We start from the raw sequence: 72,089 nt of genomic DNA on the forward strand, positions 1-72,089 counted from the left end.
TAGTCCCCAATTTTTTATTTTCACAAGGGTAACTGAAGAAATTGGACCACAAAAGTTGTAGTCCAATTTGTCCTGAGTACGACAATACCCCATATGTGGGGGGGATCCACTGTTTGGGCGCATGGCAGGGCTCAGAAGGGAAGGAGCGCCATAAGACTTTTTCAAGCTAAAATTAGCTGGAATTGAGATCGGACGCCATGTCGTGTTTGGTGAGCCCCTGATGTGCCTAAACAGTGGAAACCCCCCACAAGTGACCCCATTTTGGAAACTAAACCCCCTAAGGAACTTATCTAGATGTGTGGTGAGCACTTTTATCCCCCAAGTGCTTCACAGAAGTTTATACCGCCCATGCGTGAAAATAAAAAAACGTATTTTTTCCACAAACATGATTGTTTAGTCCCCAATTTTTTATTTTCACAAGGGTAACTGAAGAAATTGGACCACAAAAGTTGTAGTCTAATTTGTCCTGAGTACGCCAATACCCCAAATGTGGGGCGGAACCACTGTTTGGGCACATGGCAGGGCTCAGAAAGGAAGGAGCGCCATAAGACTTTTTCAAGCTAAAATTAGCTGGAATTGAGATCGGACGCCATGTCGTGTTTGGTGAGCCCCTGATGTGCCTAAACAGTGGAAACCCCCCACAAGTGACCCCATTTTGGAAACTAGACCCCCTAAGGAACTTATCTAGATGTGTGGTGAGCACTTTTATCCCCCAAGTGCTTCACAGAAGTTTATAACGCCTGTACGTGAAAATAAAAAAACATATTTTTTCCACAAACATGATCGTTTAGTCCCCAATTTTTTATTTTCACAGGGGTAACTGAAGAAATTGGACCACAAAAGTTGTAGTCCAATTTGTCCTGAGTACGCCAATACCCCATATGTGGGGCGGAACCACTGTTTGGGCGCATGGCAGGGCTCAGAAGGGAAGGAGTGCCATAAGACTTTTTCAAGCTAAAATTAGCTGGAATTGAGATTGGACGCCATGTCGCGTTTGGTGAGCCCCTGATGTGCCTAAACAGTGGAAACCCCCCACAAGTGACCCCAATTTGGAAACTAGACCCCCTAAGGAACTTGTCTAGATGTGTGGTGAGAACTTTGAACCCCCAAGTGTTTCACTAAAGTTTATAACGCCCTGGCGTGAAAATAAAAAATCTTTTTTTTTGCCCACAAAAATGATCTTTTAGTCCCCAATTTTTTAATTTCCCAAGGGTAACAGGAGAAATTGGACCACAAAAGTTGTTGTGCAATTTGTCCTGAGTAGGCTGGTACTCCATATGTGGGAGAAAACTACTGTTTGGGCACACGTCAGGGCTCGGAAGGGAAGTAGTGACGTTTTGGAATGCAGGCTTTGATGGAATCGTCTGCTGCCGTCACGTTCCGTTTGACGAGCCCCTGATGTGCTTAAACAGTGGAAACCCCCCAAGTGACCCCAATTTGGAAACTAGACCCCTAAGGAACTTGTCTAGATTTGTGGTGAGAACTTTGAACCCCCAAGTGTTTCACTAAAGTTTATAACGCCCGGGCGTGAAAATAAAAAATCCTATTTTTTGCCCACAAAAATGATCTTTTAGCCCCCAATTTTTTAATTTCCCAAGGGTAACAGGAGAAATTGGACCACAAAAGTTGTTGTCCAAATTGCCCTGAGTACGCTGGTACCCCACATGTGGGAAAAAACTGTTTGGGCACACGTTGGGGCTGGAAAGGGAAGTACTGACGTTTTTGAATGCAGACTTTGATGGAATCGTCTGCGGGCGTCATGTTCCGTTTGCAGAGCCCCTGATGTGCCTAAAGAGGAAAAAAACCCACAAGTGACAACATTTTGGAAAGTAGACCCCCAGAGAACTTACGTAGATGTTCCAACTTTGGAATTATTCTATTTCCTGTAAAATAAATTAGTAGTGCATGGAGGTGTGGTACAATTTAAAGCAATCCTTCATACACAGGCCAGGTTTGTCGGGGCAGGTGTCGCATTGATAGATGGTGTCCCTTCTAATTCCTCTTTTGTAGCACACTCGGCACCTTTTTTGCGGTTTACCTTTTTTTCAGTTGGCGGGACCACCCCCAGGAAAATGCTGGCCTGGTACGATATGTGCACCTTCAGTTCCAGAAGAACTGGGGCCCGCTCCTTCCCTCGTGCCAAACATCAGGGCCTTAACCACTACCTCCTGGAAATGAAGGTACGACGTATCGGTGTTGCGTGCACATCGTGACAGCAGGAAAGCGTTGAGCATTGCCATTTGTACGATGTGCACGGACAGCTTTTTGTACCACACCCTGGCCTTTCTCAAAGCACTGTACGGTTGGAGGAGTTGATCGGAGAGATCAACGACCCCCATGTTTTTGTTGTAGCCAAGTACACAGTCCGGTTTGAAGACCTGTGTAGAGGTACCTCGTACAGTGCTGAGGGCGCTGCCATCACCGTGTATGGTGGTCAACAGAAGGACATCCCTTTTGCCCTTGTACTTGACAACCAGCAGGTGGTTGCTACATTGGGCTTTGCTCTCGCCTTTTCTGAGAATCTGCCCAAGTAGCGTCTTCGGGAGGCCTCTCTGATTTTTGTGGACAGTACCGCAGGCTGCGGTACCTCGCGCAAAGAGAGATTTGTAGAGCGGGATGCTGGAATAAAAGTTATCGGTATAGAGGTGATAACTTTTATCCAGCAGTGGGTGCACCAAATCCCACACAATTTTCCCACTCACTCCCAGGATAGAAGGACACTCAGGCGGTTCAATCCTGCTGTCCTTCCCTTTGTAGACTCTAAAGCTGTGGGTGTACCCTGAGGTACTCTCACACAGCTTGTAGAGTTTGATTCCGTACCTGGCCCTCTTGCTGGGCAGGTATTGACGGAATCTAAGCCGCCCCTTAAAATGAATTAAGGACTCATCCACGCAGATGTCCCTTTGAGGCACGTACACTTCTGCAAACTTTTTGTTGAAGTGTTCGATGACCGGCCGAACTTTGAACAGACGGTCAAAGTTGGGGTCATCTCGTGCGGGACACCGTGCATTATCGTTGTAATGCATGAACTTATGGATGGCCTCAAAACGCGTCCGGGTCATGACCATTCTGAATACTGGAGTGTTATATAAAATATCCACACTCCAATATTGCCGAAGTTCAGGCTTCTTCAGGATCCCCATGTGGAGGACCAGGCCCCAAAACTGCATCATTTCAACTGCGTCTACAGGAGACCAGTTAGAATATGATGAACCCGAGTTTTGGTCCAAAAATTGCCGAGCATACAGATTAGTTTGCTCCACCATGAGGTTGACGAAAGCCTCAGAGAAAAAGACTTTGAAAAAGTCTAGTTCTGTGAGGCCGGTGGTGTCAAACTTGATTCCTGATTCTGCCACAAAATCAGGAATCAGTGGCTCGTAATTTTCGGGTGGCGAGGTCCATATGGGGTCCGCAGTAGGGTGGGCTGGTTCGTCTTCAGCAATGGTGGGCGCTTCATCTTCATCAACGATGGGCCTAGCCTCATCTTCTGTCCTGCGGCGTCTGCGTGGCGGTCCCGCAGGGCCGGAGGAGGAAGATGAGGAGTGGGAAGAGGATGAGGAAGAATCAGAAAAATAAAGAAAAGTGGGATCCTCTCCCTCGCTATCAGTGTCGGAGGCAAGGAAAGAATATGCCTCCTCCGCTGAATAGCGCTGTTGGGACGAACGGGACATTTTTTTTGTAAGCGTGGTGCTTGGGTGTACTTTACTGGTAACTATGTGTAAGTGTGGGGGGATAGTGCTTGGTGAAAACTACTCTGAAAAGAAAAAGCTAAAGGAAAAAAAAAATACCTGTGAAAGAAAAGTTTAAAACAGCAGGCCCTAGCTCTGATAAGTGAACCGCGTCACTTATCAAAGTTTGGCGGCTGCTGGGTGTGTGAACGGGGATGTGAAAAAAAAAAAAACGCAGGCACGAGAGCTCTGATAAATGAACCGCGTCACTTATCAAAGTTCAGCGGCTGCTGGGTGCGTGCACAGGGATGTGAGGAAAAAAAAAGAAGGAAAGCACTGGTTAGACGCGGCGGGGTGAGCGCACGGAGATGTGGGGAAAAAAAGAAAGAAAAGGAAAGCACGGGTTAGACGCGGCGGGGTGAGCACACGGAGATGTGGGGGAGAAAAAAAGAAAAGGAAAGCACGGTTAGACGCGGCGGGATGAGCGCACGGAGATGTGGGGAAGAAAAAAAAAAAAGGAAAGCACGGGTTAGAAGCGGCGGGGTGAGCGCACGGAGATGTGGGGAAAAAAAGAAAAAGAAAAGGAAAGCACGGGTTAGACGCGGCGGGGTGAGCGCACGGAGATGTGGGGGAAAAAAAAGAAAGAAAACGGCAGGCACGAGAGCTTTGATAAGTGAACCGCGTCACTTATCAAAGTTCGGCGGCTACTGGGTGTGCGCACAGGTGTGGTGAAAAAAAAAGGAAAATGGCAGGCACAAGCTCTGATAAGTGAACTGCGTCACTTATCAAAGTTTGGCGGCTGCGGGATGGGTGTACGGAATTGGGCAAAGGGGGCTGCTGAAAAGAAAGCGAGCACGAGTGTTGATCGGTGAACTGCGTCATCAACGGAGGGGGTAAAAAAGAGGGGGGAGGGGGGAAGGGGGGGGATGGGTGGATGGGGGGGGGGGGGTGAAGTGAGACCGGGTAGGGGCTGTTAGCACTTACCTTTTGTAGTCTCTCTTCTTTCTTTGGTTTTCTTTCTTCTTTCTTTCGCTTTTTTTGTATCGCAGGGGATTGTGGTGTTACAGGCTTCTGTAGCACCACAAGGCCCAGCAAGACAGGATCTGGCTGTGTGAGCGCTCAGCAGGAGTCCCTCAGCTAGAGTGAGGACCCCTGCAGAGCGGTCACACAGGTCACCTGCAGGTGACAGACATGTCACAGAGCGGTCACACCGCTGCTGTGAGCTGTCATTGGTGGGATCGAATGATAACATCGATCCCACCAATCCCTGCAGGGCTTGGTGACCATGGCAACTGCCTAGGATCCCTCTGATCCTAGGCAGGTCACTGCCAGGTCACCAGCAGGGCACACAGCGGTCACGTGACCGCTGCTGTGCCCTGTGATTGGCGCGATCATCGATCGCGCCAATCAGCTCCTGCTGGGCCTGCACTAGTCACTGACCTGTGATCGGTGCCATTGCAGCACCGATCCAGGCCGCTACAGCAGGGGACAGCAGGGAGCAGGGCGTACGGAACAGCCGGGCACAGCGCGGTAATACCGCCGCTGTGCCGTGATTGGCGCGATCGTCGATCGCATCGATCGCGCCAATCAGCTCCTGCAGGCCCTGCACTAGGCTCTGGCTTACGATCGGTGCTATTGCAGCACCGATCCAGGCCAGTACAGCAGGGCACAGCGGCGGTAATACCGCCGCAGTGCCCTGCGATTGGCGCGATCGATACGATCGGCGATCGCACCAATCCGGGGGGGTTTTGCCGGTGCCTGGCCCTAGGATCGAGTACATCGGTACTCGATCCTAGCCTGCGACCTCATTGATTGGCTGAAACAATGAGGAACGCTGTGATTGGCTGTTCAGAATTGAACAGCCAATCACAGCGATCCAGAGGCCTGGGGGGTGGAGCCAGGCCCGGGGATGTCGGCGCCATCTTCCTCCAGGTAAGGTGGCGCCGGAAATTTAATGCGATCACCGCGACTAAGTCGTGATGTCGCATTAAACAGTATGACGTACTATCCCGTCGGTGGGAATTAAGGCCCACCCCACCTCGACGGGATAGTACGTCATATGGGATTAAGGGGTTAAATCAGGAAGCTTAGACATGCTAATTAGCTTAAAAAGCAAGACACACATCCCGGAAGAACAGAACGCCGCACGCCTCCACGGAGTCTCCTGCAGCAAGGCTTCCCTAATTAATGTGGAAATGCTGCTGGTCCTGGTGCAAGAAAGGCCAGAAATCTCAGGTCAGAGAGATGCCCACTATTCTAACCAGAGGCCCATTCAGACAGGTAAGCATCTCTGCCTGTTTTTGGTGTATTTTCTTGAATTTTTCCTTTTTTGGTGTTTTTCATGTTAGAGTAGGACTGGCAAAACGTAAGGACCCTTGACGTGGGTTGCCAGCTTACATATTATGGCCAGAATATCAACTAATACCTTACATATATTTATATGTTTTGTTTTGCACTTATTTTTTTTGCAGGGTGCAGTTGGGCCCAAATGGTTCTGTACACTGTGGCCTCTGTTCGTACAGGATGCATTTTAGCACTGGGCAGCCCGCCATAGGGCGTCATTAATAGGCTGGAGCCAGATGCTTTGCATTCCTTGTGTGAACACGCCACATACACAGTATATATCTCAGTGCATTGGTGTACCACACGGCCAAACCCTGATTGAAGGCTGGCTGTTTCATTAGGTATTGCACCTGTGCATTTGCTATTTTGTTTGGGTCCGCTGCACCCTGCTTGTGCATTTGTATTGAGGCCTATTTAGACAGGTAAACATCTCTGCCTGTTTTTGGTGTATTTTCCACTATTCTAACCAGGCCAGAAAAGAGGCGGCATGGAGGAGCATATGTGGCCTCCTTTTTCAGGATTTTGGACAGCGGCCATGTGAGGGCCAGCTGCAACTAAGTAAGTTCACTCATGTTTCTCAAATAATATACTAAACTGCAGTAACTAACAGGTTTTCACACTATCCTCTTAAATCCTATTGTGATGTTTGTAATCAAATTATCAGTAATGAAGATAATTTTTCAAAAATCCATCTTACTAGGCCACGTAACTATGTAAAATCTCTAAACTTGTTGTACCACTGTGCACAATGGCCTTATACATTATTTTCTTCTCTGTCATTGCAGTAGAAGATGTTATGAGACGATGGTGCAGCATAAGGGACCAGTGCAGGAGGGAAAGACAGCAGCGGGCCAGGAGTGGTGCTTCCGCACCTACAAAGCAGAAATACAGTACATCTATTACGACCGGCTGTCATTTCTTGATCCCAGTATGACCGTAAGTTCAAACATCACACCACATTACACATATGTATTTTATACTCATATATTAAATTAAATTTTATTATGGTCATACTTTCATAACAGAACTCAGTCCAACCTCACTGAGAGGGAGACAGGGTCCGACACAGAGGCCGTCATTGATCCAGTCGGGGAAGGTGAAGAGGTGGCTGGTCCATCTTCTGATCCTTCCAGCTGCATCCCTCCAGGTCCATCTTCTGCAGCAGCAGAAGCTCCGCCAACAACAGGCCCAGATGCTGCACCAGCACCCACAGCTGCACCAGCTCCAGTCAGCCAGGAAGATCCTGGGAACAGCAGCAGCCCTACTGTCCCGCTGGAGGCCTCCCCCCAGCCGGCTGTTATATCTTGCCGTGGCCGCAGAAGAAGAGAGCTACAGGAAACAAGGACCAGGGCTGCCCAGAATGAGGGTGAGGAGGTATATTCCCACAGCCTGGCCCGGTATCTCAGTTCCCTACCCCATGAGGTGAGGCTACGTGTGAGAGGGTGCTTTCAGATCCTTCATGACATGCCTTGTTAACTGGAAAGCCTCCTCTGGCACAAGGATATACGGCACCGCTTCTACATTGGAGCCTGGAAGCTGACGTGGTGGATCCAACTGGTTATAGTGGAAAACAACACCCCAAACTGACAAAATTCACTGACAGAAGTGATCTGGGTCTGTTAGGGCCCAGTAGCTCTGATACTTCTGGCAGACACCCATTAATCATGAGGTCGTCAGGTCCTATAGAAGCATCAGCAATGTCAATGCCTGTTCATTGCATACTGTTCACTGAGAGCAATGTAGTCAGCTAAGGAGAAGATAGAGGCAGTAATAAAGTGTTTCTGCCTTTTCCCCAGGGTCCCCGACAGTGTTTGATACTCGGTGGCCAATCCTGCAAGATCTCAGGAGCTTTAACCATAAACTGTAATTTACAATGGTGGAGGGTCAAATTTACAGTAGTTGGCCGTTATTGGGTTAATACTGAAATCGTTCTTTAAGCATATCATTCAGACAATTTTGTGTTTATAGACCCATACTTAACTGGGTGACTTTATTGAAACAAGTTTTCAAAAGTGGTAGAAATCAAAGTAAAAAATTAACAACAGGGGATGAAGATTTATACACTTGATGCTGGAATGGACTCTAAATCATGGATCCCATCCTTATCAATGACCCGCACAGTGAAAGAAGGCAGGCTCAGGATAAACCGCTTCTTGAGCTGGAAGACAAAAATAATCATAAAAATAAGGTGTGTGTAAGCAAGCAACTCCTTCTACAAGGTGCTAAGAAATATTAATGTGAAAGAATCAGAAACAGGGTTGAATGGCTAAATTTAGCAGAATGTTTCCATTGAATTCTGCTAGGAAAGCAAATATTAGGACTAGGCTTGAACGCTGAACTCGTCAGATGGCAGTCAGCAAATAATAATAATAATAATAATCTTTATTTATATAGCGCCAACATATTCCGCAGCGCTTTACAGCAAAGAAGGTGTTGTAAAGCCGATCTCTTTGTATTTACCGGTCACAACAGACTGATGAGAACAGAGTCCTTGTACACTGTAAATGTTGGGCGCATGTGGGTCTTTCATAAAAAGATAGTTCAGAGCGAAAATGACAAATTACATTACACAAAGGAGAGGATTTATCATGCTACCAGAGTCAGAATTGTGGCCTAATTTGAGCAATAACATTTTTAATGTTTAGACATTTCTATGGCATGGTGAGGGACCTACCGGACCACTGGACATGGGCTAAAATATGATCCCATGAGGCATAACTTTCACCACAATTCGTCATAACTTAACAGATCAATATAAGCCAACTAATAAAAGGTGTAAACAGACTAGACATTCTGAAGATATGCCAAATTGATGAGATGTCACAAGTCACTGTGATGAGTTGGATGACTTTTAAGACTGTCTTGTCTAGGTTTGCAATGTCTAAAAGATAGACAGCTTTCGAAAAGCAGTATGTAGTAACAGGTTGTATTTGAGAAACCTGTGGGTTGCCATATAAAAAGGGCAACCACACATCTTATTTTTGTATGGCATACAAGCGTTTTTACATCTGTTATGCTGCTTGTGTGCTTGTCCTTTACCACTTAACCATCATCGATCAGGTCTATGGCAAGCTCTTATGTTAAATAACGTCATTAGCCCCGACTCTTATTTCAGCATGACTTTTTCTATAGTGAACTAAGAACCATTCGTATCAACGACAAGAAACAACATTTGGTGACAGATTCTAAGCAGTTTTCTTACCTCTGCAATACATTTCTTTAGAAGCTCAACAGCCTCTTCCCGTGTGAGATCTACAATGAAACCAGAATGTAAATATAAAAAGGATTGATGTACGTCATGTATATAATGCTCAATAAAGTGAACCTATGGACAAAATGCTGGTAACACAAACAAACATTATTCAGAAGACATGTGTAATGGATAACTGCCCAAGCTGCCTATTCTGCCAAGTCACATTCATGTGGAAGCCTCATAGATGTTGAAGATGGGAATAACTATTTAAAAATATATAAACAAAAAAAAAAAAAAAGGAAGAAGTGTTTATATTGGTTCCTCTACCAACTAATATCACAATATCGCAATGCATCTGGTTCGTGTCACCCTAAAAAAGGTTGTTCTTTTTGCAGGATCGCACTGCTCCCAGTCCATGGCTTCCAACTTTGCAGGAGGTAGTGTGCTCCTAAAGATGGTCAGGCTAGGCGGCAGCATGGAGCTGGTAGAAGCAGCTTTCCCCCTGCAGCTTGGGAAAAGTGCAAAGGGAACAATGCTGGTCTGATCAAGCCAGCAACAAAGCGGCAAGAGTAGGATCTAAAGTGTAGAGCCTGAAAGGTGAAGATTCTTAACAAGGAAATTGTTCGCTCGGAGACTGCAGGGTGGCCTGTAACCTAGGCAGCCATCAGTAAACTGCAGAATGGAAAACCCTCTATTCTTGAGGGCAGATTATTTTTAATAAGAGGTAAATTACAAAGTTGCTTGTTTTCATAAGCATTATGAAACTTTAACCAATTAAGAATTTGAGAACTTCCCTTTAACAATGACACCTTGAAATACTGCACGTCACATTAGTACCTGCAAACATTACTGTAATCCCCAACGTGGGCTAAGACTGTTAGTCCTGTAGGAACAAGAACGAGATGGTCTACAGGTACAGGGATGGGATCTTTGGAAAAGCATTCTTCTCCAAGGAGCAGGAAAGGACGGCAGTTACAGCTAGCAAGCTTTCATAGGAAACCGCAAGCTTGTGCCCATAATTATGTGTACACTTTTGCAATGAAAGCAATATAACTTTCATGGGAAAGAAACATGTTCCATATGAGACAAATCCTCCCAATAATCAATTAGTCATGTTGGTGAAGGAGGCATGACGGAATTCCAGTCCTCGGAGTCTGGGAGGAAAGCACCACCTTCTGAAAACTACTCCGCAATCTCCGTACAACACCCCAGGCTATTGTGAGGAGCTTTAAGGCGGGTCAATCAACTGTACTATCAGCCTCATGCTGGGTAGCATTGGTTTAAGATGCTTTGTTTTTGGACAAGCTACTAATAAAGTAGGATGACTAACTTGTACTTTTCATGCTAGCATAGCAAAGCTCACAGTATCAGCAGAAACTTCTTGAAATCCCTTGATGAAGCACTATGACTGAGTAGGGAAACTTTGCTTTGTTGTTTGGATCCAGGCACATTACTTAATGTTGCAGTTAAAGGAATTGTCTGGGTCTGAGACTATACAACCCCCACCTGTTATTTTCTGACATTTAAAGGGAATACTGTCACTCTTTTGAGCTATTAATATATATAGTCATGCCTGTATGCCTCCTGGATGTTAAAAAAAAAAAAATAAATCATCTTTTATAGCTTCAATCTTACAGGCTATGGGGCGTAGGGCACCCAGAAGATAAGACTGCCTCCAGATTACACCAGATTTCTCCTCCCTTTCTCTTCAGTTTCCTTGGATGTCATGTGTGCGGCCAGAAAACCCGCGCATACTGCCTACCGTCACTCCTCTGCACTGTGGGGATTTCACCTTTACTGTGCGCGCCAGAGATCACTGGGATGGGAAGTGAGTGACTCTCCGGCGACTGCGCACATCAAAATTAAAGACCGCGCCCACAGAAGGGCAGAACGGTGCCAATGGGATACTGCAGGCAGAATGCACAGGTGCGGGACGGGACCTCTGGCCGCGCACATGAACTCAGAGGGAAACTGAAGAGAAATCTTGTATAATGAAGGATGGAAGCAGTCATCTTCCAGGCAGCCTACGTCCCTTAGCCTGGAAGATTGAAGCTATAAAGATGATTTCTACTGAACAAGGCCATAAAGGGGCATACAGGTATGGCTAATTGCAGGTGTATACAACCTGTATGCCCACAGTAATAACTCAAAATGGTGACAGATTCCCTTTAAACCCTAAAAGTTAACTTAAACTTCAGCTTGACCGAACGGTCGTTTCATGATAATCTTTCAGTGTAAGCTGGCTTGGTTTTGCTTGTTTGTCGGTGAAATGATCATTTGTGCCGAACAAAAGATTATTGTTCTCGGCAGCACACAGTCTGGTGTAAACAGCATTCGCGCTGCAGAGAACTACGAACGAGCACGCGCACTGAACGATCCTCTATAGACTCTGCTCAGTGCGCATCGCAGAGCGTGGTCTGCCTGTGTAAACAGGCTATTAACCCCTTAGTGACGGAGCCAAATTATTGAAATCTGACCATTGTCACTTTTTGTGGTAACTCTGGAATGCTTCAACACATCCCAGTGATTTTGAGACTGTTTTTTCGTGACACATTATACTTTATGATAATGGTAAATTTAGGTCAATATGTTGTGTTAATTTATATAAAAAAAAAAATCTGAAATTTGACAAAAAACTGCAAAAGAATAGCAATTTTCAAGTTTGAATGATTACACTGGTCAACAGCATTTTTGGTGCCAAAGATATTTCATCGAATTTAGGGTATTTTTGGGGTGCTGATTCTGAATATGTCATCAGTTTTGCCAGATTGGCTCAAGTTTTTGAGATTTTTGGTATCTTATTTATAGCACTTGTTGGTAAATGCGACGCATCATCTCATTAATTTCTTTGGATTAGTACTTGAACTGAGCAGTTCTCAATATAGTTTTGTTAATTAGTGTTCTAAAAGTTTGTTCATAGCTTGATTTTTGCACTAACTTTATGTTGTTGTCTGTTTTCCAGTGAAAAGCATGAACTCATCAAGAAGAAGTTGTCTTAACGATCCAGACTCATTCTGTTACATTTGTGGTGAATACACACTGCCAAAACATAGAAGAAACATAACAGACTTCGTAAAAAAAAGTGTATTTTGCCTATTTTGGGGTTATGCTTGGGGACCAAGACAAGTTTTGGGCACCACACATAGTGTGCAAAGCATGTATCGAATTATTACGAAAATGGAGCAAAGGACAAAGAAAAAGCTTCAAATTTGGTGTTCCAATGGTGTGGAGAGAGCCAAAAAATCATCATGATGACTGTTATTTCTGTGCAGTGCAAGTGCAAGGATTCAATAAGCATAAGAAACGAAAATGGGAGTAACATGGAATCTGCAAGAAGGCCTGTCCCTCATTGTGAAGATGTGCCTGTACCTGTGTTTACCATAAATAACAGTCATCATGATGATTTTTTGGCTCTCTCCACACCATTGGAACACCAAATTTGAAGCTTTTTCTTTGTCCTTTGCTCCATTTTCGTAATAATTCGATACATGCTTTGCACACTATGTGTGGTGCCCAAAACTTGTCTTGGTCCCCAAGCATAACCCCAAAATAGGCAAAATACACTTTTTTTTACGAAGTCTGTTATGTTTCTTCTATGTTTTGGCAGTGTGTATTCACCACAAATGTAACAGAATGAGTCTGGATCGTTAAGACAACTTCTTCTTGATGAGTTCATGCTTTTCACTGGAAAACAGACAACAACATAAAGTTAGTGCAAAAATCAAGCTATGAACAAACTTTTAGAACACTAATTAACACTATTAAATTAAATTAAAACTATATTGAGAACTGCTCAGTTCAAGTACTAATCCAAAGAAATTAATGAGATGATGCGTCGCATTTACCAACAAGTGCTATAAATAAGATACCAAAAATCTCAAAAACTTGAGCCAATCTGGCAAAACTGATAGCATATTCAGAATCAGCACCCCAAAAATACCCCAAATTCATTAAAATATTTTGGACACCAGAAAATTTTTTTTTTTTTGTTGACCTGTGTAATCCCTTTAATCCAAATAGTCACACCACAGAAAAACATTAATAAATAACATTTCCCTCATGTCAGCTTTACATCAGCACCATTTGGAAAATGTAATGTAGCAGCAATTTTTCATTTTTACAAGGAAATTTACAAAAAATTTTTTAGGGACCTATCCAGGTTTGAAGTGACTTTGGGGGTCCTATATATTGGTAAACTCCTCAAAAGTGATACCATTTTGAAAACAGCACCCCTTGACATATTGAAAACTGCAGTCAGGTAGTTTATTAACCCTTCAGGTGATTTTCAGGAATTAATGCAAAGTGACATAACAGGAATGAAAAAGTGCATTTTTACCACCTGAATGTCGCTTAAGTCTGAACAGGTTAGTATAGCCGGCAGACTGAAGCCGCTATTTGGTCATGAACTGCCATAACCACCACGACCACACAATCATGATCTCAGGGTGCTTATGAGGATAAATAGAAAGCCCCCGCACTGTTAACCATTTCTATGATCTATTTACAGCAGCATCTAAGGGGTTAAACAGATATGGACGGTGCCAACACTGATCGCGGCTGATGCAGCAAGTTGTCAGCTATAGTGGACAGCCGACAGCTGCAGGATTGTCACCTGTATGGGGAGATGCTAGTCTCATATCTCAGGTCAGTAAAAAGACGTATTGGCGGTCATTAAGGGGTTAAATGCCTGCCGATCAGTTAATATTTACAGATTACAGGTCAATTTATGTAAAAGAACAATTACCACCCGCCATTTTTGCCTTTGAAGTCTTACAATCCCTTACTTCATGTGTCTATGACCGACACGTACATAATAAACATGGAAATGGCATGACTTAGAGCAGGGTAAATGGAAAGGAAAAGGTGCGAATGCAGATAAAATAGCACAGTATATCAGTAAATGGGTGGTCTTTACTAACTCTCTTATATTAATAATACCCAAGTGCAAGGTTTACCAACCAGTCAGTGCAGGAAATTTACATAGGTCAGTCTTCAGAGAGCAGAGCTATCTGTATACATTCAGCAATGAAAGGGTGCAGAAGACAAGCAATGATTGATTGATGGCATGACACAGAAAGAGACCTGAGGGACTGGAGGAGGGTGTAGGTGATACCAGGTCCCACCAGGGGGTAGTCTACACTCGGTGCCCCAGCAAAGGTGTGGGTGTTATCACACTAACTTCTCAGCACTGGTATCGCATGTTTGTAACCGCTCCATTCTGCTACAACGAGGTCCCACATTCCCCCAAGTGATAAACCAACAAAAAGAAAAAGATGTTAAGGCGAATGACTGAATGATTTTTAGCTGTGCTCCTAAATGTCAATTCTCTTCAATTGCACCAGAGAAATACAGGATATTATTATTATTTATTGATATAGCACCATTGATTCCACGGTGCTGTACATGAGAATGGGTTACATACAAGTTACAGATATCACTTACAGTAAGCAAACTAACAATGACAGACTGATACAGAGGGGAGAGGACCCTGCCCTTGGGGGCTTACATTCTACAGGATTATGGGGAAGGAGACAATAGGTTGAGGGTTGCAGGAGCTCCAGTGTTGGTGAGGCAGTGCATTGGTGAGGATATGCATTTAAGACATAACCATGCACATTTATAAACGTATTTGGGGCACAAAACAAAATAACTCTTGGCCTAAACACCATGTTTAACCCCTTAAGCCCTGAGGGTGGTTTGCACGTTAATGACCGGGACAATTTTTACAATTCTGACCACTGTCCCTTTATGAGGTTATAACTCTGGAACGCTTCAACGGATCTTGGCGATTCTGACATTGTTTTCTCGTGACATATTGTACTTCATGATAGTGGTAAAATTTATTCGTTATAACTTGCGTTTATTTGTGAAAAAAATGGAAATTTGGCGAAAATTTTGAAAATTTCACAATTTTCCAACTTTGAATTTTTATGCCCTAAATCACAGAGATACAGTGCCTACAAGTAGTATTCAACCCCCTGCAGATTTAGCCAGTTTACACATTTGGAATTAACTTGGCATTGTGACATTTGGACTGTAGATCAGCCTGGAAGTGTGAAATGCATTGCAGCAAAAAAGAATGTTATTTCTTTATTTTTTTTTTAAATTGTGATAAGTTTTTTCAGAGGGTCATTTATTATTCAACCCCTCAACCCACCAGAATTCTGTTTGGTTCCCCTAAAGTATTAAGAAGTAGTTCAGGCACAAAGAACAATGAGCTTCACATGTTTGGATTAATTATCTCTTTTTCCAGCCTTTTCTGACTATTTAAGACCCTCCCCAAACTTGTGAACAGCACTCAAACATGGTCAACATGGGAAAGACAAAGAAGCATTCCAAGGTCATCAGAGACAAGATCGTGGAGGGTCACAAGGCTGTCAAGGGGTACAAAACCCTTTCCAAGGAGTTGGGCCTACCTGTCTCCACTGTTGGGAGCATCATCCGGAAGTGGAAGGCTTATGGAACTACTGTTAGCCTTCCACGGCCTGGACAGCCTTTGAAAGTTTCCTCCCGTGCCGAGGCCAGGCTTGTCCGAAGAGTCAAGGCTAACCCAAGGACAACAAGGAAGGAGCTCCGGGAAGATCTCATGGCAGTGGGGACATTGGTTTCAGTCAATACCATAAGTAACGTACTCCACCGCAATGGTCTCCGTTCCAGACGAGCCTGTAAGGTACCTTTACTTTCAAAGCGTCATGTCAAGGCTCGTCTACAGTTTGCTCATGATCACTTGGAGGACTCTGAGACTGACTGGTTCAAGGTTCTCTGGTCTGATGAGACCGAGATCGAGATCTTTGGTGCCAACCACACACGTGACGTTTGGAGACTGGATGGCACTGCATACGACCCCAAGAATACCATCCCTACAGTCAAGCATGGTGGTGGCAGCATCATGCTGTGGGGCTGTTTCTCAGCCAAGGGGCCTGGCCATCTGGTCCCCATCCATGGGAAGATGGATAGCACGGCCTACCTGGAGATTTTGGCCAAGAACCTCCGCTCCTCCATCAAGGATCTTAAGATGGGTCGTCATTTCATCTTCCAACAAGACAACGACCCAAAGCACACAGCCAAGAAAACCAAGGCCTGGTTCAAGAGGCAAAAAATCAAGGTGTTGCAGTGGCCTAGTCAGTCTCCTGACCTTAACCCAATTGAAAACTTGTGGAAGGAGCTAAAGTCCACATGAGACACCCAAAGAACCTAGATAACTTGGAGAAGATCTGCATGGAGGAGTGGGCCAAGATAACTCCAGAGACCTGTGCCGGCCTGATCAGGTCTTATAAAGGACGATTATTAGCTGTAATTGCAAACAAAGGTTATTCCACAAAATATTAAACCTAGGGGTTGAATAATAATTGACCCACAATTTTATGTTTAAAATTTATAAAAATTTAACTGAGCAACAAAACTTTTTGGTTTGTAAGATTTATGCATCTGTTAATAAATCCTGCTCTTGTTTGAAGTTTGAAGGCTCTAACTTATTTGCATCTTATTAAACCTGCTAAATCTGCAGGGGGTTGAATACTACTTGTAGGCACTGTATATCACGCAAAATACTTAATAAGTAACATTTCCCACATGTCTACTTTACATCAGCACAATTTAGGAACCAACATTTTTTTTTGTTAGGGAGTTATAATGGTTAAAAGTTGACCAGCAATTTCTCATTTTTACAACACCATTTTTTTTTTTAGGGCCCACATCTCATTTGAAGTCATTTTGAGGGGTCTATATGATAGAAAATAACCAAGTGTGACACCACTACCACCGCAGATGCCTGATGCGACATACGGATAGCCCCTAACGGGACTCCTGCACCTCTTCTGGGATTATGCCCTCTGCTCATTTCCCTCTACCATAAGTAAGGTTTAAAAAAGACCCACAGGGTCGAAACGTTACCTTACACCTTACAACACTGCGGTGAATTTTTCTATATATTTTGTTGGTGTTTTTCAAAATAAAAAAAACATTTGTTTGGCTAAAACTCTGAAGATACTTTCTGAGTGCGACTGTTTTGCTTGAGACTATATCTTGGAGAATTCTCCACGTTCAGTCTGCACCACCACTAGCGAGAGTGCACGTCTCTTCTACCATTCTAAAAACAGCACCCCTCAAGGTGCTCAAAACCACATTCAATAAGTTTATTAACCCTTCAGGTGTTTCACAGGAATTTTTGGAATGTTTAAATAAAAATGAACATTTAACTTTTTTTCACACAAAATTTATTTCAGCTCCAATTTGTTTTATTTTACCAAGGGTAACAGGAGAAAATGGACCCCAAAAGTTGTTGTACAATTTGTCCTGAGTACGCCGATACCCCATATGTGGGGGTAAACCACTGTTTGGGCGCATGACAGAGCTCGGAAGGGAAGGAGCGCCATTTCATTTTTCAATGCAAAATTGACTGGAATTGAGATGGGACGCCATGTTGCGTTTGGAGAGCCCCTGATGTGCGTAAACATTGAAACTCCCCACAAGTGACACCATTTTGGAAAGAAGACTCCCTAAGGAACTTATCTAGATGTGTGGTGAGCACTTTGACCCACCAAGTGCTTCACAGAAGTTTATAATGCAGAGCCGTAAAAATTAAAAATCATATTTTTTCACAAAAATTAACTTTTCGCCCCCAATTTTTTATTTTCCCAAGGGTAAGAAGAAATTGGACCCCAAAAGTTTTTGTGCAATTTGTCCTGAGTACGCCGATACCCCATATGTGGGGGTAAACGACTGTTTGGGCGCATGGCAGAGCTCGGAAGGGAAGGAGCGCCATTTGGAATGCAGACTTAGATGGATTGGTCTGCAGGCGTCACGTTGCATTTGTAGAGCCCCTGATGTACCCAAACAGTAGAAACCCCCCACAAGTGACCCCATATTGGAAACTAGACCTCCCAAGGAACTTATCTAGATATGTTGTGAGAACTTTGAACCCCCAAGTGTTTCACTACAGTTTACAATGGAGAGCCGTGAAAATCAAAAAAAATTTTTTTCCCACAAAAATGATTTTTAGCCCCCCAAATTTTTATTTTCCCAAAGATAACAAGAGAACTTGGACCCCAAAAGTTGTTGTCCAATTTGTCCCGAGTACGCCGATACCCCATATGTTGGGGTAAACCCCTGTTTGGGCGCACGGGAGAGCTCGGAAGGGAAGGAGCACTGTTTTACTTTTTCAACGCAGAATTGGCTGGAATTGAGATCGGACGCCATGTCGCGTGTGGAGAGCCCCTGATGTGCCTGAACAGTGGAAACTCCCCAATTCTACCTGAAACCCTAATCCAAACACACCCCTAACCCTAGTCCCAACAGTAACCCTAACCACACCCCTAACCCTGACACACCCCTAACCCTAATCCCAACCATAAATGTAATCCAAACCATATCCCTAACTTTAGCCCCAACCCTAACCCCAACCCTAACGGGAAAATGGAAATAAATACATTTTTTTAATTTTATTATTTTTCCCTAACTAAGGGGGTGATTAAGGGGGGTTTGATTTACTTTTACAGCTTTTTTTATATCGGATTTTTATGATTGGCAGCTGTCACACACTAAAAGACGCTTTTTATAGCAAAAAAGTTTTTGCATCTACACATTTTGAGACCTATAATTTTTCCATATTTTGGTCCACAGAGTCATGTGAGGTCTTGTTTTTTGCGGGACGAGTTGACGATTTTATTGGTAACATTTTCGGGCACATGACATTTTTTTGATCGCTTTTTATTCCGATTTTTGTGAGGCAGAATGACCAAAAACCAGCTATTCATGAATTTCTTTTGGGGGAGGCGTTTATACCGTTCCACGTTTGGTAAAATTGATAAAGCAGTTTTATTCTTCGGGTCAGTACGATTACAGCGATCTCTCATTTATATCATTTTTTTATGTTTTGGAGCTTTTATACGATAAAAGCTATTTTATAGAAAAAAATAATTATTTTGGCATCGCTTTATTCTGAGGACTATAACTTTTTTATTTTTTTGCTTATGATGCTGTATGGCGGCTTGTTTTTTGCGGGACAAGATGACGTTTTCAGCGGTACCATGGTTATTTATATCCATCTTTTTGATTGCGTGTTATTCCACTTTTTGATCAGCGGTATGATAATAAAGCGTTGTTTTTTTGGCTCGTTTTTTTTTCTTTTTTCTTACGGTGTTCACTGAAGGGGTTAACTAGTGGGACAGTTTTATAGGTTGGGTCGTTACGGACGCGGCGATACTAAACATGTGTACTTTTATTTTTTTTTTATTTAGATAAAGAAATGTATTTATGGGAATAATATATTATTTTTTTCTTTATTTAGGAATTTTTTTATTTTATTTATTTTTTACACATGTGGATTTTTTTTTTTTTTTTAACTTTTTTACTTTGTCCCAGGCGGGGACATCACAGATCGCTGATCTGACAGTTTGCACAGCACTCTGTCAGATCAGCGATCTGACTGACAGCGCTGCAGGCTTACCAGTGCCTGCACTGGACCCGGAAGTAATCCCTGCAGGACCCGGATGCGGCCCCGCGGCCATTTTGGATCCGGGGCCTGCAGGGATAGGAGGTAAGAGACGCTCGGAGCAACGCGATCACATCGCATTGCTCCGAGGGTCTCAGGAAAGCACGCAGGGAGCCCCCTCCCTGCGCGATGCTTCCCTATACCGCCAAAACACTGCGATCATGTTTGATCGCAGTGTGCCATGGGTTAATGTGCCAGGGGCGGTCCGTGACCGCTCCTGGCACATAGTGCCGGATGTCAGCTGCGATAGTCAGCTGACACCCGGCCACGATCGGCCACGCTCCCCCCGTGAGCGCGGCCGATCGCATATGACGTACTATCCCGTCGGTGGGAATTAAGGCCCACCCCACCTCGACAGGATAGTACGTCATATGGGATTAAGGGGTTAAGAAGCTCCAATTTTTACAACATGTCCAGATGTTTTGGGAAAAGTGGATAATGCTCAACAATCTGACTACAATACGAGACCATGCCCACCTCACGTGCGTCCTTAACCCCTTCATGACCCAGCCTATTTTGGCCTTAATGACCTTGCCGTTTTTTGCAATTCTGACCAGTGTCCCTTTATGAGGTAATAACTCAGGAACGCTTCAACGGATCCTAGCGATTTTGAGATTGTTTTTTCGTGACATATTGGGCTTCATGTTAGTCGTAAATTTAGGTCGATAATTTCTGAGTTTATTTGTGAAAAAAACGGAAATTTGGCGAAAATTTAGAAAATTTTGCAATTTTCACATTTTTAATTTTTATTCTGTTAAACCAGTGAGTTATGTGACAGAAAGTAGTTAATAAATAACATTTCCCACATGTCTACTTTACATCAGCATAATTTTGGAAACAAATTTTTTTTTTGCTAGGAAGTTATAAGGGTTAAAATTTGACCAGTGATTTTTCATTTTTACAACAAAATTTACAAAACCATTTTTTTTAGGGACCACCTCACATTTGAAGTCAGTTTGAGGGTTCTATATGGCTGAAAATACCCAAAAGTGACACCGTTCTAAAAACTGCACCCCTCAAGGTGCTCAAAACCACATTCAAGAAGTTTATTAACCCTTCAGGAGTTTCACAGCAGCAGAAGCAACATGGAAGGAAAAAATTAACATTCAACTTTTTAGTCACAAAAATGATATTTTCGCAACAATTTTTTTATTTTCCCAAGGGTAAAAGGAGAAACTGGACCACGAACGTTGTTGTCCAATTTGTCCTGAGTACGCTGATACCTCATATGTGGGGATAAACCACTGTTTGAGCGCACGGCAGGGCTCGGAAGGGAAGGAGCGCCATTTGACTTTTTGAATGCAAAATTGGCTCCAATCTTTAGCGGACACCATGTTGCGTTTGGAGAGCCCCCGTGTGCCTAAACATTGGAGCTCCCCCACAAGTGACCCCATTTTGGAAACTAGACCCCCCAAGGAACTTATCTAGAAGCATAGTGAGCACTTTAAACCCCCAGGTGCTTCACAAATTAATCCGTAAAAATGAAAAAGTACTTTGTTTTCGCAAAAAAATTATTTTAGCCTCAATTTTTTCATTTTCACATGGGCAACAGGATAAAATGGATCCTAAAATTTGTTGGACAATTTCTCCTGAGTACACCGATACCTCACATGTGGGGGTAAACCACTGTTTGGGCACATGGTAAGGCTCGGAAGGGAAGGAGCGCCATTTGACTTTTTGAATGAAAAATTATCTCCATCGCTAGCGGACACCATGTCAGGTTTGGAGAGCCCCTGTGTGCCTAAACATTGGAGCTCCCCCACAAGTGACCCCACTTTGGAAACTAGACCCCCCAAGGAACTTATCTAGAAGCATAGTGAGAACTTTAAACCCTCAGGTGCTTCACAAATTGATCCGTAAAAATGAAAAAGTACTTTTTTTTCACACAAAATTTCTTTTCGCCTCAATTTTTTCATTTTCACATGGGCAACAGGATATAATGGATCCTAAAATTAGTTGGGCAATTTCTCCTGAGTACGCCGATACCTTATATGTGGGGGTAAACCACTGTTTGGGTGCACGGCAAGGCTCAGAAGGGAAGGCGTGCCATTTGACTTTTTGAATGGAAAATTAGCTCCAATCGTTAGCGGACACCATGTCGCGTTTGGAGAGCCCCTGTGTGCCTAAACATTGAAACTCCCCTACAAGTGACCCCATTTTGGAAACTAGACCCCCCAAGGAACTTATCTAGATGCATAGTGAGCACTTAAAACCCCCAGGTGCTTCACAGAAGTTTATAACACAGAGCCATGAAAATAAAAAAATATTTTTCTTTCCTCAAAAATGATTTTTAGCCCGGAATTTTTTATTTTCCCAAGGGTAACAGGAGAAATTGGACCCCAAATGTTGTTGTCCAGTTTGTCCTGAGTATGATGATACCCCATATGTGGGGGTAAACCACTGTTTGGGCCCACGGCAGGGCTCGGAAGGGAAGGCACGCCATTTGGCTTTTTTAATGGAAAATTAGCTTCAATCATTAGCGGACACCATGTCGCGTTTGGAGAGCCCCTGTGCCTAAACATTGGAGCTCCCGCACAAGTGACCCCATTTTGGAAACCAGACCTCCCAAGGAACTAATCTAGATGCATAGTGAGCACTTTGAACCCCCAAGTGCTTCACAGAAGTTTATAATGCAGAGCCATGAAAATAAAAAATTATTATTTTTTTCTCAAAAATGATTTTTTAGCCCACAATTTTTTATTTTTCCAAGGGTAACAGGAGAAATTGGACCCCAAAAGTTGTTGTCCAGTTGCTCCTGAGTACGCTGATACCCCATATGTGGGGGTAAACCACTGTTTTGGCACACGTAGGGGTTCGGAAGGGAAGTAGTGACGTTTTGAAATGCAGACTTTGATGGAATGCTCTGCGGGCGTCACGTTGCGTTTGCAGAGCCCCTGATGTGCCTAAACAGTAGGAACTCCCCACAAGTGACCCCATTTTGGAAACTAGACCCCCAAGGGAACTTACCTAGATGTGTGGTGAGCACGTTCAACCCCCAAATGCTTCACAGAAGTTTACAACGCAGAGCCGTGAAAATAAAAAATCATTTTTCTGTCCTCAAAAAAGATGTTTTAGCAAGCAATTTTTTATTTTCACAAGGATAGCAGGAGAAATTGGACCCAAATATTTGTTGCCCAGTTTGTTGCGAGTACGCTGGTACCCCATATGTGGGAGTAAACCACTGTTTGGGCGCACGTCAGAGCTTGGAAGGGAAGTAGTGACATTTGAAATACAGACTTTGATGGAATGGTCTGCGGGCGTCACGTTGCATTTGCAGAGCCCCTGATGTGCCTAAACAGTAGAAACCCCCCACAAATTACCACATTTTGGAAACTAGACCCACAAGGATCTTATCTAGATGTGTGGTGAGCACTTTTTACCCCCAAATGCTTCACAGAAGTTTATAACGCAGAGCCGTGAAAATAAAAAAATCCTTTTTTTTTCTTCAAAAATGATTTTTAGCCCGCAATTTTTTATTTTCACAAGGGTAACAGGAGGAATTGGTCCCCAAAAGCTGTTGACCAATTTGTCCTGAGTACGCTGATACCCTATATGTGGAGGGGAACCACCATTTGGGCGCATGGCAGAGCTCGGAAGGGAATGAACACCATTTGGAATGCAGAGTTAGATGGATTGGTCTGCAGGCATCACATTGCGTTTGCAGAGCCCCTAATGTACCTAAACAGTAGAAACCGCCCACAAGTGACCCCATATTGGAAACTAGACCCCCAAGGAACTTATCTAGATGTGTTGAGAGAACTTTGAACCCCTAAGTGTTTCACTACAGTTTATAACGCAGAGCCGTGAAAACAAAAAAACATTTTTTCCCACAAAAAGGGTTTTTTAGCCCCCCAAATTTTTATTTTGCCAAGGGTAACAAAGAAATTGGACCAAAAAAGTTGTTGTCCAATTTGTCCTGAGTACGCTGATACCCCAAATGTTGGGGTAAACCCCTGTTTGGGCGCACGGGAGAGCTCAGAAGGGAAGGAGCACTGTTTTACTTTTTTAACGCAGAATTGGCTGGAATGGAGATCGGACGCCATGTCGTGTTTGGAGAGCCCCTGATGTGCCTAAACAGTAGAAACCCCCAATTCTATCTCCAACCCTAACCCCAACACACCCCTACCCCTAATCCCAACCCTACCCCTAATCCTAACCCTACCCCTAATCCCAACCCTAATGGGAAAACTGGGGCAGGGGGGGACATCGGCAGGGCAGGGGGGAGATCTGCGGGACAGGGGGAGGACATCAGCGGGGAAGGGGAGGACATCAGCAGGGAAGGGGGCGATCCACAGGGCAGGGGGGGAGATCAGCGGGGCAGGGGGGACATCACCGGAGCAGGGGAGGACATCAGCGGGGCAGGGGGTGATCCACAGTGCAGGGAGGACATCAGCGGGGTAGGGGAAGGACATCAGCGGGCCAGGGGAAGATCAGCGGGGCAGGGGAGGACATCAGCGGGGCAGGGGAGGACATCAGCGGGGCAGGGGAGGACATCAGCGGGGCAGGGGAGGACATCAGCGGGGCAGGGGAGGTGATCCACGGGGCAGGGGGGAGATCCACGGGGCAGGGGGGAGATCCACGGGGCAGGGAGGACATCAGCGGGGCAGGGAGGACATCAGCGGGGCAGGGGGCAATCCACAGGGCAGGGGGGAGATCTGCAGGGCAGGGGGGACATCAGCAGGGCAGGGGGGACATCAGCAGGGCAGGGGGGACATCAGCAGGGCAGGGGGGACATCAGCAGGGCAGGGGGTGATCCACAAGGCAGGGGGGACATCAGCGGGGCAGGGGGGACATCAGCGAGGCAGGGAGGGAGATCAGTGGGGCAGGGAGGACATCAGCGGGGTAGGGAGGACATCAGCGGGGCAGGGGGCAATCCACAGGGCAGGGGGGACATCAGCGGGGCAGGTGGGACATGAGCGGGGCAGGGGGGACATCAGCGGGGCAGGGGGGACATCAGCGGGGCAGGGGGGACATCAGCAGGGCAGGGGGTGATCCACAAGGCAGGGGGGAGATCTGCGGGGCAGGGGGGACATCAGCCGGGCAGGGGAGGACATCAGTGGGGCAGGGGGCAATCCACAAGGCAGGGGGGAGATCTGAGGGGCAGGGGGGACATCAGCGGGGCAGAGGAGGACATCAGCGAGGCAGGGGGTGATCCACAGGGCAGGGGGGAGATCAGGGGGGCGATCAGAGGAGAGATCAGGGGGGATCACTGGGGCAGGGGCTGTCAGATGTGATGCAGCAGAAGGTGGAAATGGAGCCGGCAGCAGCAGGGGGGGTGATCTCTGGGGCAGGGGGGAGGGGGCGATCACCGGGTGCAGGGGGGAGGGAGCGAAGGTCGGGGGGCATGGAATCGCAAGGGGTGGGGAAGAGAAGCAGAGGGGAGCACCTGGCGGTGGCGGCCACTGCAGCGGTGGCGGACTGGCGGTGACTGCAGCGGCGGCGATGACTGCAGCGGCGGCGGCGATCGCTGTATGTGGCAGGGCAGTATGCAGGCACCTCGCTGTTCAGCTTCCACGGAAGGCATGAAGCTGGACAGCGAGGCATCCATGGTTTTCTCCGCCCCCCCACACATCTGAATGGAGAGCTAGCGTCACATGGACGCTAGCTCCAATCAGATCTGGGGGGTGGTGACAAAGTGGTCACCAGGGCGATCGTAGCCAAGTGGGGGCTGAGCCACCCCCCCTGGGCTAAAGTACAAGTTCCCCTGTATCTGCAGGTCGGGTGAAATTTCAGTTAACCCTTTCACCCGACCTGCAGGAACGCGATTCCGCCATGACGCATACGCTGCGTCACAGGTCGGATTGGCACCGACTTTCATGACGCAGCGTATGCGTCATAGGTCGGGAAGGGGTTAAAGAAGCACTCCCATGAAATTTTCCACTGGCTAAACCTGTGTGATTGTAGTGTATTTGCATTGAAATGCTCATGGATCGCTGTCTCCCCAGGTTTCCAGCGTCACTCCTGTCCTCTTCTCGGACACAGGATGACTATTTTGACTTTAAGTGTCGTAAAGGGATTTGTGTGAGCTGGAAGCCACTGTATAATATAAGCCTAGGGGGTCTCAGAATACGGCTCCATAGACTTACTTTGTAAAACCTACTTGTGACTTTCTGGATCACACAGGGGTTTATGTGAGCTCCAATAGAATTCATGTGACCCAGAAGAGGACAGGAGTGATGTTGGAAACCGGGAAAGGCATTGATCGGCGAGTATATTAATATATGTACTCCTAATTAACATACATTTATTATTTAGTATGTGAAACCCATTTATTTTTGTGATTTTATCAAGTTTAAACCAAATTGTCTTGGTGTTCTCACCTGAGAATGACAGTTAGGATTAGTACAGATTAATTAAAATTAGTGATCTGTTAAAGTAAACAATTGCCCACCAAGGTGTAAAACTAAACACTGTCTGACCAATGTATGAAATTGAATACTACCTGCCAACCAATGTGAAAGAGTAAACCATGTCCGCCCTACAAAATTCACTGCCAATGTCTTTGATAAACTATTCTAGACCAATGCAACTGCCCCACTATTACAATTGTAATTATGTTTTTTTTTTATGAGCTTTTTTTGGTCAAAATAGTCACTATTTGTTTTTCCACCAAGTAATTTATGGTTTATGGTTACGTATATGTCTTGCATTGTTCATGCTTGCATAGTGGAGGCAAAGATAAACTTTGTTATCCTGAAAAACACAGCAAAACTTTTTTATCTGCAGCTTTTTTTTAACCGCCAAGAGATCAAGTTTTGGCTGCAGAAAAAAAATGCAACCTGTGAACATAGCCTTAGAGTTACTACATTTTGCTAAAGTCTTGTAGTGCCAATATGAGAAGTTTGTCACTTTACTACAAAGATAGACAAGTGAATGTAGATTTTCAGAGCCATTCATAGCACTCCAGGAATCAATATGACTTTTAAAGACAATAAAAACAAAATATCAAAAAGTTAAATGCCAAAATATTGTTTCCCTGTATCCCACTGTCATGTGCCCTATACCGTACATCTTGATCAAGATCATTTTAATATTTAAAGGCACATTGTACGACCCAAGTGTAAAACTCATCATACCTGGCTTGTAGTAGCGGTCAAGGATGCTGAGAGTGAGGTGGGCTCCATAGCCATGCGCTGCAAAAGGTGCTTTTGCTAGAGATGCCAGATAATCCATATAATAGAGGGAAGGTCCATCATGTTCGTCGTAACCAGCCAGAAGCATGTTAACATGGTAAGGGGTCTGCAAAGACACAGAGTGACGTTATAAACATGCTATATAGACTACTTTCACTGTTGTAAGAAAACAAATTATTCCAGTTCAATACAGCGGGATCACAAATAAAGCGCTAAGGCTTGGTCATAGACTGCTGCCAACACATTGCCGCTAGACCACCATGCAGGAAACCAATAGCATACTAAGCTCATAGAGTGCTGCCAGTACACATGGATTTTGTGCAGCCTGGCAGACAAGAACATTGCCAAGAACTTAGTGAACTTTAACTAAACGCCCTCATACACAGACTAAAGTTGGTTGAACCTCATCGACCGACAGTCTAGTATGTATGGGGCTCTGGTCTGTTGTATTTCCAATGGTTGATCCTTTAATTCTCCAGGAGATAGCCATTGCTAAACTCCTGGCAGCAACTTATCTCAGACAACAAAGGCTGAGCACCCCTGTATGTGGGACACAGGCAGATAGAGGTTGATAGAACCATCATTGTATGGGGGCATAAACCCCTTCATGACCTTTGACATAAGTTTACATCATGGTTGGATAAGGGGATCATGACAAGTGATGAGCAAACCTGAAAGGTAAAGTTCGGGCTCAATAGCGGACACCTAGTATCCATGCACAGACTTCTTACAGAAGTACAGAAGTCTGTGTTAACTGTTCGGCAACCCAGACAAAGCTTGTTGAAAAGCTGCGGAGCAGTGAATCAACAATCTTTTCCGGTGTGGGCACTTCCGGCCGCATCACAGCTATGCAAGTATTGGCATGACTGATTAGACGACACAGCATGTATTTAAAAAACAAAAAGACACGTGTGATTTCCCTCTTTACATTTAATAACAAGTGCAGGCAAAGCAGATAGCTGGGCTAGAGAATTAAAGGATCAGCCTTTGGAAATCCAACAGACCAAAGCCCCATACATACTAGACTATCGGTCAATAATGGCTGTCTGCTTTACCTTGAAGCCCTGGTTATAAAAAAAAAAAAAAAAAAAAAAGAAAAAAAAAAGGGGTGTACTCCACGCCATTTTCCCCCATTTATTTATTAATAATGAAAAACTGCGTGGGGTCCCTTTATTTTTGATAACCAGTTAAGGAAAAGCGGACAACTGGGGGCTGATATTAATAGGCTGGGAAAGGCCATGAATATTGGCTCCTTTCTAGCCTAACAAGACCAGCCCTCAGCCGCCCCAGAAATGGCACATCCATTCACACTACTAACCCAGTAAGCAAAAAGACAAGAACACACACCGAAAGAAAAAAAATCCAACAATTTCCCTCTTTATCACTATTTAAAAAACAATTAAACAAAATAAAACACACAACACAACCACAGAGTCCGACGTAATCCAAATGGAGTTCCCACGATGATCACAGTCTTCTTCATCTAGTCTATGGAGCCCCACTCAGAGAATGTAACGCCATAGACTAGAGCTGCAGCCACTGCCAGGTCTCGCGATGTGCTCCGTTCCATGAGACCTGGCTGCTGTGAACTGAGGGGACGTTCTTACAAAGGCAGTGCGAGTGCCCAACTAATGAGTGGTTAATAACCAGATAAGGGAAAGCAGACAGCTGCGGGCTTATACAACCCCTGGCAAAAATTATGGAATCACCGGCCTTGGAGGATGTTCATTCAGTTGTTTAAGTTTGTAGAAGAAGGGGGCGTGGCCTAGCACTCAATGTGAGCGGATGGCTCCTGTGACCTCTCCTCTGCATTGCTTCATTTATCCTGTTCAAAGTCCCTCCAGAGTGCTGATAACGATCTGTGCTGGTGGTGGTGGGAAGTGAAGGCAGACCCCCTACACGCTGTGCTGTGGTGACCCGAGGTCATGGTGAGGAGACGCCAGCAGAACGCGAGGACAGGAGCTGGGAGCCGAGCTGAAGATGGCGCCGGGAGCATGGAGGCAGCTGAGAAGACAGACGCTGCAAATGCCTCCTACGCACGGAGACTGGAGATAGCAGCCAAATTGGAGAAGTTTGCGAGGCTGGAAGGAGAAGCAAAGATGATGGCTGAAGGGGGAGACCGAGGAGAAGGAAGACTCAGAGGCTGATTCGGTACAGGAGGGGTTAATGAGTGATCATGAACAGCGGGAAAAGGAGAGTGTGGCACAGGAAGACACTGAGGAGCCTGCTATAGGGGAGCCCACATTGAAGGATGTATATGACTTCGTTAGATTCTGTAAGACTGCACTAACAGCCCTTACAAAGAGAGTGGATTGGGCTAAATAAGAAAGGTCCAGCATGAAGGCAGCCATAAATAAAACTGATACCAGAGTGGGGGCAGTGGAGGAGAGTGAGTGTGCTGGAAGACCAACTCTCTAAAATGCAGAAGTCTCACACTCAATGTTTGCAGAGATGTGGTGCCCTGGCTGATAAAAATGATGACTTGGAAAACCGCTCAAGGCGGAATAATGTGAGATTACTGGGCATCCCCGAGAAGGTGGAAGGGACCGATCCTACAGCGTTTATTGAGGACTGGCTCCGCACTAAAATTGGCGCCGATAACTTGACGAAACTTTATGCGGTGGAGAGCGCACCGCGTTCCCATGAGACCCCTCCCGCCGGGATCCCCCTCGTACTATCCTTGCTAGGATCCTTAATTATAGAGACAAAGACATTATATTAAGGAGAGCGAGAATGGCCAACGATCTGTGCTTTAATGGCTAAAAGATTTCCATTTATCCTGATTACTCGGCCGAGGTGCAAAAGCAGAAGATGCAATATGGTACAGTAAAGAAAAGACTGAGAGACTTGGCTTTGGCTTATTCTACCTTATATCCGGCAAAGCTCAGGGTTGTGGCCCTGCGAACAGTGCATTTTTTCCAAACATCGGAGGCCGCAAAATGGCTTGACTTAAACAAGCAGCTCCAGGCAGATAAGGGCAGAGTGAAGTGAGCGGAGTGAAATGCCTCGCTGTGTCGTGTTGTTCTTTGACAAGGAGAAACTAAAAGATGATGCTGTTATATGGAGGTTTCTGGTTCCTGCATATTAATCGATATGGGCTATGGAGGGACTGATTGTAATAAGAATGTCTATATGCATATGCGGAGGAGGTGTGGAGGAGTTTTAGATAGATAGTGGTTCAGCGGTAACGTTTATAGCGTAGCTAGACGTTGGAGTACCCACTCTCTGGTAAGAAGGAAAAATATAACGGGAGAACTGTTATGGTTTGTTGGGTTACTGTATATGGGGGGGGGGGGGAGGAGGGGGGAGGGGTTAATTGTTTAGGGAAGAGTTTTATTGCATACGGAGAGCTGCAAGTTATTTTCAAGGGTCGGGAACTTGCATGTATAGAACTGTATGATGGGTGATAGAATTAAAATCCTTAGTTGGAATGTAAGAGGGCTGTCAGAGGGAACACGAAGAACGGCGATCATGGAATACGCTAGGAAGAGGATGCCGGATGTTCTATGAATCCAAGAGACTCATTTACTATGGGAAAAGGTGGAGGTGTTGAAGAGGAGGTGGATTGGGAGAGCATATCATTCCACATATTCTTCATATGCTAGAGGGGTCTCTTTATTAATAGGAGCGTCTACGCCATTGGAAGAAATTGAAAGCCATGTTAATAGTGAAGGACTGTATATTTTTGTTGTTTGTAAAATCTATGGGTAATCACTATGTATAGTAGCTATGTACATACCACCGCCATGCAGAGGGAAAAAGTTATGTGAGGTTATGGAATTATTTAAGAAAGGTACGGGATTACCATTACTGATCATTGGTGATTTCAATAATGTTATAGATGAGGGGTGGGATAGACATAAACAGAGAGCAGGTAAAAGTATTAGGAAATTGACGGCATTTGGGATTTATATTAAAGAGATTGTAATGATGGACCTGTGGAGAGTGAGAAATGAGAATGCGCTGTGCTACTCTTGTTATTCTGCAACACATGGGTCTCTCTCACGAATAGATAATGCACTGGGAAATGAGCTAATGACAACTGGTCTGTGGAGTGGAATACCTCCCAAGGGTGATTTCGGATCATAAGCCCATAGAATTGTCTATTAGACGGACAGGGGGGAAGATTGGGAAGGGAGTTGGGTGGAAGTTAAACCCGATATGGCTGGAATATATCAATATGAATATTATAAAGGAAGAATTGGAGGAGTATTGGCGGATTAATGAAGGTAGTGCAGATAGTCAGGTGGTGTGGGACGCTATGAAAGCGGTCCTAAGGGGTCTCTTGTTTCGAGAGATTTCCAGGTGTAGGTCAAAATCCAAGCTAGAAGATAGGGAAATAATAGAAACCTTGGAGAAGGTGGAGAGGATATAGTACTAGACCCGTCAGCAGAAAATCAGAGTAGGTTAAGGGGTGCACAGAAAGAGGTTAATAAGGTGTATTTGAGGAAAGCAGAGAGGAAGAGGGCCTTCCAAAAAACACAATTTTATGATGAAGGTGAAAAAGTTGGGCATATGTTGTAAGTGGTGGTGGCGGCACAGAGGGAATCGTCTTATGTGCAGTTATATGAAAAAGTTTGGCCACCCCTATTAATCTTAAGCTTAATGTTTTATAAAAAAATGGTTTTTTTGCAACAGCTATTTCAGTTTCATATATCTAATAACTGTTGGACACAGTAATGTTTCTGCCTTGAAATAAGGTTTATTGTACTGACAGAAAATGTGCAATCTGCTTTCAAACAAAATTTGAGTCGGGGTTGGCCTAGTCTTATAGGCCCATCTCGTTGCGGACGGTAGATCTAAAGATTTGGGCTAAAATTTTGGCTAGCCGTTTTGCGAGTGTGGTTCAGGATCTTATTCATCCTGACCAATCCGGATTTATGCCAAATAAGTCTACGGCGATTAATTTGCTGTTGTGCAAAGTAGCGGCGAGAATATTATTAACAGCTAAAAAATGAAGTGGGGAAATACCCAATACCTATAAATTGGGACAAAAGGGTACAAAAACCGCTACCTAAAGAGTGAATGGCAGACCATTCGGTATACTGAAACAACAAAGAACCCAAAGTATGGAAATCAATAGATATATGCCCACATAAGGAAGGGGAAATATCCCTATATGATAGCCAAAATAAAACAGTAAAAGGAATCAATATAAAACCATAATAAAGTATAAAAATATCTTTATTAGAAGTATAATGGTTAAAAAACAGCACCTACAAGCGTGTGCCTGTAACTGGAGGTAAATATAAACTATGTAATAAAAAAATATATATAAAAATTATATAAATGTATGCATAAAGATATATACGTGAAAATAAACTAACATCAATAAAACGGACACAAAAAAGGCAAGGTATACATCCAGAGGAATACCAAAAATTCATATGCTTGAACCACGCGGCACATAAGAGTGCATAGAACAATATAAAGTGCACCACACCATAAAAAAATATAAATATATATATGTATCCAACCGCATATATAAAAAGGGGTATGTGTGCAAAAAAGTGCAAATAAAGTGCACAAGTGCAAAAACACAATATGTGTGAAAGCCTATTATGGGCAAAAGAAAACACTCCAAATATCAATATTATTACAAGTATGTGTGAACAGTGTGAATAGAACACACATTAATGGGCACCTGGTTCAATGAGCAAAAGTCAAGTGGATGAAGTATATACCTTGTCCTTTAGGGTCCGATCCTCCAGGTACAGCGCACCCCAATTCACAAGAATATATTGATTATGTCTGCGCAGAGGGGGGAACAAAAGGGGTAGTGTCGGGCATTTATAAGGCTCTAATGCATACTTTTATAAATAATTATCCTATTAGAGCACAGGGGGAATGGGAGGAGGAATTGGTTAGGATAGAGGAAGATAAATAAGTGATTGTGGAATATATACCCCAATTATCGCAGAGTGAACCGGGCAGACTCTCGCAGATATATGTACTCCATAGAGTATATAGGACTCCTGAACAGCTCTATAGAGCGGGTCTTAGACAGACTTCTGAGTGTTCTCGGTGTCAGGTGGAGGGGGCTGGAATTCTCCATATGTTATGGCTGTGTCCAAATCTGAACCCATATTGGACAGCGGTGCATAATGCCATAGGAGGAGCATATGGTTGTAGGATTGAGAGGGATCCTGTGGTGTGTATACTGGGATATGTGGGGGAGGTCCAGGTACATAATATAAGGTAGCAATAGCTAGATTATTATATATTGCGCGGAAACTAATCGCCAGATACTGGATAAATGAAGATCTGCCGACTTTGAGGGAATTTTTCAGACAGTCTGACTCCATTGTGAATATGGAAAAAAACATTTATGTTAAAGAAGTTGTCCACTACTATAACTTTATTTTTATTTTTTTAAATAAATCTTGCCATTATGTGCCACTGAAAACATCCACTGTGTTTATTTTAGCAATATTACCTTTTATCATGCTGTAGCAGCACATCCCCAGTGCTAGATCCAGCTCTCATGGGGTTAATCGACAACTTCCTTTCTCCTGACTTACTGTGCTCTAATACTACAAGTTCCATGATGCATTGCACTGGCCTCTAAGCCCGAACCTACCACACCCACTCCAAAACACACCCAAACGCCTCCCTCCTCTATCTTCAAAAAGATTTGTGATGTCATTTCTGTCCAACCTCCTCTTTTACATTTGTCCAACCCACACTCCATTACACACAGATCGATATTGGATAGATATGGGATGGATGGATAGATAGATACATACAGAGATATATCTATCTATATCTATTTCCATAGATATGTCCATATCCATGTTTCTAAACCCCTTCACCCTTGGAGCTTTTTTAGTTTTTCACTCCCCTCCTTTCCAGAGCCATAATTTTTCCGTCAATATGGCCACGTGGGGGCTTATCTTTTGTGGGAAAAGTTCTACTTTTGAAAGACATCATTGGTTTTACCATGTCATGTAACAGAAAATGGGGAAAAAAATCAAAGTGAGATGAAATTGCAAAAAAAGTGCAATCCTACACTTGTTTTTTGCTTGGATTTTTTACTAGGTTCACTAAATGCTAAAACTGACCTGCCATTATGATTCTCCAGGTCAGTATGAGTTCATAGACACCTAACATGTCTAGATTATTTTTATCTAAGTGGTGAAAAAAAATTCCAAACTTTGCTAAAAAAAATAAATAAAAAAATTGCGCCATTTTCCGATACCCGTAGCGTCTATATTTTCTGAGATCTCGGGTTGGGTGAGGGCTAATTTTTTGCGTGCCGAGCTGACGTTTTTAATGATACCACTTTTGTGCAGATATGTTTTTTTGATCGCCCGTTATTGCATTTTAATGCAATGTCGCGGCGACCAAAAAAACAATTTTGGCTTCTGATTTCTTTTCTCGCTACGCCGTTTAGCGATTAGGTTAATTTTTTTTATATATATTGAAAACAGCTGACATGTTGAGGCTTTGAAGTGGGCTCACCGCCGGAGCCCACCTCAAAGCGGGGGATACTGCCAGCTGACGTACTATTCCGTCAGCTGGCAGAAAGTGGTTAATGAACAATATGTTTCAGTTAAGGAAAAAAAAAAAAAGAAAAATGGCGTGGGCTCCGGCGCTATTTTCTGCGCCAGAGGGGGAAAGGCAAAGGCCAATATTTGTAGCCTGGGAAGGGGGTAATACCCATGGCCCCCTCCCAGGCTATGAATATCAGCCCGAAGCCGCACCAGAAATGGCACATCTGTAAGATGCGCCAATTCCGGCACTTAGCCCCTCTCTTCCCACTCCCCTGTGGAATATGGGGTAATAAGGGGTTAATGTCACCTTGCTATTGTAAGGTGACATTAAGCCTGGTTAATAATGGAGAGGTGTCAATAAGACGCCTATCCATTATTAATCCTATAGTAGTGAAAGAGTTACAAAAAATAAAATAAAGACACAGCCAGAAAAAAGTATTTTAATATTCTTAATTTCACCATACTTACCATACTCGATCGCCTGCAAAAAATGTAAAATAATAAACCAACCGTATACTACCTGTCCGCCGTAGTCCAATCAATAACGAATGTCCCACGACGATCTCCCCTATAGAACAGCGACATCGGGTGAGCAATGGCTTTGGGGATCAAGGTGACAAGGTGATGGTGAGTATGTACTCTATGTTGTATGTACTGTATGTATGTTGTATGTACTGTATGTGTGTAATGTATGTTGTATGTCTGTTGTATGCTGTGTATGTTTATATGTATGTTGTATGTACAGTATGTATGTTTTTTGATGTTGTATGTACTGTTTGTCTATATGTGTGTAATGTATGTTGTATGTCTATATGTATGTTGTATGTATGTTGTATGAACTGTATGTATGTTGCATGTACTGTATGTCTATAAGTATGTTGTATGTACTGTATGTATGTTGTATGTTGTATTTTTTTTTTTACATACAACACATTAGCCGGATGATAGGACTACTACTGTCCCATCATTGGCTAATGTGTCACTCACTGTCACTGTAGCAGGCATAGCCGGATGGGACTTGTATGCCTGCACACAGAGACACACACACCAATGACCCGCCCCCCCCCGTAGCAGACCCAGTGCACAGCCCCGCAGACCCGCCCGCACACCCCAGCACCGCCCGCAGATCCACTGCGCGGACCCCAGCACCGGCCGTACATCCCAGAAACCGCCCGCAGACCCACCGGGCAGACCCCCCCCCCCCCCGGCACCGCCAGCAGATCCACCGCGCAGACCTCCCCCCCTGCACGCAGATCCCAGCACCGGCCACACATCCCAGCACAGCCAGCAGACGGCCCCGCCCGCAGATCTCAGTACAGCCCTGCCCGCAGATCCCAGCACAGCCCAGCACGCAGATCCCAGCACCGTCCACAGCCCAGTCACTCTTGATGAGTGACCGCTGTCTGTGGAGGCTGGGTCACGCCTGCTGATGACGTCATGTCAATTTCCAGAGTCTGGAAATTGACGTGACGTCGGCGGAAATTAGCGGCGGCTGCAGCCTGGGGTCACGTGACCTGGACTCAGCCGCCGGCATAGCACCGCTCACAGGCTAAAACGGCAACAGAAGGTATTTACAAAATTCATTAGGGGCCCTGGGGGGATACATTGGGGGGGTTAATTGAAAGTAGTGGACAACCCCTTTAAGAGAAAAGGCATAAGAACATTTGAGACACTATGGACACCTTGGGTGCAGAGAAGATGAGCCTGAACTTAGGTTATAACATGTATTATTCGCTGCTCTTGTATGTACTGGGGGGAGGGGGAGGGGAAGAGAGGAAGGGAAATTCTGAAACTAATGACCATTGTTAATGTTGTTCTCATTGCGATTTTTGTTATATTGCTTTGTACCTTGAATTTGGTTAAATAAAAATGTATCTGATTTAAAAAAAAAAAAAAAAGTTTGTAGAAGAAAAGCAGATCACAGACATGGCACAAAATTAAAGTAATTTCAAATGGCAACTTTCTGGCTTTAAGAAACACTAAAAGAAATCAAGAACAAAAAATGTACTGGTAGTCAGTAAAACCTATTTCAACACCCTCATCACCTCACTGTCCAATAACCCTAAACGTCTCTTCGACACTTTCCAGTCCCTACTCAACCCAAGAGAGCAGGCCCCAACCACAGATCTCCGCGCTGATGATCTGGCCAATTACTTCAAAGAAAAAATTGACCACATTCGACAGGAAATCATCTCCCAATCTCTTCATACCAGGCACTGTCCTCCCTTCCCCACTGCATCTAGTTCACTCTCTGACTTTGAACCAGTTACAGAAGAAGAAGTAAGCAGGCTCCTTGCATCTTCTCGCCCGACCACTTGCACCAGTGACCCCATTCCGTCACATCTCCTCCAGTCCCTTTCCCCGGCTGTCACCTCTCACATAACAAAAATATTCAACCTTTCCCTCCTCATTTAAGCATGCCATCATACATCCATTACTTAAAAAACCCTCCCTCGACCAAAACTGTGCCGCTAATTATAGACCTGTCTCTAATCTTCCCTTCATCTCTAAACTCCTGGAACGCCTGGTCCACTCCCATCCTACCCGCTATCTCTCAGATAACTCTCTTCTCGACCCTCTTCAATCTGGCTTCCGCTCTTTACACTCTACTGAAACTGCCCTCACTAAAGTCTCTAATGACCTACTAACAGCTAAATCTAATGGTCATTACTCCATGCTAATTCTCTTGGATCTTTCCGCAGCATTCGACACTGTGGATCATCAGCTCCTCCTCACTATGCTCCGCTCCATCGGCATCAAGGACACCGTTCTCTCTTGGTTCTCCTCCTATCTCTCTGACCGATCCTTCACTGTATGTTTTGCTGGTTCCTCCTCCTCTCCCCTTCCCCTTACTGTTGGGGTTCCTCAAGGATCAGTCCTAGGCCCCCTCCTCTTCTCTTTGTATACTGCCCCTATTGGACAAACAATCAGTAGATTTGGTTTCCAGTACCATCTCTATGCTGACGACACCCAATTATACACCTCTTCTCCTGCTTTCACTCCAACCTTCTTAGAAAACACCAGTGATTGTCTTACCGCTGTCTCTAACATCATGTCCTCCCTCTATCTGAAACTGAACCTGTCAAAAACTGAACTCCTCGTGTTCTCTCCCTCTACTAACCTACCTTTGCCTGACATTGCCATCTCCGTGTGCGGTTCCACCATTACTCCCAAGCAACATGCCCGCTGCCTTGGGGTCATCCTTGATTCCGAGCTTTCATTCACCCCTCACATCCGATCACTGGCTCGCTCTTCTTATCTGCATCTCAAAAATATTTCTAGAATTCGCCCTTTCGACTCTGCAAAAACTCTTACTGTCTCACTTATTCATTCTCGTCTGGACTATTGTAACTCTCTACTAATCGGCCTCCCTCTTACCAAACTGTCCCCGCTCCAATCTGTCCTGAATGCTGCTGCCAGGATCATATTCCTCACCAACCGTTACACCGATGCCTCTACCTTGTGCCAGTCATTACACTGGCTACCCATCCACTCCAGAATCCAGTACAAAACTACTACCCTCATCCACAAAGCACTCCATGGCTCAGCACCACCCTACATCTCCTCTCTGGTCTCAGTCTACCACCCTACCCGTGCCCTCCGCTCCGCTAATGACCTCAGGTTAGCATCCTCAATAATCAGAACCTCCCACTCCCGTCTCCAAGACTTTACAAGTGCTGCGCCGATTCTTTGGAATGCACTACCTAGGTTAATACGATTAATCCCCAATCTCCACAGTTTTAAGCGTGCCCTAAAAACGCATTTGTTCAGACTGGCCTACCGCCTCAACGCATTAACCTAACTATCCCTGTGTGGCCTAATAAAAAAAAAAACACAATCAGGTTCCTCGCATCATGTTCTCATACACTTTATGCAGTCAATAGCCTCTGTCTGTACTGCTACATACTTAGGCTGTTAACTGGTTCATGCAGCTTTACATGAACACCCGAGCCTTACACTATGGCTGGTCCAAATAACTAATGCGATTGTTACCATCCACCTCTCGTGTCTCCCCTTTTCCTCATAGTTTGTAAGCTTGCGAGCAGGGCCCTCATTCCTCCTGGTATCTGTTTTGAACTGTGATTTCTGTTATGCTGTAATGTCTATTGTCTGTACAAGTGCCCTCTATAATTTGTAAAGCGCTGCGAAATATGTTGGCGCTATATAAATAAAATTATTATTATTATGGTTATTTTTTTTAACCAAGCATAGGGGGAAAATTATGGAATCATGAAAAAACAAAACAAAACAAAACAAAAAAACACTCCAAAACATCACTAGTATTTTGTTGCACCACCTCTGGCTTTTATAAGAGATTGCAGTCTCTGAGGCATGGACTTAATGAGTGTCAAATAGTACTCTTCATCAATCTGGCTCCAACTTTCTCTGATTACTGTTGCCAGATCAGCTTTGCAGGTTGGAGCCTTGTCATGGACCATTTTCTTCAACTTCCACCAAAGATTTTCAATTGGATTGAGATCCGGACTATTTGCAGGCCATGACATTGACCTTATGTGTCTTTTTTCAAGGAATGTTTTCACAGTTTTTGCTCTATGGCAGGATGCATTGTCTTCTTGAAAAATGATTTCATCATCCCCAAACATCCTTTTCAATTGGGATAAGAAAAGTGTCCAAAATATCAACATAAACTTGTGCATTTATTGAATATGTAATGACAGCCATCTCCCCAGTGCCCGTTACCTGACATGCAGCCCCATATCATCAATGACTGGAAATTTGCATGTTCTCTTCAAGCAGTCATCTTTATAAATCTCATTGGAACGGCACCAAACAAAAGTTCCAGCATCATCACCTTGCCCAATGCAGATTCGCGATTCATCACTGAATATGACTTTCATCCAGTCATCCACAGTCCACGATTGCTTTTCCTTAGCCCATTGTAACCTTGTTTTTTTCTGTTTAGGTGTTAATGATGGCTTTCGTTTAGCTTTTCTGTATGTAAATCCCATTTGCTTTAGGCGGTTTCTTACAGTTCGGTCACAGACGTTGACTCCAGTTTCCACCCATTCGTTCCTCATTGGTTTTGTTATGCATTTCCTGTTTTGGAGACATATTGCTTGAAGTTTCCGGTCTTGACGGTCTTCGTTGGTCTACCAGTATGTTTGCTTTTAACAACCTTCCCATGTTGTTTGTATTTGGTCCAGATTTTAGACACAGCTGATTGAACAACCAACATCTTTTGCAACATTGCCTGATGATTTACCCTCTTTTAAGAGTTTGATAATCCTCTCCTTTTTTGAATTGACATCTCTCATGTTGGAGCCATGATTCATGTCAGTCCACTTGGTGCAACAGCTCTCCAAGGTGTGATCACTCCTTTTTAGATGCAGACTAACGAGCAGATCTAATTTGATGCAGGTGTTATTTTTGGGTATGAAAATTTACAGGGTGATTCCATAATTGTTTCCTCAGAATTGAGTGATTCCATAATTTTTCCCCTATGCTTGGTTAAAAAAAGTAACCATTACTGACTACCACATTTTTTGTTCTTGATTTCTTTTAGTGTTTCTTAAAGCCAGAAAGTTGCCATTTGAAATTACTTTAGTTTTGTAGAAGAGAGAAAACACACTGGCGCTCACCTCAATGTGGGCACGTGCCCGATGCAAGGGAGAATAAGGGACGCAAAATATACCCCTAGCTGCTGGGATCACTAACAGGATCTGTGCCTATCCTGGAGATAAGTAATATAGTACCAAAAGAAAGTATGATACCGTGCTTAGGGGTTAAATACTAGGTGGTGCTGGAAGGTGTATACCAGCAACCGAGCACTGCAAGTAGATAATGATAATAGTAATGAGTTCCCCTTAATACAGTGACAAAAATGTACGCATAACACTGCACTGCAGGTCGGTGCTTACCCCGTTGGTGGTGCACGTGTAGTCTTGGTGTTACGATGCCTCCGGGAGGTGTGTCCGGTCGGCGTGGATATGCGGAGGGGGAAAGAAAAGATCCGGAGTCAGTGCTTGCTGCTGCGGAGTAAGCGGGAGAGAGAAGGCGGGGAGGCGTATGGCAGCTGCCGCGACACCTAGGGAGCCCCGGCCGAAGGCGTCCCTGGCTACCGCTGGGAGGAGATGGCTGCCGGCGCCTGCTCGCGCGTGCCTGAACTGTGACCTCACAAAAGGTACGGAGCGGCGTTGGAGCCAAGAGGAATGACCTAACCAATGCGTTTCGAAGGCAGACGGCCTTCTTCATTAGGCTTTAGTTTTGTGCCATGTCCGTGATCTGCCTTTTTCTAGAAAATTAAACAACTGAATGAACATCCTCCAAGGCCGGTGATTCCATAATTTTTGCTAGGGGTTGTATTTAAAAGGCTAAAAAAGCCTATGATTAATGGGCCATTCCTAATCTACAAATATCAGCCAAGTGTCGCATCATAACGGGGGTTATATGTAAATCTCTGAAATATGTGATTCGGATGGAACCCCCAGTGGAAGATTTCATATAATGACGCAGATTAAGACAGTGTGCGCCATAGGACCTGTGATCTGGCTGTGTCCGTCTTTTTAGGCGAGCACAAAAGTGCAGTTGGCCACAGTTTTGTGCACCTCTGAAAAGAAGGACACCGCAGAACAGAGGCCAGACGGAGTCCAGAGTCAGTATACTGAGTGTCTCCCTCGTGGGTTTCACCTGAATCATATCACTCAAACTTAGATGGAAATCCCAAAGTAAGTGCTCAGCGTAGAACGCTGGATAAATGTGATCCAAAATATTAGGAACATTTTACACAACAAAAAACTTCAACTCAGTCCACAAAAAAACAAGTCCCCACTCAGGTCTGTCATCTATTAACAGAAATATAGGAGGCTTCCAAATTACTGGTAGTACAAAGGCTCGGTAAAAGCAAAAAAAACCCAAAAAACTAAAAATGCAGCAAATTGTGAGCTCCCATTTCTAATAGCCCCTTCCTTCCGAGTACAACGGTGTGTCTAAACCACAGTTAGCGTTCACGTTTGGCATTTCTGTAATGATGAGAACCCGCTTAATTTACGGGTCCATATTTGCAGAAGCATGAACTGGGCACAACGTACTGGTCACTACAATGGTATGTTGCAATTTTCACTCAGTAACATCCACTGCTGCTTGTTCCTGGAAAACATCCATGGAGTTGAAATGATCACTACAGCTATAGATAAATTCTTAGAGAGGTGTAATTTCCAAAATGGGGTTACTTGAGGGGGGATTCTGCTCTTCTGGCACTTAGGGGCTCCGAATATGGAGTCCGCAAACTAGTCTACAATAATTTGTTTTCCAAGAGTCAAATAGCGCTACGTCCCTTCTAAGTCTGGCCGTGCGGCTGTACAGCCACATATGGTGTATTGTCAGGTTCAGAAGAAATTGTGTGACAAATTATGGCGCTATTTTTAACCATGTCCCTGTGTGAAAATGTAAAATTTGGGGCTAAAAACAAGACTTATGTGGTAAAAACAATTTTTATTTTTCACACAAGGGTCATTCCATGTCAAGTGAACCAATGATTTTTACCACTATATTTTTAATTCTTTTGAGATTTTGGTATTTGGTAATAGTTTGTCAGAGAATGCAAAATGTGAAGAAAAAAAAATTCTAGATATTTTTTTTTATTTTTTATTGATTTTCAAAGTTCGGAAAAAGTGCGAATTTCGGTGTTGCCTGCCCTTACATTTCTCCCCATAACTCAGGCTAGAAAAGAGATAGAGAAACAAAATAAACACCATTTTACTCAGAACTGTACATGCTTTCACCAGATATGTCACAAGAGTATCTTTGATAATAATTTACCTATGCGAACGCAAGCGCAAAACTTTAAAACCATTTCCGAAAAAAACGTTTAATTTAAATATTTCAAAAACTGCACATGTGCCTGTTATGCTCCTAGCCACTTCTGCACCAAAATACAAGCTGGGATCGTGATGGGATCATATTTTAAAAAATAAAACTATTACAGTGTCAGTTCAAAAATCTTGATTTCAGATCTGTTCAGCCTGTGGTCTAACAGTGTGGGGTCTAGATTTAGTGTTGGGGCGGAGAATGACCAGGGGTAGACGGTGACTGCAGAGCAGATGACAGGCCGGCAGCTCCAGCCTCCACAGACCGTATTCACACCAAATCTTATCACCCAGGCAACTCCTCAAATGGAGGGAGAAAAATACTCTTAACATCCAGTTCATGTATTGTACAAACCAGGACTACGAAGAGGAGGAGAGTTTGTTATAACATCGGTTACAGGAAGCAGAACCCATCACAGGGACTCAGCAATACCGGACTGTCATTCCATGTAGTGGAAATAAAGACAGTGACGTCCATGACGTGGTAGAAGGCGGCACAAGATCAGCAATGGATGGCACAACTGGCTATGTGACCTGTGAATATGATCGGTGCTGGCGGCTACTGGACTCTCCAAAGATTGTGAAAATGAAGACGTAGAAAGGACTTTTCTGCACCTTCTGGCCCAGCGCCGTCCTTTGTGTATCCAAGAAAATCAGACATTGTAAAAGTGAACAAAAATCAGATATAACTCAGGTGGAGCCGAGCACCATGACAGCCGCACATACTCTGACACAGAAGGAAACGGCCATTGCTAGTAAGCGCTTATGGACAAGATGACATTTCACACTAGAAGGGACACATTGGTGATAGAAGGCCAGTGTAACAACCTACTATTAATTGTTTGATTAGTTCATATTTTATAGTACGAGGATTTAACTACTGGACTATTCTTCTTAAACACTTCAGAAATGACATGTTTAGTGATATAGTAGAAAAAAAAATTGTTCCATGTATAAATGGGTGGTAAAAATATTGGTTCTTTTAATCTTGTTTTTAACATATAATCAGGATGAGACTGTATTTAGAAAACCACACTTGAGGATGTGATCACGTTTTTTCTTTTGGCTTGTTCAATGAATTCAGGTTGAAAATGCTGAGCCAGTTGTTATGATGATTAAGATGTATTTATTCTGGCACTATGGTATTTGTTTTTTGCGTTTCTTTATTGTTACATATAAATGCTGAATGCAATAAGTTGTAATTTCAAAAGAAAAAGGGAAGAAACTCACACAAACATAAAATCAGATGATTCAAGGCTTAAAAAAAAAATACAAATTTGATAGGTCCCAAGTTGAATCCCTGTACAAATATAAACAAGGACACACATAAAACACATGCATGTTTTCACAATTTTAAAACATACGTTTTTTTCAGAATTGCGCATCAAAATGTTTAATTTGATTTCACCAAAACAAAATATAAAGAAACATAGTCTTGTGACATATCAAATGAAAGCCGGTACCGTTCTGAGAAAAATGATGCCTCTCCCACCTCTATATCTTAATCATAGCCCGAGATATGATAAAAAATGTAAAGCCATACCAGGCCAAAATCAGCGCTTTTTTAAAACTTTAAAAATCTGTAAAAAATTAACTGATGAAGAAAAAAATTCTAAACTTTTAATTTGTAATTAACTAAAGTTGTACTTCATAAAAACAAAAAATAAAAAAAATCTAAAGACGTCAGGTAAAAAAAATATTCATATTTGGATCACTTGATATGGAATGACCCACAATGGTATAAACTTCTGTGACACAGCCATGGTGCCAATATGATCACTGCACTCCTAGATGAATTCATTAATAGGTGTAGTTTATAAAATGAGTCACCTATGAGAGGGGGGCCTAAAACATCCTTTTAGTGGTCTTTCTTCACACTCTTTCTTTCCATTTTCACGACGCAAGTTTATAAAATTCTGTGAAGGACCTGTGGGTGAAAGGTGTGCAACACACCTCTAGATAAGTTACTTGTGGGGTGTTTCCACTGTTTAGACACATCAAGGGCTCTGCAAACATAACATGGAATCCATCTATTCCAGCCAATTTTGTGCTCCAAAAGTCAAAATGGTGCTCCTTCCCTTCCAAACCCTGTGAGCAAACACTAGTTTTCCACCACATATTGGGGTATCAGCGTACTCGGGAGAAATTGCACCACAAATTGTTTGGGGCTGAAGCAACATTTTTTTGGTGGAAAAATTTTCGATTTTTCTTTACACACTGCTTTAATTTCTGTGAAGCACCTAAAGAGTTAATAAACTTCTTGAATCTGGTTTTGAGCACTTTGAGGGGTGGAGTTTTTAAAATTGTCACTTTTGGGTAGCTCCTGTCACATACGCCTCTCAAATTCACTTCAACTGGGATGTGGTCCCTAAATAAAAAAAAATGGTTTTGTAAATTTTGTTGGAAAAATTAGAAATTGTTGATCAACTTTTAAACCCTTCTAACTTCCAAAAAATTCAAAAATGATGCTGATGTAAAGTAGATATGTGGGAAGTGTTATTTATTAGCTATGTGTGGTATAACGCTGGTTTAAGGGCATAAAAAATTCAAAGTTTGAAAATTGAGCAAATGGGGACAATATACAGTAAATTATTTTTTTAAAACCTAATTTTTACCTAAAAACCTTACACAGGGATGGTTTGGCAGGGAATTTACTGATACATAAGTGAATATTGCTGGGTTACAGGGCATGGAGGACCTCACAGGTTCCCTTTAATTGGGTAGAGAAGGGCCAAATGAGCAACTGTAAGTACATAGTGCAATATAATATGATGACTGCAATATTAACAGGATAAACATTTTGATGGGAGTGCTTCTTTAAAGTACTTGGACACCTTTTTGTCATACCCCTCATGGCCCCCATAAAATAACGCTTATACTCGCCTCCCGTGCTGGCACTTGCTGTCCAGGGGCTCCCGTGCTGTTATTGTGACACTGGCTCCCAATCAGCGCCAGAGTCACTGTCCTCGTCTCCTGTCAAATTGAGCATGAAGAAGAAGTCCAAGATCAGCTGCAGCCAGGACTTCCTTTTCATGTTCGATTTGTCCGAATGCGGGGGACAATGACGTCAGTGCTGACTGGGCACTGGCGTCACAACAGCAGCACGGAAGCCCCGGGGGAGAGAGTGCCGACACCGCAGGAACAGGGTCAGAGTGAGGGCCAGCCATGTAACTGATGAACAGGCCAGGTCTGTCAAACTAATGAAAAGATTGGCAATTTATTTTAGCTGTATTTGAGCCCCTTTCCTGTAAGTCACAGGTGAGGAATATTTTTTCTGCCAAGACGCATTTGCATATTTATATGATTCTTCGGGGGCCGTACAAATTACGTGCTAACTCCGCCCACTAAGTACATCCTGACGATGGCACTGGTGTCAGGACCTAACTACTGAATGCCGAGGAGCGTGCAATGAAAGATTAACACCTCGTGCGCTCACAGAGCAAGAAGAGATTAATGGGCCGGCAAAATACAGCTGCTGGCTCAAGCCCTGTGGTCCCCAGGAATCTGCCCAGGGGTTAGCCCGATACAAGGTCATCGAGGGCCGTTATAATGGCAGAACTTTTGAAATGGCCGAATTAAAAAAAAAATAATGTGAAACAAGAACATGAATCTGAGAAAGCCGACAATACAAGGCTCTGAGTGTTGGTTGATGCCCCCAGTAGCCAGGCCAGCCATGGATTGTGTGCAGTTCTAGCCACTGCTCCACAGATACTTTAATTTAATTAGCCGCTCTAACATTTATTTATGCCTACACATCCGAGACGCAGTCACAATTAACAGGAGGAGGAATAGGGAGGAGGGGGAAATCTCTCAGTGTTTAAAGAGCGGTGCAGGAGATGTCTCGCTAAAGGATTGTGCGACTCTCAAGATGCCAGCTTTCTGCATGTGTGAGAAGCTCAGGCATAAATAAAAGGGTGTGAGGCAGTTTTAATTAAACCAATACATCTGTGCCAGTTACCATGTCAGACTTCCTCTTGACACGCTCCGGCACAAGGGATGAGCTGTGAGTTTTACCCATTCTAAACCAGGAAGAGTTGGAGCAATAGGTTGCTGACCCCTTAGGAAACGGTGTATCGAATGGATATAATTTGGGGGAGATTCCTTTGCAGTTTTTCAGCTTAGCTTTTTAAATCTTATTGTAATGCACGTACTACACATCAGGCCAATGCAGTCGTCAACCGTAGGGTACAAATTCTCCAAAACAGGGAGAAACAGGCCACGTTTAATAGACCTCTGGAAATCACCCCGAGATTGAGAATACAATATAAACAAGCCATGATTTGCTCTAAAACAATAAGCTGCATTTGGGATTTAGCAGAGCGTGAGATTCCTCAGACTCCTCAGCTCCAGGGGTGCCGTGGTGACAAGACACACTAAGACATACCGTACGGTGAGACGGCACAGGGGTGGTGATTGACAGCGGTGAGACATCTGGCGGAAGGCAAAATAACAGTAACAAAGGCGGGGAAAGAGAACAGGAAGAAACCAGCACAGCAGGAAGCGAGCGCAGGGCGAGTGACACAAGGGCGGGCGCAGTCACAATAACGATATTCAACCCAGGTCAAAAGTTGGCACATCCCGCCTCATTGCTAATACAATGTAAAATGCATCGTGTTTCAGGGTGCTTTCTGCATATGCAGATAGCGTAGAGGCAACACAAAAAATACATGGCATCTCATTATTAGAAAAATGAACAAGTTCCATAAATCATGCTAAATTCAATGAACAGAAACATTATTAAATGGTAAGTGCAGAAGATGGAGAAATAAAAGATCAGCCCCAGACAGCTATCCTGATGGATATATATTATACATACAACCTGACCTAAAGACCCCCCAGCCACATTAGACTGACATCAGCCAAACCCACTGATACCGAGGGGTTCAGACAACAGTTTAATGTGTATAGGGGTCCCGGAGAACAGATTGTTGCAGGAGAGGTCTATTGGTCATGTCCGATTTCAGACTGCCAACGCTCTCCCAAAGATAAGCCACCACTAGAAATGTCTGCAAATAGTTTTCATACAGTGAACACAGGAGAGCTCGAAATAAAGTGTGGTCCAGTGTATGGGAGAGGCATCTAAGATGGCTCCTTGCCGACAGCCATCTAATGTGTATGGCGTCTTAAGAGGCAATTGAATAATATAGTTCTTTAGACCTCCATACATATTAAACCGCGGATACACGTGTTCCTCAGAAAGGGGGCACAGCTAGAACATCTGTGTAAAGTGTCGCTTTGATTTTGTTGTAAAAATAAAGAGGAAAAATTGCAGAGAAGTCACAGAAGTAGCAATCGCAGATCACTTGCATTGAAGTCTACGGCAACACAGTTGCATATGACGAGAACAGCGACAGAAAACCAAAACTCATTTGGAAACTATATAGAAAGTCATTAAATGTAATGTTGCAAAGCGACATGTAGTGGTAAAGCTCTAGCCATGGATTAAAGTCAGCAGGACCAGGCAACAATCTGACGTGTACAGGAGGACCTCCTGGATCTTCCATGTTAGATGATGCCGGGGAGAGACGATACAGGCAGGTGGAATGCCCGATCCTCTTGTTTTTCAGGGTAGATGAAGGAGTCACTGCCACAGACATTCCTTTATCTCCCCCATTACTAGCTTGGCCAAGCCGATCACTTACTTTAGAGATAGCAGAAGATAGGCTAGCGTCGACAGCCTGCCCATAATTTCCGTAATGCTATGGGTCAATGGTGCAGAACAGCGTCTGTCACTGACAATCTCTAGGAAGTGGCATGCAGCAGGCACCAAAGGTGACAGCACTAAGACACAACGTGCCCACTGCAGTACCCAGCATTAAATTACACTTTGTAGAAGAGCACCTTGACAAACTTGTTCATTCCCACAAAAAAGAATGGTTTCCACTCCATTGCCTATTGTAATTATGCAGATAAGTGCGGCCAATAATTAAACCATCACTCGCATTGTACACTGCTTATTTTAGGAGCTCTGAAATTTAGATAAGTACACCTGAAAGTCTGAGCTCCGGTGTATTCTGCTGATCTGATGATTCCTCTGCGCTCAGCGGGTCCTCGCTGCTTAGCGCGTCTTTGCCGAGGAGTGAGATAGCAACGCTGTCTCAGATCCCCCAGAGAGACGTACGGGCTGGGGAATTTACACCTGCGATCCTGCAACTGTGTCAGCATTGGCTAGAGAAACATTTGTGGTAGGAGCTAGAACCAAGCTCAATGAGAACGAGCCAACACAGTGTATTGTGTGGGCAATACCGCCATTCTACTCCTGTACGCAAGATGATGGCCAGGAACAACTGTGATCTATCTAAAACTCTGTTTCATACACAGTCAAACCAAAAGCCTGCAAGAGCTAGGTGTGCATGCCTCTTGGTCATCTTTGGCCTATGGGTGCAGTGGAAGTCTAAATCTATGGCAGCCATGAGCTGGGCGAAGTTTCCTGCTATGGTTTTGCCCTGTTTACCAAGTGTCCCAAAATATTAAGAAACAGGCAAAGTCATTTTTGAGCAGATACCACTTGCACCAAATGTTGAGACGCCAGAAGATAAACAGATACACATATTTTAGCCAGACTTATACAAAGACACGATCATTTCAGAGGCCCAGTTACACTATCCCGTGACACCGATTACACTATAAGCTTATCTGCCAATGATGTGGTTACATACTTGTGTAGCGAGGAGAGTTCTCTGTGCTGTACGCAGCTACATTGTGCTGTGTCAGTGAGTGGATAGACTTAACAAGCAGGATCCATGAACAATAGTTTACACACCCCACTCCCTCCCAGGCATCACCATCTGCAGTGGCAAAAACCTGCATCTCCGGCACGCAAACACATCTGCCTCTGCCAGTGTCCCCCTACTGAGTTGCCCATCTGGAGCAGGTGGGGTGAGAGTGGGCATCGTGGAGAGCGGAGGGCAAAGCAGAGCTTCTAAGGGGGCAGGGGGAGGGTGGCCCTGACTATGAATAAAGGCGAGGAGATGGAACGTGGCACCATGTCACATCCTGCTAAATGTGTTTGCCAAAACGCGTGTTCAATTACCCTCGTTAGCAATATTAACTTTCGGTGTGTGTAGCAAATGGATTTCAGCACTTGGGAGACAGGATATTTAAAAATCACAGCTTTACCTGCACCATCTGTTTCATGAGGTCACGAGAGCATCACAATAACATGTCACTGTAGCAAGAGAACACTGGGGAGAGGGCATACGAGAGGCACGCTGTGCTTATACAGCAGCCTGCCTATGGAGGGGAGACGGAAAATACAGGAAAGTACAATGTACCCCAGCGACTACTCACTACGTGAACCATATACACTCACAAAACATTCATTAGGCGCCAGTCATGCCAGAACCTATGAAATAAGTTTGTTATATGGGCGTACTTATAAGGTTTTGTGGCAGCTCAAAGGTTTTTCAAAAAGCCTTTAACACATTTACCAATTTTAGAATGTACCGAGACACTCAGACATGTCACACTACCTTTAATAACTCACCCTACTTCTCAGATAGTCAGCTAGGTTTCTACGAGTGAAGTTTGCAGCTGCTGAGGGAGACAATTCATAGCCTAAAAACAGAAAGAAAACATGTTTTATGTGTCTAGTAATGACCCCACTCTGCAGAGTCCCATCTTCAATAGTCTGCTTTCTCCGTCAGTCCCATTACCAATGAATGGAGTGGAAGTGGAGCAAGCGCACCTATACAACACAGGCCTCTGTAGCACTCCACTGCATTCATCGTCTACACGATTACCGGACGTGGCGCTCTCTCCACCAGCCCTGTAGACAATGAATGGAGTAGTGGTGCCGTGATCAATTGACACAGCTCTAAAGATCGATGGGGAAATCCTAGCAAAGGTATTAACTATTCTGTGGATAGGTAATAAATGTTTGTTTTTTCTAACAAGTTATAAAGTTAAGTCAGTTTCTTGCAGGGAATAATTTGCAAAATGTTGCAGCTTTTTTTCCCATTCTCTCCACTTTTCAAAAAGGGTGGACGAGACTTAGTAGAAGGAACTTGGGCCACCGGTCATCTGATGGATTTTTTTCTGGAGCACAGAGACAAAGATACAACAAATGCATTCATTCTCCTAGGCTTCTTAAGCTTTCCCATTTTCCTCCACCTGTACTCTGGTGTATTCTAAGTAATTCCCTCCAATGATTGCAGGCTCAGCTAGCCGTGTTTAATAGAAGGCTTTTCCTAAATGTGAATCCACCACAGTAGATTTAGAGAATAATTCCTGTATATGACAATGGTCTAGTGTCATCTACGTAATCTGCTCAAACCTGTTAACTAACGTCGCCTATGGCTGCCATGATTGCTACTATAAGCCATGCTAGCCTCGGGCCAGCTACCTTTACTTTACATGCCGGGCAGTAGGGACTACTCATACAACGAGGCTCTGTACGATGTGTCACATCACTGACCAAAATTCATTATTCTCCATCACAACTCCTAATATTTGCGGTTCACCAACTTACCGTTCCTCATTTTGTATAGCTGGACATTCTTCTGAATGTATTCTGCAAACTGCACGGTGTCGCCAGCCTCTCCCACACACAGGAGGAGGATCTTCTCACTCATCTTGAACATTTTGTCTGCATCTGTTGAAGGAAACATACTAAAGTTACTTATACAGTCCCACAGTACAGATATAGTGCGATGCATCCATGGCAGAATCACTGGTATATAGCGAGCTGCATGTATGCCTGGCGTCTTGTATGCCACTGGGTAGTCTCAACATACAGGTAGGAGAAGCATACAATAAAAAGGACTATGTAAATAGGAGGGGAAGTTTGGGGATTTTTCAAATGACGGATGTGAAGGCAAGGCAGGAAGCCAGGAACAGTTCTAGATTCTTTCACTTTCATTTCGAAGCCACTCACACTAACACCATGATGTGACAGATTTGGACAGCGAGTCACTGCTCCAGCCACAACCCAAGCTGTCTGCCTCTGAACTACGCTCCCCACCTGGTAGTCAGGTGCCACCGCCGACACCATTACAGCCTGTGTACATGAGATTATTCACGCGTTTGTAGCACATGTGCAATGTATGTGCCAGGAAAGCAGTCAGTGCATACACTACATCTATCCACAGGCCCTGCTGACCAAGATACAGTTTTTTTGTATAAAAAAAAAAATATAAAGCAACCCCCAAAAAGCAATGTATGATGCAGTCTAGACAGTGGGATTTTCAATGCCATATACATGTGAAAAAGCAGAAAGGTGGAGGCAAAAACCTGCATTTATTTGTATGTGTTTTTTAATAGTCCTACATGAAAACACCCTCAAGCTGGCAATACATGCTAGATCTATATCAGCCGAGCCCGATGATTACGGGAGGGTGAGCTGATCATTTGGGGGAACCAAACTGCTGTCGGGAGATTATAGCCAGGCAGTTAGATTTACACACGAGTCTGGCACATATTTACACAGAGACGACTGACAGCGGATTCCTCCATTCTTGCTGCTGAGAACAGCTGCATGCCCCGGGGAGCTGAGCGTGCATGTGTATGGCGGTGGGGGGAGATAACCAATCTGAACGCGCACTATCTAATGTGTTAGGCCAGCTTAGGGCTCTACAAGCTAGGACAAAAATGGCGCTAATGGATGTGTACATAATCCACATCACCTAAATATGGATACAACAACAGTTTCCAAGACCTTAAAGAAGTATCTACTATAACATAAAGGATGTGAGATTTGGTGTTAAAAAAAGGATTACTGAATGCTGGAGTTGGTGCATATCCATTCACAGGAGCTGGTCCTATGGCCCGGTCAGTAATGTGTGACCGTCAGACGGGAGCCCTGAGAACTGCGAGCATCCATGGCTCTACTATTCACTACCAGCCCAGAAAAATGGCACACGTGCATCACGCCACAATGATGATGTCGCTGGCATGCCATCAGGTAGGAGGGGGTCTCACAATCCCGTCCTGTGACCACGGATTACTGGAGGGGGCAGATTGAGTCACAAGATCTGGTCACGTTGCATCGACTCTACTGAAATCTTTCAGAGTTGCCTAATTATTAATTCCTTTCCCATTAAAGGGGAAAAAATGCCCAAGGTGAGCCGGGCATAAAGGCCGGCCAACAGCTGATGTCCGTGGAAAGCAGGATAGATGGGCAGCCACCAGAGGGGTCTAACAGCGGCTCACTCCCCTCTCCCCATGCATTGGGGTGAAGTGAACACGGAGGACACGTCTCTTGGGGTGGATCGGTGTGCGGCCCCGTCTGTCTGGGGTGGTCCACACTGATGAACCATTATACCGCACCACCTAAATAAGCCCCCCGACACATGGGCAGCCACATGGCATGAGAGGCAGACCCTCTGTGATGGAAGTGCCAACCCCAGCAGCTCTGATACCATGGAGCCACAGTACCAGCAGAGTGCACGGGGGTCCTGGAGAGCTCTCCCCTTGTGGGCTGCACTCTGGGCTCCTTCCCATGTCACCAGGGTCAGACACACTGCCGGGACCCACTGTCTGGTCGGGGACGTCATTCCTGCCGTAGCCCCGGTACACCAGGCTCCCCGCCACTCACCGTGCTTCATCTGGATGATGCTGTTGGCGCACACAGTATCTGCCGCCACCAGCACATAGTCGCAGCCCCGGATGCCGATCAGGTACTCCATGCTTGCGCTACCTTCCTTTCTTTCCCCGGTAGTCCCCCTGCTAAGCCCGGCCTCCAGACGTTACACAGCAAATAATTGCAAGGCCGAGGCCGCGGCTCAATCACGTACGTCATCACTGTCCGCCGCTCCATCCACAGCAATGCATGCCGGGATGTGTAGTCCTGTGCAGTGAGACCGGAAGTAGCTATGTGTGGCCCTGCTGGTGGATAGCACTACATTTGTCATCATTATCAGCGGCGACTGGCTTCAAATTGTGGCTACCACAGCGAAAGCTTTACATGGCTCCACACAACCAGTCTTACCCACCCTGCTTCCAAAGACCCCTACTCATTTTTTAACTTCGGTTTATTTTCTTAGAGCAGTAACTAATTTTCATCACCCCCACAAGTCAGCTGGAAACAGGTGGGGCCCAACACCCCACAAATCAGCTGAAAACAGGTGGGGCCCAACACCCCCACAAATCAGCTGAAAACAGGTGGGGCCCAACACCCCCACAAATCAACTGAAACAGGTGGGGCCCAACACCCCACAAATCAGCTGAAAACAGGTGGGGCCCAACACCCCCACAAATCAGCTGAAAACAGGTGGGGCCCAACACCCCCACAAATCAACTGAAAACAGGTGGGGCCCAACACCCCCACAAATCAACTGAAAACAGGTGGGGCCCAACACCCCCACAAATCAACTGAAAACAGGTGGGGCCCAAAACCCCCACAAACAGTATGTCCAAGACTAACCTTATTTATTATTATATTTCACCTGCATTGCAGTCACCGGTACGCCGGTGACTGCCATGCACACCTATGGACTTCATACGTCTCCATGCACAACCTTTGGAGAACACACAGCGACCCCTACCTGTGACATCGGTCACTGCTTCACCATTGCAATCACAGCTACACCTGCGACTGCAATATTCCATCCTGGCCTCACTACATCTGTGCATTCTGGGGAGCCCAAACAGCACCCCTAGCTGTAACAGGGGTCACTGCCTCACAATAGAGAGAGAGAGAAAAAAACAACCAGCACTCCTAATGTGAACACGTGCAAGCTGCAAACTGCATCATATAGATAAAAAAGAACACAGCAGCACATGTACATGAATCTAGGCCATGTGAAAACACAGACAAATATTCAATATGAATTATACTTGTTAAAATATTTTTTTTCAGACATTTTTTCAAAAAAAAATTTTTTTTCATAAAACTTACAGTAATAGATGAAATGAAGATTCTTAGCGCATAAAGTGGCCAATTCATGTGTGCCCATCAACCACAGCAAAGGTGATCTCCCTCTGATTGGTCCTACTCTACCATACATGCCACTTTTGGGCCACCAGCCTACAACTATGGACAAAACATGTCACTCTGGGCTAAACCTACAATTTATGGGCAGGTAGAGTTGATTACCGCCACCTGCAAGGTCAATGGGAGGAGTGCAAGATCAGTCTGGATGCAGCCACATCCAATAACTAGAGAGAGAGAGAGAAAAAAATCCAACCAGCACTCCTAATGTGAACACGTGCAAGCTGCAAACTGCATCATATAGATAAAAAAAGAACACAGCAGCACATGTATATGAATCTAGGTTACATGTTTTGTCCATAGTTGTAGGCTGGTGGCCCAAAAGTGGCATGTATGGTAGAGTAGGACCAATCAGAGGGAGATCACCTTTGCTGTGGTTGATGGGCACACATGAATTGGCCACTTTATGCGCTAAGAATCTTCATTTCATCTATTACTGTAAGTTTTATGAAAAAAAAAATTTTTTTTCAAAAATTTGTGAAAAAAATATTTTTGAGAAGTATAATTCATATTGAATATTTGTGTTTTTACATGGCCTAGATTCATATACATGTGCTGCTGTGTTCTTTTATATATATATATATATATATATATATATATATATATATATATATATATATATTTTTATATATATATATATGTGTATATATATATATATATACATATATATATATATATATATATATATATATATATATATATATATACATATATATTGCATAGATAGAAGAAAAGCCAGCAATTCATCTGCCGTATACTGTAAAATTACTCCAGGAGCTGACAAGATAGAAGAGATGGATTACATACTGTAAATACACATAGAATAGGTAGATATATCGATGTCAGTGAAATATAAAATTAGTAAAGTTTGTGCAGCTTACTGTACATGTATTTAATAAAAGATTATTTTTCTGAAAAGAATGGCGTGGGGTCCCATGCAATTTTCTTATCCAGCAGAGGGAAAGCTGATGGTTGGGGGCAGATGTTTATAGCCTGGGAAGGGGTAATAACCATGGATCATCCCAGGCTATTAATATCAGCTCACAACTGTATACTTAGCATTTACTAGCTATAATAATGAAGGACCCTAAAAAAATGGCATAGGGTCCCCTTATAACACAGGTCTGCGACTAAAAAGCTGTTTGATTATTTTCATCTAATTTCCATGTATTTTGGTGTGCTGAAAACGAAAAAAATATTGAAAAAAATCCTGGACGTCAGGATTTGCCACAAAATGCAAAAATCTCTTCAAATTTAGTATATTTTTCTCAATTTTTTTTATTTTTTTTATCATAGGGTTTTGAAAGTTAAAATTACTATTAATTAATTCACATCAATGCATTGAAGATATACAATGCCAAAAAATATAACTTTCAAAGAAAATAACTTTCAGAGTGAGCTAATGAAACCAGCATCAACATGTTGCAAGCTGAACGAGCAGGCTCTGACATGCTCGGGCTTGATTCAATTGTTTTATCTTGGTTCTCGCCTGTTCACCCTTTTTCATCTCAGTTCGTGTTAGCTCGTCATATTCAACCGTGTTTCCCAAAATTAGCATTATGGCTCAGCGGAAGTCTATTAATTCGCCTGACAGTTTGTGTTACATTTGTGGTGAATATACAGTGTTGAAGCAACAGCTGAATATTACAAACTTTGTGAAAAAAGTATTCTTCGCTTATTTGGGACTAAAGCTTGGAGATCAAGATAAAGCTTGGGAGCCTCATAAAGTGTGCAAACGGTGTGTTGAGGACCTCTGAAATTGGTTCAAGGGTAAGAAAAAAGCTTTCCGTTATGGGATTCCTATGGTATGGCGAGAGCAAAAGAACCATAGTGACAATTGTTACTTTTGTTCATGCGATGTGAAAGGGTATAATTCAAAATGGAAGCATTCCATTTCATACCCCAATATTCACTCAGCAATTCGTCCCATCCCCCATGGCACAGATATACCAGTACCCAAGGCCCCTGCTACCTTGGAAGAGATAACTAGCTCCGATGAAGGTGGCGTCATACCTGAACCAGATGATGAATCAAGTTCTGACTTTGAAGATGATACAAGACCAAAATTGTTTTCCCAAGAGGAGATGAATGATTTGGTAAGAGACATGAATTTTCCCAAAGATGCCGCTGAGTTACTCGGATCAAAGCTCAGAAGCAAGAATTTATTGTTGCCAGGAGTGTCTTTTTCATGGTTCAGACATCGTGAAAACAAGTTCGTTCCTTACTTTGCCCAGGAAGATAAGTTGGTTTATTGCATCGATGTCGAAGGTTTGATGGGTCAATTCAAAATCCAATATGATTCAGCGCAATGGCGTCTTTTTATATATTCTTCAAAAAGAAGTCTCAAAGCAGTTTTACTCCACAGCGGCAGTTTTTATGCTTCCATCCCTGTAGGTCATTCTGTACACCTCAAGGAAACTTACGAGAACTTGGAATTGGTTCTTCGTAAACTTAAATATGAAGACCATGGTTGGCAAGTGTGCGGGGATTTGAAAGTCTTGTGCAAGCTGCTCGGGCAACAAGCTGGGTATACCAAATACCCTTGTTTTCTGTGTCTATGGGACAGTCTAGACCGACAAAATCACGGGATCAAGAAGAATTGGCAGCCAAGGATGCTCACAGGTGGGGAAAAAAATGTCCTCCGAGAAACTTTGGTTCCTCCCCATAAAGTTCTACCACCTCTCCACATAAAATTGGGATTGATGAAGCAATTCGTAAAATCACTTCCAAAAGATGGAGAATGCTTCAAATACTTGGTCACCAAGTTTCCAGGCCTATCGGAGGCCAAATTGAAGGAAGGTGTGTTCGTCGGACCAGACATTAGAAAGCTTATAGCTGATCAAGAGCTTATCAATACCATGACGCATCCTCAAAAAGAAGGGTGGTTTGCATTTAAAGAGGTCGTAGAGAAATTTTTAGGCATTAACTAAGACCCTGACTACAAAAAAATCGTCGGACGAATGCTGAAAGCATTTCAAGGTTTAGGTTGCCTGATGAGTTTGAAAGTGCATTTCCTCCATTCCCACCTTGACAACTTTCCTGAAAATTTGGGACCTGTGAGTGAAGAGCAAGGTGAACGATTCCACCAGGACATTAAAGAGATGGAAAGAAGATACCAGGGAAGATGGAGCATTACAATGATGGCAGACTACTGTTGGACGCTTCAGACAGACATTCCAGATGCTACTCACAAGCGTAAATGTACCAAGAGAAGCCTCACAGGGAAGAAGAATCAATTTTAGTGAGTGTTAGTGAGCTCATTGCAGTTAAAAAATGATTTTCATGAAACATTTGTAATAAAAAAATAATGAGTCTATTTTCATTTATTTTGAGGCATTTAACATAGTTACTTAAATTGTCAGAAAACGTGATGTCCTATGACAAAACGGAGGTCATTTTCGGATTCAGCGCACTTAAAAACATAAAGATTACGTAGAATAACCAAAACAGCTCTTGAAAAAATTTTTTTTTGCAGACCTGTGTAATTAATAACCAGCGTTACAAACCTGCCTGATGCTGGCACGTAGCTGAACGTTGTGGGGAAAATATTAACTTTATTCTGCTCGGCAGAATTCGGTTTCAGTCATGGGAGCAGTGGTGGCGCTGGTTGAGTAACCACTTTTAGTATACAGACAGAGCGGCGGCTGTAACCGCACCCCTGGCCCTGACTGACAGCTGACCTCAATGCAGAGCCAGTGTTAGTTCATGCCAGGGGTGCGGTTACAGACGCTGCTCTGTACACTCAGAGCATGACTGTGTAAGGAAGAGAGTCGGCCTCGAGGTGCCTTCTCTGGGACTAGTCCGGAACTACCGGTGCTGTCACCCGAGTTGCAGGGGGGAGAGTTTAATTCTCCGGACAGACCTTTGAACTTGCAACCAGGGTGCATGGAGAGCATAAAAGGGTGACAGTGTGAGGGAGCAGAGTCAGTAGTGGTGGGAAGTTAGTGCGCAGGGGCTGGGTGTAAGTTCTTCTGCGATGCACAGTCAGGAAAACGTAGGCCCAAGCCAGAGTGGCCTATGTAAGCTTACAGGAGACTTCAGGCGGAGACGCTTCCAGAGATCGCTGACAGTGCTGACTCCCATGACACCACTGAGCGTGAGTGATTCCTCCTTACGACCAGACCGCAGAGGGCACTTTTCCAGATGGAACGACCAGGTCGCAGTCAGAGTGAGGCTGCCTGACTTACCCGCTCCCGCATATTCCCGTGCTGTGTCGACGCTTAAAAGAAAGGACTGTTTCCCTTCTAACGGATCTCCTTCTGGACCCAGTACCTGTGACAGACATCCCAGGACCACCGACGGCATCGTAATCCGAGACCCCTTCTGTACTAGGACGACACCGGATACTCCAAGCGTCCAGGCCGGGACGCCAGCGCCATCATCTCAGAGACTGCTCCTCATCAACGCTGGATCGATAAGTTCCTTTGAACTCTCCCCTAACTACACACCTGTTGCCCCTAAGTTTATCATATTCAGTTTCATTATCCTATCTACCATATACCCTCTCCCTGCGTGGAGTAGCGCTGTTATATTAAATCCCTCCGTTAACCCTTGCTCTGCCTCCAACCGTTACTGCATCCTGTTCTTTGATGGTGACAGGTTCCGTTTAAAGATTAAACAATAATAACATGGCCTCATTCTTCACCTGACCTAAACCCTATTGAGAACTTGTGGGCCCTTCTCAAATTGAGATTTATAGTGAAGGTTTACAGCACTTCTTCTGCCATATCCTCATGTAGGAAGTGACGAATAGCACATTAAAATATGAAAAGTTACTGCTGGTTCTATTTGCCAGTTTTTACCCAAAAGTAACAACATTTTAGGGTGTTTACTCTTCCTGCGTCTTATATTTTGAGAACTACAGCACCTTGTTTCATCAGCATGGTAGCATTGTAAGAACTTGTAGTTACTTTTCTATTTTGTCATCAATGAACTGCTACTTGATTACCATGAAGATGGGATATTGATCACTTAACCCCTTTCTGACCTCGTATGGGATAGTACGTCCGACGTCAGATCCCTTGCTTTGATGCGGGCTCCGGCGGTGAGCCCGCATCAAAGCCGGGACATGTCAGCTGTTTTGTTCAGAATCGCTCAATCTATCAATAAAAAAAGGATTAACCTGATCGCTAAATGGGGTAGCGAGAAAAAAATTTGAAATGCCAGAATTACTTTTTTTGGTCGCCGCAACATTGCATTAAAATGCAATAACGGGTGATCAAAAGAACGTATCTGCACAAAAGTGGTATCAATAAAAATGTCAGCTCTGCACGCAAAAAAATAAGCCCTCACCTGACCCAAGATAACGAAAAATAGAGATGCTACAAGTATCGGAAAATTACACAATTTTCTTTTTTTTTAGCATAGTTTGGAATTTTTTTTTACAACTTAGATAAAAAAGAACCTAGACATGTTTGGTATCTATGAACTCGTAATGACCTGGAGAATCATAATGGCAGGTCAGTTTTAGCATTTAGTGAACCTAGCAAAAAAGCCAAACAAAACTTGGAAATTTTTTCCCGTTTTCTAGTATACGACCAATGGTGTCGTTTAAAAGTACAACTCGTCCCGCAAAAAATAAGGCCATATTGATGTAAAAATAAAAAAGTTATGGCTCTGGGAAGGAGTGTTGTGCTTTACATTAGTAAGAACTCTGTTAGATCTGTGAATGATCACTTCCCCGTAAGGCCTCTTTCACACGTCATTGTCTCCGGTACGTGTAGTGACAGTTTTCTCACGTACCGGAGACACTGACACACGTAGACACATTAGAATCTATGTGTTTCTGCACATGTGCATGTTTTCACACGGACCGTGTGTCCGTGTGCAAAACACGTAGACATGTCCGTATTTTACCGGCAGCATAGACCACAATACGGACAGCACACGTGCATATGGATGAGCATCCGTGTGCTGTCCGTGTGCGTTTTTGCAAACATTGTATCATTATTATAGACGGGTGTCCTGATTTTCATGTGAAATTAAAAAATCAACTCAGTCTGGCCTTTTCTTTGCTGAGGTGAAGTAGTTGTGTGTGCAGGCACATTTATGTATTGTTTCTCCTGTATTTTGATATAATGGCACCTCGTGTTGATACTGAGCGCCTAATGGCTCTTGTGGAACAACACCCAGAACTTTGGGACACTCGTGTGGAGGAATACCACGACCGGCTGAATATAGAGCATGGATGGCGTGCAGTAGCAGAAGCATTGTTTGCACATAGTGGTTGGTCAACATATTCCCCATCCAAGCAAGTGAAGTATGGTGAGTGGACCCATGGATGTTCCTATGTCATAACAAACTATATTTACTTAATTCATATTTCAAATAGTGCTTACAGTGCTGATGTGTTAGTGATTCTGTTTGTAGGCCATCAAAATGGCATGTAATGTGGTAATCCTTATCACTATTATAGTCACTAGACTTCTGAATGTGCTTGTTGAATGACAAACATAAACTTCATGATGTACCTTGGAATACTGTTTGTCAAATCCAACCAAAAACATGGTTAAATTGATGTTTTATAATGTTAGCAAACATTACTGTTGTGCCTCGTCTGAACAACCATGCTTCTGCAAGGCCCAAAGTAGACTGTCCCCTGTTCAGTGTTTGTCAGAGGTTTAAACGCCACTTTTTTCCTCTTCAATTGTTTTTTTCAGTATTAGTTGTTTATTTTACAAAACCCCTGCAAATCTCCTAAGCTAGGTTCACATTGCGTTATTGGGTGATCGCTAACGGACAGCGTTGCACGGCGAAAATGTCGCAATTAACGCCGTGCAACGGGTCTGTTAGCGCACCCATTGACAGCAATGTTGTTTCTGCCTGAAGCATATCGCTAGCGCGTGCCTTTTTCGGCTTGCGCTAGCGATGTGCCGTTCTTTTGTGGCGCACCTCGGACGCTGCTTGCAGCGTCCACGGCACGCCCGAGGTCCGTTCCCCGCTCTCGCAGATCGGGGATCTGCGAGAGCGGGGACATTAATGCGACCCCTAAACGCGACCCCTACAAATACATTGCGTTAGCGCAATCCGCTAGCGCTAGCACTAAACGGATTGCCCTAACGCAATGTGAACCTAGCCTTACACCAATACTGCCCTTACAGGTGTCTGGCAGGCATTGTAAAGGATGTGTATACTTACTACTCTACACACATAAATCTTGAACATAGTTTTTGTAGAAAAGAACCCTAGCGATGTGTACATTATGGTGCTGGCTACAGTTGTTAAATGTATGCATGCTAGGAGGTAAGAAGTGGCAAGAATTACATGTATAGTAAGGCCATAGCTGCTGTTTACTTTTGTGAACATATTGAGCAACTGACCATTAAAGGCATATGTTTTTTTTTTAAATTATGTTTGCGGATATTACATAGGCATAATATTTTTTTATCTGTTTTATTTTTTTACTTTGTCAACAGTGGCTTTGATGAAACGACGCTGGCGCTCAGCAAGGGACCAGTACCGGCGGGAATATAATCCCCTTCCCTCCACATCTGTGGCATCTAGAAAGCGCAAATATGTTTATTTCCGGCAATTAGAATTCCTGCGTCCAGTCATGGAACTCAACCAGTAAGTGTACTGCTTCAACTAGCTCAATTTTAAATGTTTCCCAAACACCAATATTGTTTGAGGCTAACTATGTATGTGGCACTGTAAATACTCAAGTAAGCCACTTTTTACATGCACATGTAAAATGGCTTGCAACACGCCTAATTTTTTTTAATTAAACAAAAAGGTTCCAGATGAATAGTCAAGAAAAAAAAAAGGTTTCCAAAATGGTTGCATAAAGATACCAAGGTTGTCAAAATTGTCATTTTAAATATAAGGGTGTGACCTTAAATCCCCTATTGGTAGGTTAGGAAATGTTTTCAAGGCTATTATTCGAATTTTTTAGAAAAACATGTTTACGTTACAATTTTAACGACAATGTCCATTTCTTTAATCCTAGGACTGTGGACAACTTGGACGATTCTGATGAGTCACCAACAGCGGCTGCCTCAGCACCTTGTACGTCAGCATCAGAGACGGATCACACAGCTGAGGCCAGACAAACAACACAGCCACAACAGCCATCTGCTGCTGGCGAAACAAGCACTGAGGGTATGATTGGAAGCAGCCAAATTCCAACAGAACAATCATCACAGGCCTCAAGCGCACCAGCACCCCAGGCATCACAAGCAGCATCAACCATTCCACCACGGTACATACCACCTAGCGTGAGAGGAAGACGGAGCAGGCCACATGAGGAGATCAGGATGTTACCAAAAGCAATTGATGCAAGAGTCCTGCATATACTGTACTGAACTCAATGACACTAGAATCAGATGTGGATCGTTTTTGCCGCTCACTGTCTCCCTGTCTGGCAAAAGTACCCACACATCGTCAAGAACGTGTCCGGGCAGCTATGTGAAATCTGTAGTAACCCGCTCTATACAAATCCACAGTTCTCGCCCGATTTGGTTGAAATTTGGCACACCCCCTCTCCACCCACAGGAGCAGAATACTGTGCATGTTAAATCTCGCTAGTGTCCCCCGTCATTAGATTGGGGCCCCCGAAGTTGGGCCCTATACATGTAATGGAGAAATGTGAAGGTGAAAGTAAAAGTGCTGAGGGGAAAACAACAGTTGTGACTGACAGGGACGGATTATAGCGATGGCGCCAAAGAGTCGCTACTAAAGGGGCAGCACCACCACACACAACACACAAACATTTCACAAACGCAAACATCACACAGACAGCACACATACACCAACCCACAAGCACAACACCACACAAATGTCACAACACACCACACAAACACCAGACCACTCTAGACACACACAACACAAACACCACCCCACAAATACCACAACACCACCTCATAAATACCACATGCACACCACACACACGCACGCAAGGACCACACACGCATGCAAACACACTCAGATGGATGCACCCTATGCACACGGACGAACATTACTGAGCAGCAATATTGGTCAGGCGAAAAATGCCTGATAGTAAGATTGTCATTATTGCTTATTATACAGGGAGCTTTCATCACTGAAGCTGCTGAGGTGAAGTGAAAGCTAAGCTCTGATTGGTTGCTATGGGCAGCTAGACAAGTCTGCCTGTGAGGCGGTTTTCATTACTGAGATGTGAGCTCCTTCAGGTCATAGTGGCTGCTCTGTATTTACTATGCAAATTGCCTCTTCAGAGAAAAAGAGGACTTAAACTCTATAGAGCCACCTGTTGCAAGTAGCGATCCTACAAGTCACAATCAACCCTTTAACGAGTCATGCAATATGACTTAGAATAGAAGCTAAATCAGTATCTCAATTCGCAGACACGGTGTTTCGGGCTGTTGGCCCTCGTCACTACGAAGCATGAGAACTAATTTGGCTAGATGAGAGGCTCTGGACTGGGGTCTAAGGGGCAACGTTTCTCCTTATGGAGAGTGACATACCAGCTCTGGCTTGTCAAGGTAAGGAGGCTTATTCGCCGTGCAATGCTCCTCTGGGAAATATAATATGCTAATTGCCTCTTCAGAGAAAAAGAGGACTTAAACTCTATAGCGCCACCTGTTGGAAGTAGTGATCCTACAAGTCACAATCAACCCTTTATCTGTATTTACTATTCACCCTTTTACATCTCTTATCAGTCTCAGGTGAATACTAAAGGGTCATAATACTAAGGACTGTTTTTAAAATGCGGCCAAAAAAACGACCATCTATTGGGCAACTTCATCTAAAAGCTAAGAAAGGAAAATTGTGTCAAAGAGCTGAGACAAGTGACCAACGTGACTCGCAGCTTGAAAAGAAACGGATGAGATAGGCTAAATGTAAGGCAGCTGACACATCAGAGCAACGGGAATGTCGTCTTCACAAGAATCAGATACGGCAGGCTGAAGCAAGGAATATGGAAACATCTGAACAAAGGGATGAACATTGTGAAAATGACCGCATACGACATATGCAACGTTTGCAAAGATGTAGGCAGGCTGATTTAAGTTTGGAAGCACTTCACTACAACCCAATTGAAGACTATAGGTCGCATCAGAAAGTCATCATTGGCAAAATGGACATAATATGCAAACATTGTCAAGCAAAGAAGTTTAACTTGAAATCGCCTGTAGAGATGAGAGGTGTTCGAGTTGAACTGTTCGCCAATTTCAAATTCGAGCTGTTTTGGGCAGTGTTCGAGTCGTTCAACGAACCCGAACAATTTGCTTAAAATTTGGCTGCTCGAGTTTCTGTTCGATAACTGTTCATTCACCAAAAGCCCAGCTTGATTTGCACATTAAAACTGTTTATCATTGTTAATGGACTGTTTCAGTGTATAGTGGGCCGGGGGGGGTAGATCTGTGCTGAAATAACTCCAATCTCCATTTTTTTTTTCTTTCCCGCATTTACAGAGGGGCGGTGCAGTCTCTCAGCCTATCAGCAGTGCACACACACAGCAATGTGCATGTGATGCACACAAGCAAGGGCATGTGTCATTGGCTGTGTATGTCACATGTCCTTGCCCTATAAGAACCAGCTATTTGCCCCGTCGCCACCATTTCCTCACTGCTGCAGCTTAGTGTTAGACGGCACCGCTGCTGCTGTGGGCGCTATACAGACTAAGAGTGTTTTTTTGGAGCGAATTGTCAGAGAGATAGGTTTAGGGAGTCAGGAGGAGTCGGGACTAGTTGTAATATCAGCCCTTTTCAGGGTAGGTTACAGCAGTTCATAGCACTGTTTGCCAGGCAGGTCTGAGCCAGTGCTGTGCAAGTGTTTGTCACAGCATTTGGTGTAATCTAGCTCAGCCAATCCTTTTGGGCTAGTAGCATTGTCTGATAGTCATCTGAGAAGCCCGCCTGTGAAGCTAGCTACACTGCCTGTGTATCTCAATTTTTACTGCATCTAACCCAGTAAATCGTTTTGGGGTTTTGGGCTTAGTAGCAGTGTCTGCACGTCAGCAGAGTAGCCCGCCTGTGAAACTAACTACACCGCCTGTGTATCTCAATTTTTACTGTATCTAATCCAGTTAATAGTTTAGGGCCTAGGAGCAGTGTCTGCACGTCAGCAGAGTAGCCCGCCTGTGAAACAAACTATACCGCCTGTGTATCTCAATTTTTACTGCATCTAATCCAGTTAATACAGTAGTTTTGGGCCTAGGAGCAGTGTCTGCACGTCAGCAGAGTAGCCAGCCTGTGAAACAAACTATACCGCCTGTGTATCTCAATTTTTACTGCATCTAATCCAGTTAATAGTTTTGGGCCTAGGAGCAGTGTCTGCACTGTCCGACGAGCCCTGGTGCAATACGTTATGACGTATAGCCTGGGCCAACGAGCTCAAGAGGTGGGGCAAATCACGCTGCAGGAGCGGTCTAAGATCAGGGACCTATGCACCCTTCTGCATAGTTTTGAAATAGCAACGAAGATGTTTAGTGCTGACGATGCCATTATCAGCATGACCATTCTGGTGATTTACATGCTGGAGCACACCTTACACAGTGTTTGGAGTCAGGTGGTGGAACAAGAGGAGGAGCAGGAACAGGAGGAGTCATATGCGGAAGGGATCATATCTCCAAGGTCAAGAAGGTTGGCAGCACCAAGGCGGCTGGCATTGGAGGCTGGGGGAGAGGGATTACCGAGGGCGCATGGTAGCAGCCAAACTGTTGAGGAAGGTGCAGGAGGCGAAGAAGAAGTGGAGGATGAACTGGCGCTGGGCATGGAAGTCTCATCAGATGAGGGAGACCTTGTTAAAATTTCTGTTGTGCGAGGTTGGGGGGAGAGGGAAGACGAAGGAAGCATGATTCTCACCTCACCACCACCAAGACAACAAGGACTTGCGCTACCTGCAACATGACCCTCGGATTGTCAGAATCCGAAGTAATGCCAACTACTGGGTTGCCACACTCTTAGATCCCCGGTACAAAAGCAAATTGGGGGAAATAATTCCTGCCATAGAAAGGGATTCATGCATGCAGGAGTATCAGCAGAGACTGCTACAGAATCTAACATCTGCTTTTCCACAAAACACCAGTGGTGCACGTAGTCAATCTCTGAGTTCTAACTTGCCAACCGTGGGACTATCGAGTCATCACTCTAACCATAACAGTAACATCGTATCTGGTGGTAACAGCAATTTTTTCCAATTGTTTCAAGATTTTTTTAGACCATCCTTTGCAAGGCCACAGGAGACAAGAAGTCTGACACACAGCCAACGCCTAGAGAGGATGGTACAAGAGTATCTCCAAGTTAACATCGATGCCATGACTGTGGAACTGGACCCTTGCTCATTTTGGGCTTCCAATCTTGAAAAATGGCCTGAGCTCGCCACTCACACCTTGGAGATCTTGTCGTGCCCCGCAGCCAGCGTTCTCTCTGAACGTGTGTTCAGCGCTGCTGGTGGTGTGCTGACAGATAAGCGCACGCGGCTGTCCTGTGACAATGTAGACAGACTAACGTTCATCAAGATGAACAAATCCTGGATCCGCAAGGACTTTTCTACCCCTGTGTCATCTTGGGGAGACTAAAAGCTTGATGATTTTTGAAAATCACCTCACCAACCGTTTTAAAAACTCTGGCGAAATTGATGCCACTTAAGTGGTGTCTGTGGCCGAATTTTTTTAAAAAATGGAGACTCTTTTATTTTGTCCCCTTGCTGAGTTTTACATGACGTTGCCATCGTCAATTCCAGGTGGGTGGGTTCGTCTGCAGAGTTGTTTACTCATGCTATGGCCTGGGATTCAGTGGTCTTCTCCAAAGCTTCAGTGTCTGCTAGTCAGCAGAGTAGCCCAGCCACCCACCGCCTGTTTACCTAAGTACTATTTTTAATGGCATCTGGCCCAGGAAATCCTTTTGGGCCTAGTAGAACTTAGTGCTACTCAGCAGTGTACCCCACCCATGAAGCAAGCTACACTGCCTGTTTACCTAACTACTATTTTGTAACGGCATCTAGCCCAGGAAATCCTTTTGGGCCTAGTAGAATTTGGTGCTACTCAGCATCGTACTTCACCCATGAAGGAAGCTACACCACCTGTTTACCTAACTACTATTTTGTAACGGCATCTAGCCCGGGAAATCCTTTTGGGCCTAGTAGAATTTAGTGCTACTCAGCAGCGTACCCCACCCATGAAGCAAGCTACACCGCCTGTTTACCTAAGTACTATTTTTGACGGCATCTGGCCCAGGAAATCCTTTTGGGCCTAGTAGAATTTGGTGCTACTCAGCAGCGTACCCTGTCATGATCTCTGCAGGCAGAGATCATAGCAAGCCTATAGAGGGACAAGCTCTCGGAAGATGGAACTATACTGACCATGAACTAAGCCTGCCGCGCAACTAGAAATAGCCAGGTAGCATTTCCTATTTATCGCTAGATGCCCAGCTCTGGCCTAAGACCTAAATAGCTAGCAGAGGGAAATATAAGACCTGGCTCACCTCTAGAGAAATATTCCAAAGAAGACAGTAGCCCCCCACATATAATGACGGTGAGTTCAGATGAAACAACAAACGCAGCAGGAAAATAGTCTTAGCAAATTTGAGGTCCGCTTACTAGATAGCAGAAGACAGATAGTATACTTTCATGGTCAGCAGAAAAACACTAACAAAACACCATCCAGAGATTACCTTAAACTCTGGCATTAACTCATAACGCCAGAGTAGCAATCCCTGATCAACGAGAGCTTTCCAGACACAGTAACAAAACTTCAGCTGTGAACTGGAACAAATAGGCAAAACAAAACATGGACAAAAGTCCAACTTATCTAGTAGTTGTCTAGAAGCAGGAACAAGCACTGAGAGGCATCAGATAACATTGTTGACCGGCAAGAAACCACCAGAGAAATGAGCTTAAATAGCGACACCCACTACTGATGGAATCAGGTGAAACAGGAAAGAGGATGACAAGTCCAATTCCACAAGCGGCCACCGGGGGAGCCCAGAATCCAAATTCACAACAGTACCCCCCCCTCAAGGAGGGGGCACCGAACCCTCACCAGATCCACCAGGGCGACCAGGATGAGCCCTATGGAAGGCACGAACAAGATCAGAAGCATGAACATCAGATGCATTGACCCAAGAATTATCCTCCTGGCCGTAACCCTTCCAGTTGACCAGATACTGGAGTTTCCGTCTGGAAACACGAGAGTCCAAAATTTTCTCCACAACGTACTCCAACTCACCCTCAACCAACACCGGAGCAGGAGGCTCAACTGAAGGTACAACAGGTACCTCATACCTGCGCAATAACGACCGATGAAAAACGTTATGAATGGAAAAGGACGCAGGGAGGTCCAAACGGAAAGAAACAGGATTAAGAATCTCCAATATTCTATAAGGGCCGATGAACCGAGGTTTAAACTTAGGAGAAGAGACCCTCATAGGGACAAAACGAGAAGACAACCACACTAAATCTCCAACACAAAGCCGAGAACCAACACGACGATGACGGTTGGCAAAACGCTGAGTCTTCTCCTGGGACAACTTCAAATTGTCCATAACCTGCCCCCAGATGTGATGCAATCTCTCCACCACCGCATCCACTCCAGGACAATCCGAGGATTCCACCTGACCGGAGGAAAATCGAGGGTGAAACCCCGAATTACAGAAAAACGGGGACACCAAGGTGGAAGAACTGGCCCGATTATTGAGGGCGAACTCTGCCAATGGCAAAAAAGCAACCCAATCATCCTGGTCAGCAGAGACAAAACACCTCAGATATGTCTCAAGGGTCTGATTAGTCCGCTCGGTCTGGCCATTAGTCTGAGGGTGAAAAGCAGATGAAAAAGACAAATCTATGCCCATCCTAGCACAGAATGCCCGCCAAAATCTAGACACAAATTGGGTACCTCTGTCAGAAACAATATTCTCAGGAATACCGTGCAATCGGACAACATTCTGAAAAAACAGAGGAACCAACTCAGAAGAAGAAGGCAACTTGGGCAGAGGAACCAAATGGACCATTTTAGAGAAACGGTCACAGACCACCCAGATGACAGACATCTTCTGGGAAACAGGCAGATCTGAAATAAAATCCATCGAGATGTGTGTCCAAGGCCTCTTAGGAATAGGCAAGGGCAACAGCAGTCCGCTAGCCCGAGAACTACAAGACTTGGCCCGAGCACAAACGTCACATGACTGCACAAAGACTCGCACATCTCGTGACAGAGAAGGCCACCAGAAGGATCTTGCCACCAAATCCCTGGTACCAAAAATTCCGGGATGACCTGCCAATGCAGAAGAATGTACCTCAGAGATGACTCTGCTGGTCCAATCATCCGGAACAAACAGTCTATCAGGCGGACAACGATCCGGTCTATCCGCCTGAAACTCTTGCAAGGACCGCCGCAGATCAGGAGAAACGGCCGACAAAATTACTCCCTCCCTAAGGATACCTGTGGGTTCAGAATTACCAGGAGAGTCCGGGTCAAAACTCCTAGAAAGGGCATCTGCCTTAACATTCTTAGAACCCGGTAGGTATGACACCACAAAATTAAAGCGAGAAAAAAAATAAAGACCAGCGCGCCTGTCTAGGATTCAGGCGTCTGGCAGTCTCAAGATAAATCAAATTTTTGTGGTCAGTCAATACCACCACCTGATGCCTAGCCCCCTCGAGCCAATGGCGCCACTCCTCAAACGCCCACTTCATGGCCAAAAGCTCCCGATTCCCAACATCATAATTCCGCTCTGCGGGCGAAAATTTGCGAGAAAAGAAGGCACAAGGCCTAATGACGGAGCAGTCGGAACCTTTCTGCGACAACACTGCCCCAGCTCCGATCTCCGAAGCGTCAACCTCAACCTGAAAAGGCAGATTCACATCAGGCTGACGCAACACAGGGGCAGAGGCAAAACGGCGCTTAAGCTCCTGAAAGGCCTCTACAGCATGAGGGGACCAATTAGCAACATCAGCGCCTTGTCTGGTCAAATCAGTCAGTGGTTTAACGACATCCGAAAAACCAGCAATAAATCGGCGGTAAAAGTTGGCAAAGCCCAAAAATCTCTGAAGACCCTTAAGAGAGGAGGGCTGAGTCCAGTCACAAATAGCTTGCACCTTGACGGGATCCATCTCAATGGAAGAGGGAGAAAAAATATACCCCAAAAAGGAAATTTTCTGGACCCCAAAAACGCACTTAGACCCCTTCACACATAAAGAATTAGACCGCAGAACCTGAAAAACTCTCCTGACCTGCTGGACATGAGAGTCCCAGTCATCAGAAAAAATCAGAATATCATCCAGATATATTATCATAAATTTATCCAGAAAATCGCGGAAAATATCATGCATAAAAGACTGGAAAACTGAAGGGGCATTAGAAAGACCAAAAGGCATGACCAAATACTCAAAGTGGCCCTCGGGCGTATTAAATGCGGTCTTCCACTCATCCCCCTGCCTGATCCGCACCAAATTATACGCCCCACGAAGATCAATTTTAGAGAACCACTTAGCACCCTCTATACGAGCAAACAAATCAGTAAGCAATGGCAATGGGTATTGATACTTAACAGTGATCTTATTCAGAAGCCGATAATCAATACATGGTCTCAAAGAGCCGTCTTTTTTTGAGACAAAGAAAAACCCAGCTCCCAAGGGAGAAGAAGATGGACGAATATGTCCCTTTTCCAAAGACTCCTTTATATATTCCCGCATAGCAGCATGTTCCGGCACAGACAAATTAAACAAACGACCCTTTGGATATTTACAACCCGGTATCAAATCTATGGCACAATCGCACTCACGGTGCGGAGGTAACGACCCAAGCTTGGGTTCGTCAAAGACGTCTTGATAATCAGAGAGGAACTCAGGGACTTCAGAGGGAATGGACGACGAAATAGAAACCAAAGGTACGTCCCCATGAATACCCTTACATCCCCACAATAGAAACACAATCCATTCTTCCGTCTAAAATTCTGTCGCTCGCTCCTGGACAGAATTCTATCACACTGCATACTTTCTGGCGTCTTTTCCATAGACACCGCCAGATGGTGCACCGGTTTGCGCTCCCGCAGACGCCTATCAATCTGAATAGCCATTGTCATGGACTCATTCAGACCTGCAGGCAAAGGGAACCCCACCATAACATCCTTAACGGCATCAGAGAGACCTTCTCTGAAAGTTGCCGCCAAAGCGCACTCATTCCACTGAGTAAGCACAGACCATTTACGGAATTTTTGGCAGAAAACTTTAGCTTCGTCTTGCCCCTGAGATAGTGCCATCAAAGTTTTTTCTGCCTGAAGTTCCAAATGAGGTTCCTCATAAAGCAAGCCCAAGGCCAGAAAAAACGCATCCACATCGCGTAACGCAGGATCCCCTGCTGGCAATGAGAAGGCCCAATCTTGAGGGTCACCCCTGAGCAAGGAAATCGCAATCCTAACCTGCTGAGCAGGGTCTCCAGCTGAACGAGACCTCAGGGACAAATAAAGCTTACAATTATTTCGGAAATTCTGGAAGCTAGCTCTATTCCCTGTGAAGAACTCCGGCAAAGGAATTCTCGGCTCAGATACCGGAGCATGTACCACAAAATCTTGTAAATTTTGTACTTTCGTGATGAGATTATTCAAACCCGCAGTTACACTCTGGAGATCCATTATTGTCAGGTGCACACAGAGCATACAGAGATTAGGAGGAGAGAGAGAAAAAAGACTGCAGCAAGGCAGACTGGAGGAAAAAAAAAAAAAAAATTCCAGCAGACTTCTTATAACTCTCCTTTCTCAACCTGGGTCTTTAACACTTTATGGGCCGGTCAAACTGTCATGATCTCTGCAGGCAGAGATCATAGCAAGCCTATAGAGGGACAAGCTCTCGGAAGATGGAACTATACTGACCATGAACTAAGCCTGCCGCGCAACTAGAAATAGCCAGGTAGCATTTCCTATTTATCGCTAGATGCCCAGCTCTGGCCTAAGACCTAAATAGCTAGCAGAGGGAAATATAAGACCTGGCTCACCTCTAGAGAAATATTCCAAAGAAGACAGTAGCCCCCCACATATAATGACGGTGAGTTCAGATGAAACAACAAACGCAGCAGGAAAATAGTCTTAGCAAATTTGAGGT

The 72,089-nt window shown here is 44.3% G+C and overlaps 1 protein-coding gene across 1 annotated transcript; it reads right to left on the bottom strand.

The window, feature by feature from the left end:
• Positions 1–7,965: 7,965 nt before the first annotated feature.
• On the bottom strand, positions 7,966–52,882 carry PSMB2 (proteasome 20S subunit beta 2). Its single transcript, XM_077295809.1, has 6 exons — positions 52,683–52,882; positions 50,619–50,741; positions 49,635–49,705; positions 26,773–26,935; positions 9,214–9,263; positions 7,966–8,169 (listed from the first exon to the last, which is right to left on the bottom strand). The coding sequence occupies exons 1-6, from the start codon at positions 52,771–52,773 to the stop codon at positions 8,068–8,070; spliced, it is 600 nt and encodes a 199-aa protein (XP_077151924.1). The 5' UTR covers positions 52,774–52,882; the 3' UTR covers positions 7,966–8,067.
• Between the last annotated feature and the right edge of the window lie 19,207 nt (positions 52,883–72,089).

This window comes from Ranitomeya variabilis, chromosome 3 (genome assembly GCF_051348905.1).
Source record: "Ranitomeya variabilis isolate aRanVar5 chromosome 3, aRanVar5.hap1, whole genome shotgun sequence".
Taxonomy (NCBI): domain Eukaryota; kingdom Metazoa; phylum Chordata; class Amphibia; order Anura; family Dendrobatidae; genus Ranitomeya; species Ranitomeya variabilis.

Coding starts and splice junctions, on each gene's coding strand:
- PSMB2 (XM_077295809.1), bottom strand. CDS start 52,773: ATGGAGTACCTGATCGGCATCCGGGGCTGCGACTATGTGCTGGTGGCG. Junction 50,742..52,682: donor CATCATCCAGATGAAGCACG/GTGAGTGGCGGG, acceptor TTCCTTCAACAG/ATGCAGACAAAATGTTCAAG. Junction 26,936..49,634: donor CTGACTATCTGAGAAGTAGG/GTGAGTTATTAA, acceptor GTGTCTTTGCAG/ACCCCTTACCATGTTAACAT.